The sequence below is a fragment of the Ictidomys tridecemlineatus genome, chromosome 2 (genome assembly GCF_052094955.1).
Source record: "Ictidomys tridecemlineatus isolate mIctTri1 chromosome 2, mIctTri1.hap1, whole genome shotgun sequence".
Taxonomy (NCBI): Eukaryota; Metazoa; Chordata; class Mammalia; order Rodentia; family Sciuridae; genus Ictidomys; species Ictidomys tridecemlineatus.
In genome coordinates, this window is record NC_135478.1 from 101324460 (window position 1) to 101396548 (window position 72089).

The following is a 72089-nucleotide window of genomic DNA, read 5'->3' on the forward strand; positions in this document are numbered from 1 at the left end:
TTTTGGACAGTGGAAAATAAAAACACTCTTTAAAAAAAATTCATTCTGCACAAGGGAAACTTATTTTTAACCCCTGGCATGCTGCATTAGGTCCTTGAGCTTTTTTCTGTTTGAATTGGAAGCCCTGGAGGATGCACATGCCGGGAGCCGGTGGGGTCTGCAGGACACTCGAGGGGGCAAGTAACTCATTATGCCATGCAGATCCCGTCTCCAACTCTGCTTCAGAAGGAAGGAGGTTCTCTGGAGCTCTGTGTCCATGGGTGACACTGCAGCTGTCGATTATGCTAATTCCTGCTTACTTGCAAATAGGCCTGTGTTGATTTTGTGCCTCACCAGCTGCCCACAAAGACATTTTGGGAATGTTTCCCATATTTAAAGGCAGACTGTGTTCTGGTGTCCCACTGTGAGCTGCCCCTGCAGGAAGCCCACCAAGGGCTGTGGGGAGAGCGCTGGTGTGGGAGAGGTGGGCTGGGGGGCTCTCCTGTCACCTCGCCACCCCATCTCTGCCCCTCACCTGTGTGCCATCTCACACCAGCTGGAGGCTCTCTCAGCTCCAGCTCCTCCCCAGTAGCCTAACTTGCTGCTCCCGCGTTTCTCGTGGATGGGGGAAGGTCTCCTTCATGGTGGTTAGGGATGGTGATGATTTCACTGCTTCATGATAGAAGTTGGAGGAAACATCCTTTCAAAGTGGAAATTCTAAAATCTCCAGAGACTCACCGCCCCGTGGCTTTGAAAGCCTGCTTGCTTTCCATCATGTGAGAAGCAGACGAGGTTTCAGAGGCAGATAACGGTGTTCCTGATCTCACTTTAGGGCCCTGCTTTCTACGTTACAGTCCAGATTGGGTATTGTTTAATTTTGTAGAAGAAATAGAGGGGCTTTTAGTAGGGTTTGGAATGGATGTTACTTAAAATAAAAAAGGAGTTAGTAAATCAAAAAGCGTTCAATTTCTACTGATTTTGTTCCTTCTAACTATTGTCCCTGCTCAGCCATCTTTACAGTTCAGTGGCTTTAGGTCTAAGAAGCTCTTGGGCCCTCTCCCCATGTCCGTGCAGGGACCCGTGGCCTATCTTCACAGGCTCCATCTCCATTTCCTCAAGAACAATGGAGCAGAGGAAGAGCCCGTGTGCTTGAGGCTCCCTTGAAAGAGACCACAGCACCCCTGAAGCCTTGTGAAGGTCACACCGCAGACTGCCTGAGGCAGGACTCAGCGCCAAGCACCAGCCCCTCCAGAGCCCTCCCACCCCGAATGACGAAGATACCCTCAATGGGTGATGTGTTCCAGTACTACCTTCTTGTCACCATCTCTGGGTGGAGCCTTGTGCTGACCTCTGGGACAAACCAACTAGATCCTTCCCTAAAGGGACTAAGAGAGTAAGAAATACCAACAAATCCTGGCTGGCCCTCACTCTTTTTTGGGGAGGGGTGGGATGAGCAAAGCTGGGAATGCTTTTTACAGTGTGTGGGGCAGAGGTGATTGGTAACAGTTAACGTTAAGCGGGAGTAATGAGTGGGGATGGTGTGTGAAGGAGTTTCAAGGAAAGCTCAATACTTCTGTGGAGAACCTATATCACATGGATCCAGGTGTGTATCCTATCACTACCACCCAATAACTGTGTGCATTAGTCTGTTTTTCATGACTATAAAATAATTCCTGAAGCCAATTACTTATGAAGGAAAAAAAGCTTTGGGGGCTCATGTAAATATGATCAATTGATCTTTGACAAGGAAGCAAGGCAACGCAATGGGGAGAAGAGATCCATCTTTTCACCAAATGGCGTGAGCACATATAAAATTCCACATGCAAATAAAAAATAGAAAAGAGTCTAAACACAGACTTGCACTTTTCCAGAACATTAACTCAGGACGATTCTACCTAAATGTGAACTTGAAACTCCTAGAAGATAACATAGGAGAAAAGCTAGATGGCTTTGGGTGTGGTGACAACATTTCAGATTCAACACTCAATAATGACCAAGAAAAGAAAACGAGTGAGCTGGATTTCATTAAAATTAAATGTGCCCTTTGGAAAACACTGCCAATAAAATAAGAATGCAGGCCATGGGCAGGCAAGAAGTATTTGCAAAAGATACATTTCAGAGAGACTTGTTATCCAAATATGCAAAGAATTCTTAAAAGTCATCAATAAGAAAAGAAACATCCTGGTTTAAAAATGAGGAGCATATCAGATCGCCAGTGAGCTCGTGAATGGATGTTCCACATCCCAGGGCAACAGGAATCTCAAGCCACAGCACCACCGAGAAGCCCTGCACACCAACTGGAACAGCCCAGAGCCAAAGAACCTGTAAGAGCAGGTGTTGGTGAAGAGGTGGAGGGCTAGAGTGCTCAGCAGCTCCTGGTGGGAGAACCCAGTTTGCAATCACTTTGGAAGACAGTTTGACAGCTTATTACCCAAGTGACTATGCTCTGACCACACAACCGGCTGTTTTGCTCGTTGGTATTTACCCACATTGATTGAACACTGTGTCCACACAAAACCAGCATACAGTTGTTTGGAGAAATATCATCCATAGTTACTATGGTTTGGAAGCAATCAAATGTCCTCCAGTAAATGATAAATAAGTGGTGTTGTATCCAGAAAATGGAATGTTACTCAATGCAAAAGAAAAATCAGTTAATGGGTCATCAAGTCATGAAAAGACATGTGGAAAACTTCAATGCATATTATTAAGTGAAAGCGGTCAATCAGGAAAGCTCCACACTGTAACCATAGCAACTTAGTGAGACCTGTCTCCAAAAACAAAAATAAAAAGCAATGGGGATGTAACTCAGTAGTAGAATACCCTGGGTTCAGCCCCTAGAGAGAGAGAGAGAGAGAGAGAGAGAATTTGAAAAACACAACACATGATCACTTCCAGCAGTGGGGATGGAGAAGGCCCGCATATTGACAGTACTGATGTCAAATGCTTGTCCATCACGACAGAACTGACAGAACTATGCTTCACCTCGACTCCAGGTCTGTGCATAGAGATCCCTTCCTGCCACCCTGTTTAAAATAACGGATCCTCCACAGTGCCTTTATTCTGCTTTATTTCTTTATAGCACTTATTACAACAAAAACCTCCCTCCCACGTTCCCTGGATTATGTGTTTATTGATAATTCCCTTCCCTAATATAGGTTTCCCCAGAGCATGAACCATGTCCTGCGCCTGGTAGCTGCTCAAAATCTGTTTAGTGAGTGAACACACAAGTGTGTAGATTTAGTCATGAGGATGATGGTGATGATGGTGATGGTGGTGATGGTGGTAGTGGTGCTAATGATGGTGATGATAATGAAAAGAAAGATGAATGTGACGTGGCGGCGACAGTGATGATCATTCACAAGAGGTGTATCTGAGGTAGGTCACATCACTGTCTCTGTTTGAAGTTCAGTCATATAGTTGGTGCTTTGCCTTCTAAACTTCTACACTGTAGTCAGTAGACCCCAACCTCTACTGGGGATGTGGCTTAGATGTGCCCTAAGGTGTTGAAATTGCATTTTAAGTTGGAGCCAGCAAACTTTCAGAACACAGGCCTCATCATCAACAGGCACAACTGGTCATGGGGGGAAGGCCCCACCAGGCAGTGAAAAGATCCATCACCAGCCCTCCTCGTCAGAGCAGTGGGGTGCTGGATTATAAAGGGAGGTCAGACTAGCTGTTGCTCCAAATGCATGGAGACAGGAGTCCTGGCTAAAGCAAGATAAGATGTATTGTCATCCTCGCAGAGTTAGAACGATGCTCTAGTCTAACAGGGTCTCTCTTCCAGGTCACAGTCCCACCACCTTCAAGCAGCTACATGCCTGCCATGCTCAGCCGAGGCACACAGTGCAGGGGAAGCAACACAAGACTGTGGGTGGGGTTCTGAGGGACAGGGCTGGATGGGGCTCGCCTTGATTCTACTCTCATCTCATTGGCTAATATTCAGGCATGTAGCCACATCCAACTGTCACAGAGGCTGAGGAATGTCACCCGGCTGTGTGTCCAGGGAAAGGGGGTGCATGTTCAGGAACTGTAGAGGTGGGCTCCTCGAATGGCAGAGGAATCCCCACGGAGCATCTCAGGTCCAGCTCGGAGGGCATATTTTCTTCTCCATAATCTTCACATTTAACCCCCCACAGAACCTGAAGGCAAGGGCCCATTTATCATCCCCACTTTGTAAATATCAGGCTGAGGCTTAGCGGCATTAGGAATATTCCCCAGGTCACCAAGATACAAACTGGAAAAACCAGAACAAAAATTAAGGTTTCATCCCAAAGCCTAGGTACCTCTTTAGCACTGTGTAGTGCGACTACATAGATTATACAGGTACATAGTTATGGGACTCATAAGACCCCCGGCTTCCTTCATCCCACGGGTTTGTGAGGAAGTTCTGAGCATGCTCCTAGCCTTGAGCACAGCTGACCTTCCTTGCAATAGATTCTTTCTGTTCTGAGCTGCTACAAGTCTCAACTGAAGGCAGAGCCTTGCTGGGAACTTCAGAGTGGACATTCAGGTCTGGCTGCAGTCCCCTTTATAACCAATCAGTTATTTACAAAAGATCGTCTGTGGCTAGTGTTTCATGGGTAGTTTCTGGGAAAGGCTCATCCCATAACAATTCTAGGCGGGAATACATATAGAGAAAGCCAAGCCTTATCTAAACTGAATTTTGAATGCCCACTATTCTCCTTTACAAAACTCACTCAGCCACCCTGAAATCTTTCTCCCCCCGAAAGAAGATGTGACCGTGAAAGTCCACCTGGCCCTCTGTGTCCACAAAAGCCCTTCACGGCCAACCTGCCCTTCAGTCCCTTCCTAGTGTCTATAATTTTCTGTTTTCAGTGAGTGAGAAACATAGTATGAATATGCAATAGGAAGAGACCAGTAATGGAGACAAAGAAGAAAGATGGGGCCCTTGGGGATGAGAGAGAAGGAACAGCAGGAAAGAGAATAAGCCTCCCTCAACCAGGAGGGCAGATGGCATTTCTCACCTTAACGTAGGCAGACCCGGTTACATGACTGAAAACACGTCTCCTTCTAAGGCTGCTCCCAGCCTACGCAACATGAGCCTCATCATTAACTTCTCCCCTTCCTGTATCCTCCCCATGGGCAGGTTTGGCCCCAGCAGTTCTGAGTGTCAGGCACAGCATAGAGGTAAATACTGCTATGGTTTGCAGCAACCCGGACACACTCATAGAGGCCACCAGGAAAACAAGGTCCACTTCTTGCTCTTGCCAGGTGCTTCCCATCTAAGCTCCCCTCACACCAAATGTGGGGAACTCTGGTGCCCTTCATCCCAAGACTCGCAGTGAGCAGCCCTCACTCTGCAGCTGTAGTGCCCAGCACAGGAGAAGCAAGGCTTCTTCCTATGAGTTCTGCCCACCCCAGAACTCACAGGTAGGAGCCAGAGTCAATGGGTGGGGCACCCCTACCTCTGCCTTCCCAGGGGACTGCAGAGACTGGCATCCCAGTGGACCTCATCCAGTGTGTGAACTAGATTGAATGGTTTCAACAGATTGTTTCTGAAATCTCCTTTGATTTTAATACCTGACTTAACTTACTGTATAAATGAACAGACTTAGTATCTTTCATTTTGCATGAAATAGCAGACCTTCTGGGTCCACCTCTATTCAAAGCTCATGCTCTGACTATGTCTTCTCATTATGACTAACCCAGGGAGTTCCATTTCCCCTGCAGCTGAGAGTAACACTCAAGAAGGTGCAGAGACCTTTCTGAGTCGGGAAACTTACAGTTCTCCCATAGCACAGCGCCCTCTGACAGAGCACAGGACTTCTGTCCTAGGAGGCTTCTCCAAATACACTGTCTTGCCTGCACTGGTTGGAAGGGGTTTGGAGACAGGCTTGGGGATTGGCAGTCTGTATTTTTCAGAATACCTTCTAACAGGACAAATACCAAAGCTCAACCTTTTTTATTTATTTAGGTAAGCCTGATGAGTTAGTCAACTCCCTTTGATCTTACAGAGGCACCATCTGCAGTCTCTGGCCTCCAGAATCATTGAAGAGTCCAGTGGGACATCAGGAGGAGGCATGCAGCTCTTAGCCATTCCAATCTAGAAGTGACACACATCGCTTGCATTGATAGTCGACTGGTCAGGACCAGTCACATGACCTCTAACAACTGCAAGGAAAGCCAGGAGAACGACATGAGACATTTGAAGAGTTCCCATTCCCCATGCTGCTTACCACTCGATATTTTGGGTCTTATCAAATGCTTCTTTTGAGCAGCCCCCGGGGACAGGGCTAAAGTCTGGGGAAGGCCTTTCTTAATCTTTCAATGAAAGATTAAATGCAAGAAGGCCCAGGGGAGAGAAAGGCTCAGAGGCCCTGGTGGGTCAGCATCGTAGCCCCTGGAACTCTTCTCAATAAGCCTCTAGCGCTGCTCTGCTGAAGACCAAGCTCGGGGCCTCCAAGCACAAACAGAGGAAAGTTGATGGAGCCCTGGGCCACCCTGAGCTCACCTTGTCCTGTCTCATGCCAACAATTAGTGCTCAGTCAGAGGATACTGAGGTACAGGAGCAGTTGGGCTCTCCTCACCCCTGTGGGTTCTTCTGCCATCCAAGCGAGAGGGAAGGTGAGCTCTGCCCCCACAGCTCAGTGGTGTCATCCATGAGGGAGTGTAACTTTTCCAGACCTAAACCATCCCTCCTGGAGGAGCCAGGCTGCTGGGTCCAGACCCTGGGTGGCTCCAGGGAGCCTTGCTTCTCCTGTGCTGGGCACTCCAGCCGCAGAGTGAGGGCTGCACACTGCGAGTCCTGGGATGAAGGGCCCAGAGTTCCCCACACTTGGTGTGAGGGGGATTCAGGTGGGAAGCACCCGGCAAGAGCAAGGTTGACTGCCCCACCTCCTCCCTCCTCCCTGCTCCACACAGCTCACAGAAATCTTCATATCAAGTTTTCTATTGCACAGAATCTAGTTATAGTATGATTTGTAATCACCCATGCACACGTGCGTGCACACATGCACAACAGCTGAGCAGAAAAGCCACCACGTCTGCTCTGCTCAATGTGTTGGTTCTACACATGGCAAAGCAATGGAATTGGCAGAGACAGGTGTGATTGGCACAGCTGGCAAAGATACACAGCAGCTCTGTTAGGTATGGACAGTGCACTTCTCAAATCACAGAGGAAAAAATAGCCCCAGGTGCCCACTCTCCATGGTCTCGTCCCACTCTCCAAAAGAACATCACTGCACATGCAATGCTAGTCTCAGGATGCAGCAGTGCCCAGGAGCCAGGTCTGGATATCACTGAGCGGTGTACAGTCCCCTCCCTCCATCCTGAGATGGGCAGGCCAGGAATGCCCATCCCTCACAGAAGCCAGGAGAGCTTATTATTTACAAATATGTGTTTGTGGGTGCATCTGTTTCTTTTGTGCCTAAAACAGTCATACAGGGCAGGCGGGAGCGACTCAGGAGCCAGGCTGAGCAGAAGGGTCAGAAGCATTTCCGCCAAGACAGATTGGTTCTGGGTCAAGCTCTGCCTATGTGACTGTGTGGACACATGGGATCTTCAGGGCTCCATGGTGAGGGCTCTCCCTGCCCCGGCCCACACGATGCTCGTAAATACTGTGGAATAAATGTGAACACGTGTGCGCCAGGCTCCTGCAGGAAGACAGGGAAGGTTCTGTGGCCTTTAACCGCATGAGCTCCAGGTTGGTTCTGGAGTCGGATGTGAAGCGAGTGTCCTGGTGGTGCTCCTCACGGCTTACAGGCATGTCCCCGTATCTTCCAGAGTCCAAGGTGACTCCTCACACCTATGGCCACACAGGCGCTTCCTGAAGAAACATCACAGGCCCCTAAGTAGGGTTAACCACATTTCCATGGTGACTCCCTGAGACTAGGCACAAGTTAAAGGGTATCAAGGACAGTGGCTTCTGGAATCCGGGCAGCCAGCTTTCTGCCTGTCTTCTTGTCTCAGCTGTGCAATATGAGCAGCTGCTTAAGTGTCCACTGATTTCAGAACACTTTGAATATTACTTGTATTGACAACATCTCTAGTTCATAGCTCTGTTGTTACACAGACAGCACTGAGACTTGAGCTTGCTCACAGCAAAGGCTCCTAAACAACTAGTCTCTCTGTTGTGAAGTCTCTTAACCACTCTCTGTCTGGGGTGCTGAGCAGATATCAAACACAATCGCATCTGAGGTCTTACCCAACATGGGGGCCCATGAGATGTCATATCAGTCCTGAGGGTAAGGAGTCCAGGGTTAGTGGCACATCTGCCAAAAAGCAAACATACCAAAACAAAAAGCAGAAGACAAACAAGTTGTGTTTTCACTCTTGAGATCATTTTAAAATATCAGATTTTCTAAAAATGAGCATTTAATGACAGAGAAATGCTTAAAATATGCTGAAGTTCAGAAGTTAACAAGTTCTTCTTTAAAAAGCAGTAAAACTCTTCAAAAGCCCATGAATGGGCTGGGTACCATGGCACATGCCTGTAATCCCAGCGCTCGGGAGGCTGAGTCAGGAGGATCGTGAATTCAAAGCCAGCCTCAGCAAAATAAAGGCCTTAAGTAACTCAGTGAGATCCTGTCTCTAAATAAAATACAAAATAGGGCTGGGGATGTGGTTCAGTGTTTGAATGCCCCTGAGTTCAATCTCTGATTCAAAAATCCCCACCCATTAATGTTATTTACAAATATGTGTTTGTGGGTGCATGTGTTTCTTTTGTGCCCAAAACAGTCATACATTAATAACCTATAAAATACAGGAGTGTCTCTATTGGGAATCAAGATGATTTTTCTTTTCTTATTAAACTTTTCTTAAGTTTCAATGTTTTCTATGATAAACGTATGTGCTTTAATAACTATGAGGTCTTCAACAGTAAATCAATGGTAAGTCACCTGATATGGCCATACTTGGCAATGCAGAAATACAAATGGCACTTTAAGCCAACCATCCACATGGCAGCCGCCACTTGGACCTCTTTGGGGACAGCTGTCATGCATAGGACTGGCAAGATAGGAAATACGTGATCTGGGTACAATAGGACATGTTCCATTATTGCTACGGTGACACAGACAAAATTATCATGCTCTCAACTATTTTTTGTTCCATTTAATTTTAGAGCAGAACATCGGGCCCAATTTATCAGGATCTTATTTATTACTGATTAGTAAGACACCAAATGACGACAGAGAGGGGGAGTTTCACATTCGCTCTCACCGCGTGAGCAATGCCTCCATTCTACTGATGGTGTGATTCCTTTCTTCCCTCATCAAGTGCAGCTCCAAGGTTTGTCTCTGTGATGCACAGATGCCAGATGCTCTCCCTGATTAGTATGTCAAGCTCCATGGTGATGGTCCCCAAACTAGTGCAACCGTTCCCCAACATGAGGGCCTGGCCCCGTCCCCATCCCATGCTCCATGGTGGCCCTTCCTCCTGACCTTCCCAGCTGCTAGCTTTGTGGACCAACCCTTGGGAAGCTATTTTTAGCATCTTCTACTGAATACTTGTTGACATGACTGTGTGTGCAAGTGGCAGCTGCGTGGGGACAGGGTCCTAAGACTCTGAGAATCAACCCTGGCGATGCTCATCCCATGGCACTTAGTCCCTCCCTGGTCATCAATTTTGCCTTCCAAGGCATGGCAAGTGTCACATACAAAGGGTTTCCAATGCATGTGTCTCTCCAAAATTCATGCATTGACACTTAACCCCAGTGAGGTGGCCTTGGAGGTTGGGCTCTTTATGGAGATAATTAGGTTTAGATGAGGTCAGGAGAGATAGCAGGGAGCTGGCTTTCTCTCTCCACCACCCATGTGAGGACAACAGGAAGGTGGCCATCTGAAACCCAGGAAGAACACACTCACTGGGAACCAAGCAGCCAGCTACTTGACCCTGGACCTTCAGCCTCCAGAACTGAGAGAGATAAATGTCTGCTGTTCGATCCACTCAGTCTATGATGTCTGCTTCAGCAGCCTGAGCTGGATACGGTGCCACCAGCTCAAAGGAGAGCATGGCCCATGACCTGCTGGGGCCTGTGAAAGGTGACCAGAAGGAACACATCACCAGTGGCAAGGAGCATCCAGAGTCAGTGGCTGCTCTGCAAATCTGTCTCCACCCAGCAGCACTGTCCAGCTGTGTTCCCACTGATGGTTCATCCTCAGCCTGGGACCCGGAGTGAAAGCAGGCAGGAAAAGCCCCCAGCCCATTATATTCCATAATTAAAATACTTTACATATATTTTTTGCAGATATCAAATATGACATGTACAGAATGGAAATCTTAAATCTTCAAGATGACTTAAGACAGATGCATCGAGTTTGGAAAGTGAATCCTTCCAAATCCACAGTGAAGGCACCCAGGCACACAACTCAGCAACGGCCCTGAGCCCTGGAGTGCCCTGCCAGGAGTCCCAGCCTGGTTAGTTTCACAGCTGCCGTCTATGGCAGGACTTTTCAGTACCCTCATTTTGCAGAACAAGAAATGAAGACTCAGAGAAATTAAGTCAGCACCCAACGTCACAAAGCTGATCCATGGCAGAGCTGGAAATCCTACCTATATCTTGTAGAATCTGGATCTAACTAACATCTTTATCCTCTCCTGCTCCTACTAGAGAGCTAAAGCCACTCAAAGTCCTGCCTGGACATTATTGGCAGTGGCCAACTATCTGTGTCTGTTCAGGCTGCTAGAACAAAATAACAGTTCTGCAGGGCAGGAAGTCTGACATGGAAGTGCCAGAAGACTGGAGTTTAGTGGGGACCCACTTTCTGGTTCCTTGGTGTCTTTCTGCTGTGTCCTCACAAGCTGGAAGGGGACAAGGAAAATCTCCAAGGTGTCATTTATGAAGGCACAAATCCCACCACGAGGACATCACCCTTATGTCACAGTCACCTCCAAAGGCCACACCTCTTGACACCATCACACTTGGGGGGGACAAGATTTCAACTATGGGGGCCACACATTCAGACCACAGCCTCATATCAGACCTCGATTTTACCATCCATGGAAGGTGAAGGGATACATGATACTAAGCCTTCATCACCCCATGATTAAGGATCACCATGGCAATCAGGCTGGACCTCTCCTCCAGATTTCAACCCTGGGGTTTCTGGAACCATTTGTGGACCTGGTGCTGGAGGCAGAGGGATAGAAGGACAGTGTCCAGGGGCTGATGATGGCATGGCTACTTCTTTCCTGGCACAGACTTAGGATGTCTCCCTTCCAGAGCTACCAGAGCCAAGCAGCTTTGTGCTGACCCTTCTGGGCCCCATGTGGCAACATGGTAGAAAGAATAGACTGCAGAGCCGGAGACGGGCCCTTGTGCTCTCATTCCCACCTATGAAAAGCAGGCAGTAACGTAACCTGTATCCTTTTTTGTAAATGGGGTGCCCATAGTATCTACTCCAAATGCTTAATAGCAAGAAACTAAACACGGGCGGTCCATAGCACCTGGTACCAGGTGAGGGCTCATTACCAGAACCAGCTCTTTCTGGTGTTCACAGGCTCATTCTGAACCTCAACCCTTCCTCTGGACAAATGGCCAATCCCCTCTTTGTCTTTCCAGTTACACACTTGATATGAGGCAGCTGCCTTCATGTCAATTTTAAATCAGCATTAATGAACGGACACACGGAGACCCTGGTCCACTCAGCAGAGTCCACATGAAAGGATGGAACAGATGACAATTAGTCGGCGTCTTGTCCTCTCTCCCTCTTTCCCATCCAACACAGCCACTCAACCTCCCGGCCTCCAGTTCTGTTGCTAGGCTATTCTGCATGCACTTCCTGCTGCCTGTATTTCTGTCTCACCAGAGTCCCCAAGAGTCTCTGCCTCCCACTCATCCTCAATGGTCTCCCTGCCCTTAAATCATTTATTCTCGATCCTCATACTTGTCTCTGAAACTAACCCACCGGGGAATCGTCAAGGTGTGCTGGGATGGGAACGGGGTTTAGAAAGCGTCAGCCACGCAGAGAAATTAAAGAGGGCCCTCCTGGGTGAAGCAAACCCCGGGCATGGTTTGGACACTGGGCTGCAGTCAAAGAGTGGGTGGGCTTTGCAGCCGTTTGTGGCTATTTCCAGGCATGATTCACATAGTGGGTGGGAGTCTTAGACCACAGGGTCAGAAGTGTGCCCAGCACACAATTATACTCATTTGCCACAAAACCTTTCCCTATTCCTCGCTAAAATGTGAAATAAAAAAAAAAAACCAGAATTTTTTTTTGAAGTGGTGAAATATATCCTCACATAGAGAACAGAGCATGAGCTCCCTCGCAGACACCCAACACCAAGCGAAAACCAGAACTTTCCTGCCCAGGTGGAGACCCTGGATCACATCTCCTCCTCTGCCTCCCAGCAACAGCCACAATCATTATTTTTAAAACAATCTTTGCTTTGCAGGAGTAGGGGTAGGGCAGAGAGGTGAGGGAAAGTAGTAGTGCAGGAGAATGAAAAGGAGCAGGTAGGTCACGTGCATTTCTGTGTATGTCACAATGAACTAACGACTACGTATGATCATAATGCACTCATCAACACATGGAAGTTGCTTCCTTTTCTTTAGTTGCTTACCCCCATGACATGCATATACACAGACGCACAGACGCATACAGAGTTTGGACTTATGTGGATCAGATTTTGTTCTTGAAATCAAGAATAAAAGACTCACCCAAGGTGAGAGGTCCAAGTTCAGCTGCTTCCTTCTTGCCGCTGTTCTGTGCCACCTAATACATCTACTCACTCTCCTGTCAAAGCCACTATGATCCTTTCTAGGGTGAACTTGGTATCAGCTTCCTGATACATGATTCTTGCTCTGCACCCACAAGTGTTCCTCCAGGATACACCAGGGGTGAAGACCATGGAGTGCAAGTGGTAGGTCACTGTGCATGACTATTCTCCTCCTCTAGGTCATCCCAAGTGTTTTCTTATGTGGCTGTACCAACTTATGGACCTACCCGCAGATGAGACCTCCTTTCACTTCCTCAGGTTGGGAGAATTTTAAACTCTGAAACAATGGTTGCAGGACCTCACGTGTCGAGGAACTGGAGAAGGGCCCCGTCTCTTTGTCAGGCTGTCCAACAACTCACACGGTTGTGGAGAAGGTCTGTGGCCTGTGTAAGGAGAGCCCTCCAGAGCTGGTGACCTCCCCTCAGAGTTCTGTCCAAATACAACCCTTCAGGGCGTTTCCTCAGTACTGTTTTTAAGACAACTCGTCTTGATTTATTGGGTGTTTTCGAGCACTGGCCCTCATCTAAATTGATCTAGGATTTCTTTGTTTTCTCATTTGTCATCTGTCTCACCCTGCAGGTCCATGCTGTCATCACACAGTAAGGTCACCATCAGCCACAGGGAGCTACTAAGCATGTGAAATGGATCTAGTTCAAACTGAGAGGGGAGCATGTGTAAATACATATATTGGAACTCCAGGATTTAGTAAAAAAGAGAAAAATAATAATTTGAATATATTGTTAGTCATTTTAAAAAAATATTTTAATTTATTGATAGACCTTTATTTATTTATTCATTATTTATGTATATGTGGTGCTGAGAATCAAACCCAGTACGCTACCACTGAGCCCCAGCCCTTATTAGTCATTTTTATGGTAAAACACATAGAAATGAAAATGGTTTAGATAAATGGGTCAAATAAAATACATTACTAACACTAGTTTCTGTTCTGCTTTTAATGTGTAACAAACTATGCATATGGCTCGGGCTCGGAGATCAGCGCTGTGGAGACTGACCTCCCCCAGGCCCCCACAGCCTCTCTCCCTTATCAATCTACCCTCAGCTCCTGCAGCACATTCTGCACTTGAAAGACACCTGCTAAGAACGTCAGCCCAAGAACACGTAAATGTGAAACAGTTTTCTACAACTAGAATTGGACGAAGCTTACTTTTGGTGTCTCCATTCAAGTTAAAAATTAAACGTATATGGTTGGATTTGAGATGGATTTGTAATGCAGAGGAGGGGGCTCTTCCAGCTCACCATCTGCTGTCCCTGGAAAAGTTAAATACAAACTAAAAATAAGAGGCTTAGTGTTCTATGTCGAAAATAAGGGAGGAGATTTACCTCCCTTAATTCTCAAAGCATTTATGTTAGAAAACTGGGGATTTAAAGTACTTCCTCCTCTCTCTGAAAAGCACACACAACCTTCTGAAGACTCAACGGGCTCCTTGTCATCTTTATGACTTGGGAATGTCTTCCTGAAGGTCCTGGGAGCCACCACTTTGGAAAGTAGACTTGGGAGGATAATGCCAGCCTCCCTATTTCTGTAGGATGGACAGCTCAGCTCCCCCAAGTGCCTGTCTTCAAACTGCAAAGCCATCCTCTGTGACAAAGATATCAATCAGTGAGCTGCTTCTGCAGAGAAAGCCAAGTCGCAACAGAGATGTTGCCTGCCCCCCAACACCCGGTGAACTCAGGATGAGCTACGGATGACAGATGATAGACTTGTGCCTTTTCACTTGGGGCCCAGGTATCTAGTCCACGTATGCAGAGCGTGTAGTCTCCCCCGCTATGCAGAGATCTGTGTTCACAGCACCTTCATGGGTGGCCTGCGGGGTGCACCCCAGCAGCGGAGCACATATTCCATAATACAAATGCTTTCTTCCACGACAGCCTTTGTGGTGAGGTTATTGGCTTAAGAAAACTTGGTTTTTAATTCTATTCCAATGCTCCCCTCAAAACAGGAAACACTCTGGATGGCTGACAAGTTAAATGTCACCATAAGGGAACAAGAATGGTGGAAGAGGATCAGTCAAGAGTTACTTGAAAATAACAAATTCTTAAAAATTGGTCCTGTTATCTACAATCCTCTCTCCAAGTCTGCAGCCAACTAAGATGGCAGCTCAGCCCAGTGGCCTGCTGACAGGGAAGATGGTAACAGTTCTCTCTCAAAGGGAAATTTTCAAAGAAGATTCAAATATATTAATAACCCTTCCAGGACTCTTCCAAAGGCCCCTGGTCCCACCACCCCGCAGGCCAGCCCTGCTTGCTGGGTGGCCAGCCAACCAGCCCCTGGCCTGTTCTGTGCCTGCGCAGGGGGCCCACCTGGCCCCACTCCGCCCTTCGTGCCCTCCCATTGTGAGTTCAGCCCATGAGAGGAGCTGGGGAGTCATCAGCTGGGTGGTTCCCTTGTCTTGACCACAGACGCCGCACACAGGCAGTGCCAGACCCTCAAGGGACCCAGTGGGACTCCAGGGAGATAGGGGCAGGACGTCTTCACTTCCAGGCCTGAGCCCACTAGGAGTGGGGCAGGTGGAGACCGAAGGACATGGACACACATGGGCCACCATGCCTGTGGAGCGCAGGGACCCATGTAGACCCACAGGCAGCGGAGTGGACCACACTGGGCCGAGCATGAGTGGTGTGTCACCAGGAACCTGGAAGCCCACTGCGAGCATCAGGCTGTCCTGGTGGAGACTAGGCTGATGGCCACTGTGCTTCACACTTCTGGGGGCCGCCAGGTGGACACAGGCTCAGGTGCACCTGACCTGGAACACCTCGCATCTCAGCTCGAGGGCTCTAAGGTCAAGGCCTCCTCCTGGGCTGCTGCAGGGGCCTGGCGTTGGCTCTACCCAGAACCCAGCTGCAGAGACTGAGAGTCCCCAAGAAGAGGCCAGGTGAGAGCATCCCTGGCAAGAGGAGGTGGGCACAGTTCTCTCCCCACACAGTGGCTTTCCACCAGCTATTCACAGGGCTCCCAACATGAGGACGATTGTCAGGCCCTCCTCTCCATCAGCTCTGAGTCTCTCCAAGTGCAAAACAGGGAAACAACTGAGCTGCAAAACCGGAGGAGAGCATACTGTGGGAACATGTGGCACTGCCCAAGGGTTTCAATGAAAATGGTGCCGAGTTCTAAACTCTTCTTCCTGCTCTCCTGCCTGACTGACTCCTGTGCACCTGCTCCTCGGGGCCTCTAGCTCCCTGCTCCATCAGCAAAGCCCTCAGTGCATCCTCCATCATGCACTGGAAAATACCAATGATGGAAAGATGGGGACCCAAGAATATTGATTTTTAAAAAAATCTTTGTTTCTTCGCTCCCCACGTGATCAGCAGGCTGGAGGGCAGGGTGGACCCCTGCACAACTCACTTCATGCCGAGTGTGGACAGACCCAGTGTGGTATAGCCTGGAGCCTCACAAGTAAATAGAGGGCACCTTGACCAACCAGAACCATGAACCCACGTTGAGAGGCGGTGGCATGTGAAGGTACAGAGGATGACAAGGTGACTTTGAGAGACGGGGACTTGGGGAACAGAGGGGTCAGAATATGGCAATTTCACCTCTGCTCTCCTTCGTCCCTCTGCCAGTCTGTGGGAAGAGAAGTGGAGCTTTGAACACAATGATCATGGCGTCAGGAAGAGTGCAAATTGTGATAAATTGCCTTCTACAAGAAATGGACTCATCTAACTTCAACTTTGCCTCATTAAGGACTAATAATTGAAGACTTTTCTGCCTAGTTAATTTTCAGTTCACTAGAACATGCTGTTCTCTGAGCATTTCAGTTGATTAAAGTTAACTGAAATGTCACATAATAGTCTCCTCCAGTTTTATAGTTATTAAAAAATGAGGCTGGTGTCCTTCCAACACACACATGTGGTGAGGCAGAATCAACATGTCACTAGGAGACTGAATAACAGAACTTGAAGTCCTCTGATATCTACCATCTATAATCTCTTCATTTCTCTGAACTTCCACATCTTCAACCATAACATGAGTTTGGACCCCTATAGCTGAAATCATCATCATAATAAAATGTTTTACAATGCAAGGAATTAATGTATATGAGAGTCCTTGGAACTGGTTATTTAAATCTTCCATTTGTTAGTCATGTATGTTTAATGTAACAACAATAATAGTCCATAATTATGGGGTTATGAAGTGCCACACAGGCCTTGGCCTGCTTTAAACATAGAAACTTATTTTTTTTTAAAGAGAGAGTGAGAGAGGAGAGAGAGAGTGAGAGAGAGAGAGAGGATTTTTAACATTTATTTTTTAGTTCTTGGCGGACACAACATCTTTGTTGGTATGTGGTGCTGAGGATCGAACCCGGGCCGCACGCATGCCAGGCGAGCACGCTACCGCTTGAGCCACATCCCCAGCCCCATAGAAACTTATTTAACTGCAAATGAATGACAAAAAAAGTGCTATGAGGTGGATGTTGTCCCATTTTACAGATCAAGATCAAGTGACTTACCTTGAGACATGGGTTAAGTGACTTACCTTGCCGAGGACATGTAATTCACTTAATGGTGGTGATGAAAACCAAGCTGGGTAATCATATTGCAGCACGTATGAAGCAAGGTCTATAAAATAATGAAGTGTGCTATCATTAAATGAATGCCAAGTACAGATAAAACACTGTGGATGTGGCATTTTATCCTATGTGAATTTTTACCCAATTAACCCAATTATGAAGCAGACTGTGTTCTGGTCAACATAAGTCCTGTTTTAATGCAGCTCTCTCATCAGTGTGCGAGAGAGCTCACCCGATGATCAGGTCAACATTTTAACTAACGTGCCCTGTCATCTGCAGCCAACTGAGCAGAAAGCATTCAGTCCCAGCGGATTGAGGGTCTCTGGCAACAGGATCCCATAGAACCAGATTTCAAAGTAGACAGACAAACACCTGCAGAAGAAACCCATGAGACGTACTGAGGGGGAGACTCATGGTAAAGAGGGCACCTAGGAAGTTCATGACTTGGTGACATGTTTTTGGCGAGGAACAAACTTCGCTTGGCCTTCTCAGGCAAGTAGGGGGCTCATTTGGAAGACACACGAGTGGACCACACACTTTAAAACTTAAAGGACACCTCAACGTCACACAGCCTGGGTTCAGAAAGTGCTGCTCACATGATCAGGATGGCTCCTCCAGTTTCTGTGGCTCCTGGTCTCTGCGCTCCGCTTTCCTCTGGCTCCAGTCCCTGTTCTTTCCTTTCTGTGCAGATGTGCTCTCTCTGAGCTGATGATTCTGACCCAATCGTGGCCATCCCAACCAAGACTTTGTCATACTTTTATTTGTGACCATCCAACAGAGGCTGGTCAGAAAATCTGAGTCCTCAGTCATATTCCAGGAAAGAGTTTGGGCCTGGCCCAACTCTAGCCCAAGTGTTCACTTTAATCTAATCACCTCAACACCAGGCCGGGATCACTGCACAGCAGCAATCAGCAAAGCAGGAGGTGGGGGACCCTGCAGAGGCCACAGGACTGAGGGGCAAACGGCTAGAGGTAGAGCAGCACAGCTGGGCACAGTGGCACATGCCTACAGCCTGTATTCTCAGCAATCGGGGCCTGAGGCAGGAGGATTGCAAGTTTGAGGCCAGCCTCAGCAAGTTAGGAAGACCCTGTCTCAAAATAAAAAAATTTTAAAAAACTGGAGGCATGGTGCAGAGGCAAGGCACACCAGGGGTCACTTCCCAGTATCCTCCCACTCCCAAAATAGAGCAGGGAAAATACAGAGCACCTGTCCCCCAATGTTGCTTTCTGTGGAGGGGCATCATGAAATCCCGGATGAGCATGGGTCATGATTGAGGCCAATGAAGCTCTACACCAATCCACAGGGGTGCAGTCACTTGAGTCCCCAGCCAGACATCTAACAGGATGGTTTCTCCCCAGCCTGGCTCCACCCAGTCATCTAGAGATGGCATCACACTCAGAAGGGAAGGGGCTGGTCGTCAATTTTATGAATGTGTGCTTATTTTTGACATATTCTTCATGGAATGGGACAACAGAAGATTTGCTAGGTTGATAGTCATTATGCTTCTCTTACACTTAGAAATTGAAATAATTTGATGTGTATAGAAATAACCATTTTTGATGACTTTAAGACAAGATGACAAGCATTCTCCTGCCATATCTATTCACAATATCTCCTGAACAAAAGATGTTAAACCCACATCTAATCATAAAATTAGAGAAATATCAGGGCTGGAGGCAGATCCCAGTCGGAAATGTAGCATTTGCAAGGTCCAATCTCCAGGACCACAAAAACAAAACAAAATTTAACACCATTATGTCCAATTTATTCCTCAAAACCCCAAGAGACTTAGAGTCCCATACAAAATGTTGACTTAGAACCTACTCTGTGCTAAGAAGAGCTGAGCTCAGTTGCCAGGAAACATGTCCAACAACAAGCAGCATCTCCCAGGGCTGGGACCTAGGGGGATGGAAGCATCTAGGGACCAAGGGCAGCCCATGGCAGAGCTCTGAGTGTGGAGGAGCAGAAGAATCCAAAAGCAAGAAAGGAGAGCACAATGGTGATTTGTATCTTCAAAGACCTCATCTGTCCATGCACCATGTCAGCAGCAGCTTCTTGGCTCCACTCAACTAAACAGAGACCCTGTCATTCAGCCCTGGGTGGGAACGAGATGCCTGGGAACCACGCTCATGGCGTGCCATAGGGCTGACAGCCCTCCAGCTCCAAAATTTACCTCAACTCCACATTGGCCAAGGTTTTCCTCAGTGATGTAAATGCTTCTCCTTTTGCTGCAAGAAAAGCATCTGCTTTACAAAAGAGTTGAAATAATGACAACTCTAAATTTTACCACTCATCTTAGTGAACAGAACATCACACCAGAGAATACAGACATAGTATTAACACAGTGAATCTGGGTTTAAAAAACAATAATATATGGGAATGCATATAACTTAATCATGTGGCCAAGAATAATATCAATTCCAGGTGAACCCATAAGCAATCTTTTGGGCACAGATTCTGTGTGTAATAGCCACACCTTTAAATAAAAATATCCATGACACAAAACTAAGGCCCCATGGTCTAGTGGTCAGTTGTTATAAATCCACCATTAAAACCTGCCAAAACATTCTTTTGCAACATGTCCCAATAATTAGCAAGGATGCCTCCCATTGCTTCTTGAAAGTGGGGCAAGGCCCAGGCTCCATGCAAAGGTATTTCCACTGTAGCTAATCAATATCTTGTAGCATCTACAGAGTAACTATGCCAATGGTAAAATCATGTTCAGGTAATGTCCATTTTCATAGTTCAAATATTCACTCATCTTAGGTTTGAGATGGGTTATTTCTACTTTAATTTTTTCTGGGAGAAAAAAAAATCAAGTGGATTTTCAAGTTGTCCTGAAGGTCTGTCATTAAATGCATGCAGGGTCACATTGTGGCAAAAGGCCCAAGTTTGATGAGGGTATTAAAATGGTGCCAGTATAAATTACCATAGCAACAAACACATAAATTCAAAGCCCAATTTATCCTGTGGGTGCTGAAATCTTTTACAGCTATTGAAAGTTCAAGCAAAAATGCAAATCAAACATTTAGCTGCCGAGAGCCTGGGAGTCAGGTATCCATCAACTCTGACTGATCTTAAATCATTGGCACTGGTCAGCAATGAATATCACAGGCCATTTCTTCTGAACTACACAAGTGTTAAAAGATCTGAATGTGTGCAAAGGATGGGTGTCCTATCTCCACAGCTGCCATAAATAGACTCCAATCTTTATTTATTTATTTGGCAGTACTGGGGATGGAACCCAGGGTCTGCACAGCTAGGCAAGTGTTGTTCGGCCACAGAGTGACATCCCAGACTACATTCTGAGGTTGTGGGAGAAGAAAAAGTACAAAGTGATGTTCTCCTTAATTTTTTAATTTCATTGTATTGCCCATAGCAATAACATCTTGTCTCCCCCTCATTAATAAGAATCAAAAGAGAATGAGAAGACAGACACCAAAAGAAGGAGATATCACCGGCACATGAGCAAAATATATAACTAAAAATATATGAGGAAAATATATGAGGCACCGGAAGAGTGTGCTTTATCTTGTCCTGGTTTGACAGGCACATAAATCTCTTGTTGCTTCCTTATTCAAAACCAAGAGCTAAAAATAAGAGGTGGCACCTGTGTTCTTAAATAGTGTTTTATGATGACAGTGGCTTTCAAGGGAACAGTGTATTTTTGGTTGAGCCTACTGTGCTGTCCCCTGAGACAGGCAAATCCTTGGGGACTAGACTGTCCTGCAACTGGATAGCTCTTTGTAGAGCACGTCCTGAGTTCCCTCTTTGTATGTCATTGGAAAAAGATTGTGGTGTAAATTTGTCACCCGCATGGCCCTGTCCCCAGAATTTTCTGTCAGTGTTCCCAACCTTCTGCTGTCAGAGACACAGTGTCAGACGCTGTTGGCCCAAAACACAAAAACTACACTGACTCGCTAGGCCTGGGATTTAGAAAGGAAATATAAGCAACCTCATTCCTATTAATTCTTAAAAGAAGGAAAAAACCTCTAAAATGGGCTTCTTAAAAGGTCCATTCATTCACTCACTGATAAAACCTTTCAGCTCCTAAGACATGTCAGTGTTGCACTAGACACTGAGGACTCAGAAGGGAAAATCCCATTGTGTCCTCAGGGTGTGCACATTCTCATAGAGAAAGGGAAGCAATGCAGAAACTGGTCCAAGGATGTTTGGAATTCAGGCAGGAGTTGCAGTGGCAGAAGGACCAGGTGGTGGCGATGTCTTGAAAAGTGAGCAGATTCTGGTGCACTGTGAGTTCCTGACAGACATGTGGGCCAAAATGAAAAGAGAGAAGTCAAGGATAATTCCAAAGATTTGGCCTGTGGCAATAAAGAGTGTCACAGATGCACAGGGTTGACTTTGGATGTGTTCTACTTGAGGGACCTTTCATACTTCTGGCAGAAGACAGCCTCAAGAAGAAATTGGATCTATGATGCAAGAGTCAGAGGGAGACGAGTGGGAGACATACATTAGAGACATCATGTAGGGATGGAATTTAAAGATAAGAGAAATTAATAGGGGGTTTGCTGACATTAAAGGATAGGAGAATGAAGAGAAATTCACTTAATAAAAAAGGAGCTGTATGCAAGAGCAAAACTGGGTTCCAGGAAGGTGGAATGGATTAGATGTGGCCGCTGGCTGGCCTCCATCAGCTTTTCTTAGTTCTAATTTGGATGAATGCACAGGGTGAGAGCAATAGGCTTGAAATGGGGTCCGGTTTAGGCACAGAATCTGTGGTGGCTTGAATGTTCCCTCCCAGATGCATGCTGATACCACGCTGCACTGAGATAGTACAGGAGGTTGGAAATTCAAGAGGGCATTAGGGATTCATAGGAATTAATGCTGCCATCTCAGGCACCGGTTAGTCACTACAAAGTGGCTTTGATATAAAAGTGAGAGCTCTCTTGCACGAGTTCTCTGGCTCCTGCCCTCCTCCTGCTGGCGTGAATTAGCTTGCCCTTCCACCAGGTTACAATGCCATGGAAATGTCCTCTCCACAGACACTGACGTCCCAGCCACCAGAATCCTGGGGCAAATTAGCTTTCCTTGTTTATAACTCCCACAGCCTGCAATATCTGTTACAGCAAACGAACCAAGACATAATCTTATACTCTGTGAACAATGATGAAGTCACCAAGGATGACACAATGGCAGGACACACCAGGAGCAGCAAGTCATAAGAGCTCAACTCATTTGATTCACCAGCTTCCCTTACACTTCTCCTAGAGTCAGCTTAAAATATACCTTGCATGCACAGGGCCCTGGGTTCAATCCCCAGCACCACCACCTCCCCGCCACACACACAAAATATATATTTTCATATCAAGATAATTAAATATGATCTTAAAATATGACATATGTGGTGGAATCATTTTTTTTTGGAATATGAGCCCACATATTAAACTTGGCCCTGTGATGTTTCTCCACATCTAGGAAGCATCTGGAGTACCACTATTCATCGTTTCTGGGAATATAGGACTCATGGAAAGAGAAAAACGAGAGTATCCACCCAACTTTTGTGTTTAAAGAAAATTAAACTCTCCAAAGGACACATAAACAAGATAATGGGAGGAATTTGAGGAAAAAATAACCTCTTTACCTCCCTCATCTAGATTCTGATGAGGGTTTGGGAAGTAGGTGAGGCAGAGGTAGGCATTCTGGGATCTGGGGAGGATGCCACACCATAGATCCCTAGAGAGGAAATACACAGACCCCCCAGGAGTGAGGATCTGCCTTACCCCCTGCTCAAGGCTGAGGTGAGGTTCCTGAGTGGAGCTGAGAAGGTGGCGCACAGGAAACATCACAGGGCTCCAGCACAGCCCAGAGTTGAAGGAACAGCACCCAGTCATTTTCCATTACAGGGAAATGGTGTTGGCTCAGACACCTGCGGCCTGCAGGGCAGAAGAGCAGTAGAAGTACCTGCCCTGTGCAGGCAGAGCCTGGGGTGAGACGCCAAAGCAACCTTCAGCAATTACCGCAGAGTACAGAATCTGCCTACAAGCAAGGATTTCTCACCCAGCTGGTGCCAGGATGAAGGTGTCCTCACGATGGACAGATGCCCCTCCCAAAGATTGGGTCCTCCAACTCTCTCCAGAATTTAGATAGAACCTGAGAAGATTCTCCAGAGTTTGCAAAGAGTAAGTTTCTGCCACTGGTGGAAAGAGGAGGCTCAGGAGAAAAGTAAAAGCTGTGGAAAAGAAAGTCCTCCACACCCGAGATTGTAGACTGCACCTGAGAGATAGCTCAGCATGGTCCACAAACTCAAGATTAGGACCTCAATTAAGGACTTTGGTGGCAGTTTCCTTTGTATGATTTGGAGTGACCGTAGGGCAGACTGCCCAGCCACATATGGCTAGCTACCATGGGACAAGTCTATCTTGTGAGTCTATTTATCTCAGTGTAAAACTAGACAAAAAAAATAGAGGTGACCACCTGGTCATTTTGTGTAAAATGGGTGATAATATACGTAAATGCCTAGAGTCACCACAGGAAGAGCTGTGAGTGCAGTTATCACTATCACTACTGATGCGTCATCATCCCTCGATGGGATTTAGAAAGGCTGGTGACTGTGTGCATTAGTTTCCTATTGCCACCGTCACAAACAGCTAATGACTTGCTGGCTGAAAACAACATAAATTTACTATTTTATAGTTCAAGAGGACTGAGTCTGAAATAGGGCCTGCCGGGAATAACAGACTGAATGTGTGTCTCCTACCTGAAATGTGTAGGCTAAAATCCTAACCCAGTGTGATGGTTCCAGGAGGCAGGGACCTTGGGATGTGATTGGGTCATGAATGAGACAAATACCTTATGATCGAGGCTCACCCGCCCCCTTTCTGCCATTCGGGGACAAGAGGACCAGGTCACAATGCAGAGGCCACCCCACAGACCCACAGCGTGACCTCCCGCCTGCCCCATGATGAGAGCCAGCTCCTGTTGTTCACATGTCCCCTCTCCTAGGGCTCGCAGCCTGAACTGAGTCCCATCACAGACTTGGCGAGGCTGTGTTCCTTCTGGAGGCTGTGGGACAAGAGTGCTTTCTGCCCGACAGCTCCTAGGGGCTGGCTGCCTTCCTTGGCTCCTGGCCAGTCTCCCCCCAACACCTTCAAAGCCAGGCACACAGCAGCTACCAACCCTCCCTTCCCTTCATCACATCTCTCTGGCTCTGAGACTCCCCTTTGTAGGGACCTCGTGATGACCCCTGGCCACACAGCTAACCCAGGGTGACCCCGTCTCAACAATCTTGCTTAGCCACGTCGGCAAAGCCCCTTCCGTGGTGGGAGGCAGCATTCACAGGGCTCAGGGGCCAGGATGTGGACACCTCAGGTCACCCTCATCTGCCTACCACAGAACAGCAGACACAAAATGAACCGAGACCAGGAAAGACCTGGAAACCGGGTTCACTGCGGCTTCTTCGCCCTGACCGTTCAGTCAGCCCACATCCTGGTGACTCTCCAAGATGTGCACCGTGAGAGGCTCCAATCTGTCACTGCTTGGGGCCTTGTGCTGAGGCACCATGGAAAGACAATTGTAGTCTGTCACTCCAGCCCGGCTCTCTCTTTCAAATAAGTAAATATCCACCTGGCACCTGAGGGCGCATCGCACACAGTTGGTAATGAGGTTCTCTCTGTTGGGTGGTGGGAAGAAACAGCAGGTAGAGAGTAACAGGGATAGGCCTCTGGGGTGGGGGAAGCTGCTGGCCAACTGCAAGGCCCACAGGACCCCCTTGGTAACGCCCTGCACTGCCTGTGCTGGGGTGGGCTGGTTATTGGCAGAAAATAAGAACACGGGGGCGGAGGTGTTTCTAAAATTCTGAAAAGACTAATGGAGAGTAAGGAAATGGGTGGGAAATCAAAAACGTCCCAACAATCTTAGGACCAAAGGGCTCCACTGGTAACCGCAGACATGTTAGTAAGCGTTAACACGGTACGTCTCAAATGCCTTCAAAGAACCAAAGAGGCAACTCTCGCAGATTTCTTTTGTGAGGCCAACCCTGGGTAGAAAACATGTTTGAGCTATCAGTTAATGTGATAAGCCACATTAACAATGAGGACAACATCACACAGTCATCCCAAAAAAGGCAGAAAATATATTTGACAAAAATCAACACATTTCATGAAAAAAGAATTTAGCAAAATGTATTGCTGGGTGTGATGGCACTTGCCTTTAATCCCAGTGGCTCAGGAGGCTGAGGAAGGAAGATTGCAAGTTCAAAGCCAGCCTCAGCAAAAGTGAGACCCTGTCTCTAAAAATACAAAATAGTGCTGGGGAGATGGCTCAGTGGTTGAGTGCCCTGAGTTTAATCCCTGGTACCCCCCCACACACACACACATAAAAATATGTATAGAAGGAATTTACCTGAACATAATGAGGTTGATAGAGGAAAAGCCCAAGCAAACACACTCACGGGTGGAGGACAAAGTTTTCCCCTAAGTTCCAGAATAAATCAAGGATACCCATTCTCACCACCCACCCTTACCACTTCTATTCAACATAGTCCTTGAAGCCCCAGCCAAGGTGATTAGTAAAGAAAAAAAATTCATCCAAATTGGATAGGAAGAACTAAAGCAGTCTCTCTTGGCACATGAGATGATCTTATGTATAGAAGATCCTAAATGTGCCATTCAAAAAATTTGTTATGACTAATAAATTCAGTAAAGTTGCAGAATCCAACACACAAAAATCACTTCCATTTCTAACTGTTAAAATGAAATATCCCAAAGGAAATTAAACACTATACCATTTACAATAGCATCAGAAAGGGATAGATTTAACCAAGCAGGTGAGAAATGTGCATACAGAAAACTACAAAACAATGGCTAAAGACTTAAAGAAGGCTTTACTTATTTGGAGAATAGAAGCAAATACTTATTTCATTAGGAGGGCTACTATGTAGATTTTGTTAGAATAAAAATCATGGGGCTGGGGTTGTGGCTCAGTGGTAGAGTGCTCACCTAGCACAAGTGAGGCACTGGGTACAATCCTCAGCACCACATAAAAATTTTAAAAATGGTATTGTGTCAATTTACAACTAAAAAGATAAAAATTTAAATCTCAGGTGAGGACTTAGAAAAAACTCTAGAAATACATTAAGTGTATAATTAACTTTAGCTCTTCTTCCAAACCAGGTCTTCTCACCCTCACTCATTCCTCTCAAGGATGGGGAGGGGATCAAGACTGCAGCTTTGATTAAACAAGAGCCCAAGAAAACAAGCCTTCAGGAAACACCAGGGTGACAAAGAGGAGGCAGCTAGCCACCACCTGCTAATTATTACAAGTATCTATCACTACAAAATGCAATGTCTGCACAGAGTGATACTTTGAGAACCAATGTTGATCCAGATGGAAAACAAAGTGTCTGTTTTCCTCATTACAGGTCCCTTCAACTGTTAACACCTCAGTGAGCAGATGCAAAACCTATCACAGTATGACTTTTCCCTCCCCTCCTGAGAAGCACTTGGTGACAATATTCACCAAGAGCGAGCATGGAAACTGGTGGAGAGACCATTACCTGGATCTCACAGGGGTGCTGATGTCTCCAGACAGTCTTTGCCCGCAGCTGAGAGGGAGTGTGACACGCAGGACTTCTAGGGAAAACCAGCCTTTCCTTGATGGGAACATCACCACCTTGGCTTGAGGACAGAGCACAGCAAGGGTGGGGCCAGCAGGGCAGTGGCCTCAGGGAAGGAGCCTCCAAGTGTCAGGGGCAGCCCCAGCTCTCTTGGCTCAGCCATGGGTGGGGAGAGGGGCTTGAAAACTAAAGGACTGAGAGCCACATTTTCCTCATGCACATTTCCTTCTGACTGCGGCATGAGGTGGGATGGGGGGTGCCATTTGTCACCAGAGGTCTTACATCATAATCCAGGATGGGAGCTCACATTTTCCCTGGGTCCCATTCACTCCATTGAGGAGGAAATGGACTTGGACCTGGTGTGCAAGAGCGATCGCACTGCAGAAGTGAGGAGAGCCTCAGCAGAGGTTAGCGCGTGTGGCAAGGGAGCAAGTCTGCACTAGGTCTGCAGGAACTTTTTGTTGTGCTTTTTACATAGACACGATGTAGAATGTATTTTGACATATTACACATACATGGAGTATGACTTATTCTATTTAGGATCCCACTCTTCGGGCTGTACATGATGTGGAATTTCACTGGTTGTGGACTCATATGTGAGCAAGGGAAGTTATGTCTGATTCATTCTACTGACTTTTCTAGTTCCAGTTCCCCTCCTTTCCCTTCATTCCCCTTTGTCTAATCCAGTGAATTTCTATTCTTCCCTCCCCCTTATTATGAATTAGCATCCACATTTCAGAGAGAACATTTGGCCTTTGGTTTTGGGGGATTGGCTTATTTCACTTAGCATGATACTCTCCAGCTCCACCCATTTACTGGCAGATGCCATAATTCCATTCTTCTTTATAGCAGAGTAATATTTCATCATGAATGTACCACTTTTCTTTATCCATTCATCTGTTGAAGGGCACCTAGGTTTGTTCTATAGCTTAGCTATTTTAATTGAGCCACTATTGATGTGGTTGTGTCACTATAGTATGCTAAGTTCTGTAGGTATATACTGAGAAGTTGGGTCAAATGGTGGTCCCATTTCAAGTTTTCTGAGGAATCTCCATACTGCTTTCCAGAGTGGGTGCACCAATTTGGAGTCCTACAAGCAATGTATGAATGTACCTGTTTACACATCCTCACCAACATTTATTGTTGCTTGTATTCTTGATAATTGCCATTCTGACTGGAGTGAGATGAAATCTCAGGGTAGTTTTAATTTGCATTTCTCTAATTGCTAGAGATGTTTAACATTTTTTTATGTATTTGTTGACCATTCATATTTCTTCTTCTGTGAAGTGCCTGTTTAGTTCCTTTGCCCATTTCTTGATTGGGTTATTTGAATTTCTTGGTGTTAAGTTTTTTGAGTTCTTTATATATCCTGGAGATTAATGCTCTATCTGAGGTGCAGGTGGAAAAGATTTACTCCCATTCTGTAGGCCCTCCCTCCACATTCTTGATTGTTTCTACAGGAACTTTTCATTTCTCTCCCATTCCTGGGGCATGGACATTCCCAATATTGTAATTATCCACCATCATTGGGGAGGGGCAAGGTCAGAAGATTGTAAATGTGGAAGGAGGGCCCCCTGCTAGAAAGTCCTTATCCACCTGTTCACAGTCCGTGGGAAAAAGATGTCCTCAATCTGGGAATAGTACGCGTTTTCAAACTCTAAATGGAAACTAGGGTGAAGCTGTAAGTAGCTCCTGGGAGATAAATGTGGACACACTTAAGTGAGGGCAGAAGCTCTAGCAGCCTTAGCAGCGCAAGGAGTGGGCAGGTCTACGGGTTCCTCTGGCAACAATCATCATGAGAAAATCTGGGGTAACTTCTTGCACCTGGGTCCCTAGAGCTTCCTCTTCTGAGGCTTCTCCTCCAGTCTTGTCGATTTTCAGAACCACCTTGTGCCCTTCCAATTACTTCTTTTATTTTTTAAGAGAACCAGGAACGATTCCTGTTGTGTGGACTGAAGAAACTTAATGCTTAGAACAAATACAAAATCAATGTCTCCCCATCCTCGGGGCTTGTGAGACATATCAAGGCCCAAAAATCCTCCTGGAATTTCAGGAAAACAAATTATTCACACGCCGTGCTTCCCCAGGTCATGGAAAGGAACTCAGGGACTCTGCTTCCCAGGGGGTGCCCCTCCCAGACGTCCTGTGGTCCCAGGTCTCACCACTGAGATCTCCTCATGGAGCTGGGAATGGCCATCTTTGTGCTCCTGGTCAATACCTCATAGCCAAGGACAAAGCCTTCCTCCCCTCCCTTCTGGGAGGGCAGTTGCCCTGACCCTGGGCCTTGGCTGTAACCCCGCACATCAGTCTGATCCTGGGGAAATTAGTCATCTGTTAATGAAGTGCCACAACAGACACTCCCTCACACAGGGAGGCCAGGTTGTTAAGGCTGATGAAGTGCAGAACTTCCCATTAGTTCATGTATGATAAATGCTCAGTCGAGGAAGGTTTTGCTGTTACTATGGCTGTGTGATTAAAGAGCACAGAGCGTGGTGGTCTGAAGGACTAAGGCTCTAGTTCTCACACCTAAATCGTGAGTCTTCTTCTGACCACTGAAGGGCTTGGACAGGAGGCTGTGCCATGGTGGCTCTCAGTTATCACATCTGCAATCCAACCTCCCACAATGGCCCCTGAGAGAAGGAAGCCCAGGGCCACACAGAAACCATAGGCAGATTCCAGAGAAGTTTTCATTGTAATAACCAGAAACAAAGTGACCCAAGTACCTCTGATGGGTGAGGGGACAAAGACACTGAGGCAAGGGCACCCTCAGGAAGAAACAGTTACTCAGCAAACACAGGAAGGAACTGCTGGTTCACAGTGGAGCTGGTGGCTCACAGCAGCAAGACTTGGCCGAGCAGTTGGCCTCTGAGGTCCTTCCCTGGAACACCAGGGCTGGGAAGCACGAGAACAAAATCAGAACGACCCTGCAGTGAGGCACCCTGCAAGACATCCAGCGAGTGTCCCTACAGCCACCAGTCACCAGAACTAGGGAGACTGAGAGGCCACCATAGACAGGAGGAGCCCAAGGAGGAGGTCAAGCACGTGCCTCCCACAGCTCAGACAGGATCGCAGAGAGGGAGAGGCTCCGAGGTTGAGCAGCTCTAGACCTGAGCCAGGCACAGCGCAGCCATGGCTCCTTAGTGGCAGTCAATGCACTAACGCGAGAGGTTGATGACGGGGAACCTGGGTGGGGCCGTGGGGCAGTGCTGCGCTGGGTTCCCATAAATCCAAATGGTCCTATGCACAAAGTCTCTCCAAACTCCCTTCAGAGCTCTTAAATGCAGAACATGGACCAGAAAAGGGAAAAGCAGGAGAGGGTCAGGGAATCTCCTGAAACGAACTGGGACTGGGGGGGGGGGGGGAGTGGAGCAGAGAATGAAATTGACCAAATTGTGCTGCATGCTTGTGTGAGTGCACCACTGGGAATTCTGACAGCTTCATGGATAACCTAGAACACCAGCATAAAGACCTATGGATAAATAGAAGGACGACCAGGAGGGTAGAGGAAGGGAAGGAGGGAGGGAGGAAAGGCGACTGACAATTTGTCGTCCATGCAGGTGTGACCCTGTCAGAAGAACCCCAACACCACACAAGACTGTGATGCACTAGCAAAAAGAGTCAAGGAGAGGATGACAGGAGCTGCTAATCCTAAAGGATCCGCTGACACCCTGCTGCCACTCTCCTGACTATTGTAAGGAGATGAAAGACTTTGCTTACAATCTTTTGTTGGAGGGAGTATTGCTTTTATGACGGGATTATGTTAATAAACAGCTGGTGCAGAACAGGCAGCTAATACCACAGCTGCCTTCTGGAGAGGAAGATAACCAGGACACAGGAGCCACCAGAGCTACCAAGAGCAGCACCACAAGGACGGGGTGCACAGGCAGAGATGGAGAGGAAGCATGTGGGGCCAGGAAGCAAGAACTCAGCACAATTCAACAAAACCTGCTTCACTGCCTGGCCCCTGAGCACGTTTCCGTTTGGGTCCACTTCTTTATCTGAGAAGGCTGGACCTTGCCACAGGAGTGATCTGGGAACAAGCAAAGAAGGGCAAAGGGATGCAGTTGGGAGGTCTCAGCTGCTACCCAGGTGACTGGAGGGCAGGCTGCTGCACTGATACACAGGGACACACATCGGGCTGTTGGTGCTGTTATGGTGGCATGCTGATATAGTGGGGCTGTTAGTAAGCCAGGCCTTCTGCGCGGCATGCACATCCTGTCTCTCTGAATAAACACTCCCTCCTGAACATTGCCCAGGCCCTGGACACTGACTCCAACTCTCCTCTCCTCCTCCACAGAAACTCAAACCTGAAGGCCTTGCTGCTCATCGGGTCAGGGCCAGTACCTCCCTGTCCAGCTCTGGGATGACCAGTGACTCCAGCTGTGGCCCCTGCATGAGGCAGCCCTTCCTTGTCTGTCCCTCAGGGTGTCCATCTTCCTGCCCTTCCCCGAGCTTCTCTGGGCTTGCAGCTGCATCCTCAGTGCTGTAAATCAGCCCCAGGAACACATGGGCTACTGCAAAATCCTGCCAGTGTTTGGGGGCTGTGTCATAAACGTCCTCTCCATGACCAACCAGGATGCCTCCAAGCAGCTGGTTCTTACCCACTAGCCAAGTGGCGACAGGACGCAGTGTCTGAGGTTCTCCCCCAGTTACTGGAGACTTGGGCACCCTCTGCTCTATAAAACTCCCTCTGCTGCTGCTCATCGAGTTGCTAAAAGCCACTACGTTTCCTGGAACCCAGATTTAATTAGGCAAGTGAACCTGGTACAGACTAAAGTCAATCCATGCCTAGCCATTCTGAATTTCCAACCTGGGCACAAGCCAGTGGGCAGAGAGGGAAGTGACTCAAATGATTCACTTGCACCCAGCACAAACGGTCTGGATGACATCAGTCAGAAGGGAACCTCAGGCACAGCCTATATCTCTGTCCATCCCAATGGTTTTGAGCACAGCCAATAATAAGCAAAGTTTGTGTTCCCAGCTGGCCTCTCCTGTTCTGTCACCACAGTATGCAAAAGGACTCCCTGGGGTGGAAGGTCTCCACCCCTCCCAGAGAGTCCCACCCACTGGCCAGGGTGAGGCTGGGCATGCAGGGCCTGTGGGACTTCCCATGTTTCCACACCTAGTCAGGGTGGGTGCGCTCCTGGGAGGTGCTACTCATGCTCATTTAAATGCCCAAGTACGGACAGTGATTTCCCACCCCAGGGCCTCATTGACCCTCTTCCCAGCACCCTCCACTGATTCATTCAGAGAGTCCTGTCCTCCACCCCCAGGAGCTGGGCACACGTGCCTATGAGCACTCGAGGAAGCTCTCTGCAGACACCCAGGCATCCCCTGCTCTCAACACCCTCTCCTCAAGGCAGGGAGCTCAGCTTCACCTGGACCCCTGATCTGGATCTGAAAACTTCTCAAACAAGGGCGTGTACCCAGGGGGCTCACCGTACTCCTCCCACCTCTGCAGGACCACTCTCAGCCATTGGTGTGGCATTGTGGGTTTTGTCTATTTTCTGTTTTCTTGGATAGAGGGCAAATCCAGGCTCATCCACTCTATCTTGTCCAGAACTGAAAGCCTCACTTGTTCTCTGTGCCACTGTGTGACATTCCATTGCCCTGTCTCCAGTGAGGGCTGTTGTTACCACTCTTGACCGGTGACGAGTTCTTGCTCCCCGATGTTGAAGATGTTGAAGAATAACACCAAAGAAGCACACCGAGGCAAGGTCAGAGTAGAAATTAGAAGTTTATTAAAGGACAACAGAAAAGACTTCTCCCGGAGGAAGAAGGGGACCCAAAATGTGGAATCCGTGGAAGTGCGGTTGTTTCCCCTTTTTATAGTTTTGGTGATGGAATGTAGGTTGGAGGGCCTGAGGGGTGGGACATCAGTGGGCCAAAAGGGCAGGAAGGACTTTTGGGATGGGCTTATCACTTCTCTGGGATGGGCTATCCTCAAATCTGTTGGGGGCTGTTCATTAACACTTCTTTGATGTGGACTTTGGCCTAGGGCCTTTTCGGGACTTCACTAACTTTCCATGAATTGTCCTCTGTGTTTTCCCTGAGTCATTCCCAGCATGGCCTCCATTTTGGATTTCACTCTATATTAGACCCGATTTACCTAACTACACTGACTACCTAACTTTAAATTTGGCTTCACTGTTACTAACAAACCTGCTGCACAGACCCAGGCTGCAGCTTGTGAGGGACTGTTGTGCTCATTTCTCTCAGGTGTGCACTTGGGAGCAAAGCCAGTGCTTTGTGAGGTGAATGAAGCTCAGCATCTGTAGAAACTCCCCAAAGTCATTTCTAGCCCCAAAGTGGCTTCCCCACAACACACTGTGGGTTCAGCTCAGCAGGAGTTTATGACAGAGGCATTTCCCTGACTGTAAACTGCAACAGTCACTGTTCTTAGTAAAAAATTGTACTTCACAGCAACTACTCATTGCTGGCTACAGAGTAACCCAGTCCCCGACCATCCTGCGAGAGCCAGGGGAGGGGACTCTGCCTTGGTCCTCCTTCAAGAGCTTCCATCACTGAAGTCCTGGCCACCCTTCCCCCACCACTTCACTTTGAGATTCTCTCCTATTTCTGCCTCTCTTAAAAGCCCATTTTCATATTCTCCACTTTGTACAGAGAATAAAACATGTCCCTTAAAGAAAACAATAAAGAATAAGAAAATCTGCAGACGCCTAGTGCTGAGTTTCAGTCTAACTTCTGCACTTTATAAACATTTCTGTGAGAACTCAGGAAGTCTTCCAAGTGCCCAAAAGTCATGGTGCATGGTGCTTACAGCTCTGGGGGTCTGTATGCTCTGAAAGGGTCCTGCATGCAGCCACCTGCACAATGGGTCACGTGCAACCAAGTGGTGTGGCTGCTGCAGGCTCATGCTGCACTGCGGGCTGAGAGCCGGGAGCTTGTAGGCTCCAAAACAGTTGAATTAAGGACATGCCATGTCTTTCCTCTCAGAGACCAGTCTAAGCACTTTCATGGCTCCCAGGGGTAAAATAAATGTTAACATAAATCCCAAGTACCCCCTAAAAAGTAGCTCAAGGTCTTTTGGGTTTAAAAGATGCAAGAAGAAAAATGCCACCCTGGTTTTAAGGAGACTAAAACACGTCAATACTTTGAACGTAGCAGAAAGAATGTTGGTGCATTTGCTTACTTGTGCTGCCCAAGCAGAGCTGGGAACATTACCTTGCCTCTGGCCCTGGGGCGAAGGTGTACCTTGTTGGGTGTTTGTGGACCTCAGGTTGCATGTTTAAAAATGCCCCTAGCAGGCTGAGGAGCTGGAGTGGAATTACAGATGCAGGTTCTGGTGCCTTTCAGAAAACAAACAATGGGGAAGGCTCCTGAAGACAAGGCTCCATCAGCCACTGGCATTCCATGGATCCTTACCCAAGTAATGACAGAGGTTTCTAAATAGGTGTTAGATCTCTCCTTCTGGGTCCTCATTCTTTCCATGACCCCCTTCCTCTCTCCCTCTGTAAACTTGGCCAAACAAAAGGGAGATTGCTGTAAACCATGACAGAATGCTGAGAGGAGCTCAAGTACTCCCATATCACGTAGTTTTAAAGAGACATGGTATCAAGCATCGAAGACAGGCATCAAGAGTCACTCCTGCACACAGATGGGCAGGGCATGGCCCCTGTGAGCTGCAGGGAAAAGCAACAGGAGAATCCTGAGGCCAGCACAGCCACCCTGGTCCACAGACATGACAATGCTCTAGCAAAGAGCCATTCCCAAGTGGGGGCGGCCAGAGAGAAATGGTCACAACCACTGCCATTGCAGCAGCCCCAGGAGGAGGGCCCTGCCTGTGTCTCACACCCACCCCCAGGGGAAACTGCCACCTCCCAGGTGTCAATATCGCTGTTGTCACCAATGGCTCCCGTGGCCTCGGTGGTAGAGGGGGTAGTTTTCAGCTGCCCCTGCTCTGCAGCCACAGGGGACTTGACGGGTGCAGGAAGCTAAGGGCTCCACACAGGGGTTGTCAGTTGTCAGGTGGCTGCTGAAGCAGGGGTAGCCAGGTCGCATGCTGAGCTTCAGAGAACACCTGAGAACCTTCCAGGAGAGGAAGGACCTCAGCAAACCTACCCTCGTGAAATAGTAACCAGTCTGCTAACAGGGCTCTGCTTCACCATGGGCCCTGGATACAGGCTGCAGAAGTTACTTGTCCACGACTGGCCTGCAGTCGGGCTGTCCACAGCCTCTTTGTATTCTCTGCATCCCTCAGAAACTTGTGAATGGCAAGTGCGGCCACTTCTAGGTGCTCCCTATGGCCATCTGATTGATCTGAACCTAGTTACCATTTAGCCATTGGTAGGCCTGATGCCAATGGAGTCAACTAACAGGACACTGAAAGCTGTCATGATGAAGGCCCTCTCTGCCAGAAGCCAGGGCCTGATCCTGCAGAGTTAGAGGTCCGTGTGTCCTCGGAAGCAGCTTGTCTTGGCCTACTTTCTGTTGCTATAAGGGAATACCTGAGACTGGATGACTTACAAAGGAAAGAGACCTATTGCTCATGTTCTGGAGGCTGGGAGCCCAGGACTGAGGGGCTGTATCTGGGGAGGTCCTCATGCTGATCCCACTCGTGGCAGAGAGTGGGAAGGTGAGCAGGTGCCTGAAAGAGAGGCACAGAATTACTTAAAGACAGGATTCACAATCAAAACAAAAAAAGGGGGAAATTTTGCAAAATCTGCAAACACAAGTTTAGAAGAGAGAAGAGGGCACTGCACTCTGGCGCTGTCTGGCCCTTCCCATGAGGAAGGAGTGAAGCCACCCACAAGGGCCTCTGGCAGCTGAACCAGAGTGCGTGGTTGGGTGCTGCCTGCCCTCTGGAGAGCCTGCGGTGCATTTTAAGCCTGTGGCCCACTGGCTGGCTTCCTGACGTTTCCTTGACTACACACCAGGTTCCTGGAGCTCCATCCAAACACCAGGACCAGGACTGCCTCACCCAACATGGCATCTTCCCACCTCCACTAGGACAATCCGAGGGGTGTCTCTTCACCACCGCAGGAAAGGCAGGCGAAACCCCAGCCAGGGAAGCCACGCTTCCCTCCCCGGCCAGGAGGGCAGGGTGGGTGGGAGGGGAGGTGGGCGGGCTTCAAGTGCCCTCATCCACCACTCACCCAGTCTCCTCCATCCACAACCTTGACAAATAAAACTTTGTACATCCATTTAATAACACCACTGCATGTTCCTGTTCTTGCAGCATGGCACACCATGGGCAGATGGAAAAGCCAATATCTATTTCCAAAAAAAAAATTATATATATATATATATATATATATATATATATATATATATATTCTTGAATTGCTTTAACAACCATTTGTTTTCATAACAGAGTAAAACAATACCAAAAAACTGGAATTCTGGCTCTTGACATCCTGCCTCTAACCTGTATTCTCTAAGGCCCAAAGCTGAAGAACTTTCAGTTTGGAGAACAAGCTGACCCCAAATTACCTTCTGATTTCATCTTCCAACCCCTGCTTTTTAAGGACTCTCAACCCTTCTCCTTGACCCGGCCACGTCCCTTCTCTAAGCAGAACCTGCTGTCTTAGGGGAGAAGCCCCTCCCCTCTCCACACACCGGGTTTGGTGACCTACTGCAGACCATGGGGAAAGCCCCACTTCTAGACCCAAAACCAAGCACCACAGTGCCTTGGCCACATTGACCACTTGGGGACAAGCACACAAGCCACGCGCCCTTCCCACGCCTCTCACCAGCCCAGTAGGAAAAGATGTTTTCTCTGTGCCTCAGCTTCTCAGATGGGAACTGCCGCAGCTGGGACTCTCTGTCCCCCTTGGAGGAAGCCATCAGGCAATGAGGCAGCCACAGGAGAAAGGAGCAAACTAGGACCCACGCTGAGGGGCAGATGGGTCCTGAACCCAACAATGTACCCTGTTCCCTGTGGCAGCAGGAGTGGTCTCAGTCACAGCCACCAGGGGGAGTCCTAGCAGACACAAGCTGCCTCCCCACACAGCCCGCCTCCACCGCCTTCAGGGTTCCCCTTCTCCTGGGCCTGTCCCAGAGCGCCCTTCCCCTCTCTCAAATGCTGCCCCATCTCCTGTGCCTGTCCCCGGAGCGCCCTTCCCCTCCCCCAGATGGTACCTTCTCTGCCATTCTCCAAGTCGAACACTGCCTTTCCCTGGCTCCCTGCATGGGCAGTGGACCCTTCCCCTGGGGGTGGGGCTCCCAGTCACCTTCCCATCTGCATCCCTGCAGCCCCAGACTAGACAGAGAGCCCTGCACACAGGAGATGTCCCTCAACCCTCTTTATGGTCTTTGATCCTCCAGGCCCCTGGCTGTCTGCAGAACTCCCTCCTCCCTTCCCTGGCTCCTGCCTTGTCTCCTGCCTTCCCAGCCATCCATGCCTCCTCAGGAGTGGGCTGAGCTGTGCCTTCTTTGTTCAGACCTGTGGCGGGATGCTTATTGTCCTGACCACGGCAGCCAGAGAGGAAGGACAGCTCTGTCTTCATGTCTCCTGACTCCTTGCTGTGACATCAAGAGCCTCCTTGTGATTCCCAGCCTTTGAGGACTTCCCGGGCTGAGGGGAACAGGTGCTGTCATTCTTTGTAAAGTGTCTCCCACAGCTGCAGACCTGCCTTTATCCTCACTAGCCAAGCACACGTGAGGAGGAGGAGGACAGGCCGCCCAGACAGCCTGCCTGTGGCTCACAGGAAGAGGCACACACTCTTATTCAAAAAGAAGCCAGTGGCACGGGACAGGCAGAGGACAGGTCCTACCCATCACCTTCACAGAACCAGCCTCCCGCTCACCTCTGCCCTATGGGAAGGGCCCTCCTGGCCCCTCAGAATTCTCAGCACAGCCATGCTACAGAGGGCACAAGGTCAGGCCAGACGTGCTCCAGCTTGGCCATTGGGACTCCCTGTCCTCTCCTCCTGGTGCAGGTGTCTGCAGAACTTCCGGGATCTACGGTAGGGCTCCTCCAGCCCTCAACTTCCTCTTCCCCATGCACACATGGAGGCAACAGTGGCATCCATCGCACCTTGAGAAGGAATGGGTCCAGGGTACACTACACCACAACCCCTCTCTGAGCCTGCATCACCACAAGCCCTTCCCTTGCCTGCATTTGGTTGCTCACTGGATGCTGGGCCCACTGACCTGAGTTCTCTGGGGCCCAGTGGCTGCTTTGTCTCTGCCTATGGGCACAGTCCTTTGAGTCCTTGGCTCAAAGATCATGCTCCATAAATGTCTGGTGAGTGAAAGAACATCAAATGCAAACGTCCATGAGCCTACACTGACGCAAATAAATCATGGAGTAGATAAGTGGGGTCAGCAGACAAGTCTCCTACTCAGAGGGATAATTTACGTCAATAAAGCATCCTCAAGGCAGAAGGCAGAGCACAATTCCCCCCCTCCTCAGGGAGAGTGCAATATGGAAAGGGAGGGAAGACAGACTCTGTGGTGGAGAAACCTGAGAAACATCACACCAGCCAGGTAAGAAAGGGTGGCACCACCATGCTAAGCTGCCCCCACAGTACAGGCCTTGATGTCGTGAGACGTAATGACCACATCATTCTACCCCAAACCCACAGCCCCCAACGCAACATGAGGAGAACATCAGACAAGCCCAGATCAAAAACCCTAACAACTGCCAAAGTTATCAAAAATAAGGGAGGACTAAGAACGTGTCACAGCCCCAAGGACCCCAAGTAACTTGATGAGCAAGGCACCATGGTGGGACCCTGGAACCAGACAGAACATTAGGTAAAAGCAGAACTCTGAAGAGAGAGTAGACCTTAGTTTAATAACAGTGCACAGTGCTGGCTCATTGGCTGTGACAAATGGCATACTTACACATGATGATATCTTAGTAGCCCTCTTGTCAACAGGGGACACACTCTGGGTCCCCTCAGATGGCATGGAGCCCATATATGCCATTTTTCCGAGGCACAGTTGTCTACAATAACATTTAACTTATAAATTAGGCACAGTAAGAGGAAAGCAAGAACTTACCATGGATCTTAGCAACCTTCACACAGTATTTTTTTTTCTTACTAAGTTGAGAGTGTTTACCTTTTCATGTAGAGGAAGCACTTTACAACTTCACTATGGCATTTGCCAACATCACTACACTTGAAATTTGGAGCCATTATTAAGTAAGAGTTACTCATACACAAGCACTGTGCTATAACCATGGTTGATCCGATAACTCAGACAGCTGATTAATGGGTGGGTAGCCTATACAGCATGGACACACTGGACAGAGGGATGATCCATGTCTTGAGAGGATGAAGCAAGACAATACAAGATTCCTTCATGGTACTCAGAATAGAGTGCAGTTTAAAACTCATGAACTATTTATTTCTATACATTTGTAATTAATATTTTCAGGCCATGGATAGATGAAAGCAAAGCTGAAGTTAAGGAGGACCACTGCAATGGGGGAAAGTTACACTTTCTATGCAAGAACCATCTACACACATGCTGGAGCTAGAAGGTGCCTGGAGGTCAAAATCTTCCCCACTGACCTTGGGTAATTCCAAACTCCTCCCTGTACCTGGAGCTATAAAATGAGAGGATCACACTGATTGTCTTAAGGGGTTTCCAGATGAATTCTTGTGGGCTATCATCCTATAGCCTACACAAGAGTCTGGGAAATTTTATCTTAAAAGAGCCAGATAGTAAATATTTCAGATTTTGATAGACCTAAGCTCTCCATCACAGCTGCCCAGCTCTGCTCTTGCAGAGTGAGCGCTGTCATGGAGGATGCTCAGCTGGGTTCCAGTAAAACTTTATCTCCAGAGACAGAATGAAGACTCTTTTCTGCCGGCAACTCATAAGTCCTCTGACCCTGATTCTAGACTAGTGGTTCTCAATGTTGACTTTTTTTTAAAGTGCCAAAGCTCCTTCTAAACATCATTATTTATCTGGAGAATGGTCTAGCCATAAAATTTCTAAAAATTCCCCAGGAGGATTTCAGTGTGCATGGAGGGTTGACTCTGCTTATCCATAAGAAAGGATCCAAAAGGATTCCATGGGTGGGATGTGAGATAAGTAGCTGAAGGTTAGCTAAGGAGATTTTCTTGTGGTTGAAGTGGAAATAGAATTGGGATGCTGAGTTTCCTAAAAATAGAGCACCATCTTTCCACATGTCCTCCATTACTCAGCGCAAGAAGCACAAGAAGCAACCGATTCTGACAACCAAAAAAAGGTCTGTATTCTCTAGAGCCAGCCGCGTAAGTCTCTGCTGGAGGGCACTTCCTGTAGAATGTGCCCTGCCTCTGAATGCCAGGTGGGAATTCTCCCAGGCCTGTGCTCACACTTCTCCTGGGTAACTTTGCATTCACTGCCCTTCACAAGCCATGATCTTTCGATTTTGGTCTTCTATTTCTGCCAAGTGCATTTTGTGGCTTTCCCATATTTAGTCTTTCCTTCTTGGTGACTGTTTATTTCACATTTTTTAAAATTACATTTCCCAGCCTCTCTTCTGCTAACATCTATAACACAGTTTTGTCCAAATAGATACAAGCCTATGTTGCCTGAGAGCTTAACCCAGAAGCTGTCGACAGGAAGACCACAGCAGAGGACTTGGTTTTCATCCTTTGCCATCTCCCCTCCAATTGGGGTGGAGGATGGGATGTGGAGCTGCCATCCTGCTGCGAAGAAAACCAGCCATGGGGTGAGCTCATGGTAGGATCAGCAACAACAAGATGAGCTACAGTGACAGTAAAGAAAGCTGAAGGAGCCTGGATCCCTCGTGGCATTGTGGGGTCATCAGAACCCGGCATCTTGTACCTCTGATGGACTTTGGTATGTTCTTAGCTGTTGGACGTTCTGTTTGCCAGACTTCCTCCTGCTCTGGCTTGGATGTGACCTTCATGCTAGCCTGACATTCCTCTAACGCGGCAGTGGGTTCTATGAGGTAGCCTTGTGCCTTACAGATGTCTTGCAGCTCCCTGCGGTGCCCAGAATATGCCACCAGGAAACAGGTCTGACATTCAACTACCCACTTATGGGGTGGTGTCAGAGGATATGGCAGAAAGGCGTGGCTCCATAGCAGTGTGAGCTGGGCCAAAGCTTCTACTGACCCCGAGCTCTTCAGAGGACCCTCATTGGCCCATGAGGCCTTGGCCCCCTACTCACCAAGGACCCAAGGTATGGCTTTAGTTCTGCAGAAGCTGCTTCAAATTCTCATGGAGTTTGATCATTAGAATTCTATTTCCTTGCCCACTTTTGACAAGAAGGAGGTTAATTGAGGATCAGGATGATGACATCATCATCCAAGGTTCCTATAGTGGATGTTTCCAGAAGACTGTGCCCCAGAATAATTTGCAAGACAAAATTGAAAAATGCATCTGCTATCCCCCAAAGGAATTATATTTGGGAACCTGAAGGATTCTGATTCTAGTAAAGATACCTGAGCCCACAGATAGGCCCCAGAGATGGAATGGCCATCCCAACCTGACTGACGTAGTGCTAAGTAGTTTGATAATATCTGAGTCTTTACATTCTGTCTGTGCCCAAAAGAAAAAGAAGGGTCATTTCTCAGGGGCTCTAAAATAGCTACCATGATTTCTCTCCGGATGAGAAGATATTCTTTCGCACAGAAACCAAGGAGCTAGATAGGAGCTCAGCACCCGGGCAAAAACAAAGTTACCCACTCCCCTGGATTCTCACCTTCTTGTTCTAGGAGGCAGGTAGCCTCTAAGATGCCTGAAGACCCTTCTCCCTGGAATTGAAATCCTGCAGGGTAGGTTTGATCAAGTGACAGACTCCCACCACCCAGAGCATGGCAGGAGAGAGGAGACGTCACGGCCAAGGTTACATTTCAGAAGGACAAGAGCTTCTGCCCTTCTCGCCTTCCCTGGTTCATTCTCTCTGCTGGAGGATGGCCAAGGCCCTGAGCTCCTTCAGGAGCCGCAGGATGCGGCAGCCCTGGCTCCTGCTCAGTGGCGCCTCTCCCAGACCATGAGGCCTGGCCTTTGCCCGGCTGCGCTCAGGGTCCTGACCCACAGGGACTGTGAGGTAAGAAACATTGGCTGCTTTAAACTATTAGGTTTTGGAGAAGATTATGATGATGTAATAGTCACTTAATGTAAAGGGGAAGGTAACTTCATATTTCAAATATGAACTATTTTCTGTTAGTTTCCAATGAATGAATTAGATAATTAGGAATAATCAGCTCCCGAACTCAAGATTACTATCATCTTTAAAAAACAGGAAACAAGCAAATTGTATCTACTCTTTTATGTCAAAATGAGTCCTATTATTATCTATAACTAAAATGAACTAATAAAAATAATAACAATTAAAAAAATAGGAAACACAAGAAATGAGGTAGAAACACATTCACATGCTAATGGCTTCTTTCACTTCAGATGCTGAAAATATAAGATCTTTCAGGATGTGTTGCTTGGCCACTATACCCTTGAGGGAAAATGACAGTTATAAAAATCTCTTGTGAAATTTCCCTAACAGATTTTGCATCTGAGGTTACTATATGTGCATCATCAAAATAGGCCTCCTAATTGTGACAAATGAAACAACATGTTTGTGCCACCGAGAAGCATTTAGCAGTCGGCACACACACCAGCCAGGGATGAAGGGGGAAAGAAAACTGCCTTTGATTTCATTGGCATTTGTCAGCAACTCCTGGGATGGCTGTCATTTCCACTGACCTGGACTATGTTACTACTCATGCGCAGAAGGACAGACCTCCTGAGATGCCCTCTAATGGAACTGCTTCCAATTTCTTAGAGCATCTAATCCAGACCAAAGCCTTAGCACCTTTAACACTCCTCAAAAGCACTTCAGACTACCCCAAATCCATCCCAAGCCTAAGACCTCTATATTGAGAGACCTGGGGATGTCTTCCGTGTTCTTCTCCCAAATCTGCCCTATAACAGAGATCAAAGAGTCGCCAGGCTGTTATGATCTTTATATTCCAATTCCTGTGTCTTAATAAATGAGAAATCTCTTACTGCTTTTTTGGTTATATATCTATTTAGCCATGCTACAAGTGTTAGGTGACACACGTTTTCATCACTTAAGTCAAACTCCAAAGAAACTAGTGAGGGAAAGAAAACCCCACAGTAACCCAAGACAGTCACAACCGCTCAGGACTCCTGGGCAAAAATTCTCACCACAACTGTGAATTTCAAGAGTGTCCTCTCTGATTTCATTTTTTTCTTTCCTACTCTAGAAAGAATGCCAGGAAAGGTTTTGTTGTTGTTGTTGTTGTTGTTTTGCTGGTTTTTTTTGCTTTGTTTTTTAAGGGATAACCTATTCTAATTTGTATGGAAAGTAAATAATTCTCAAATTTCAGGGCTTCCATATAGAATGGCAACCAAGCCTTTCTCTATATTTCCCCTTCCACCCATATTTTTGTCTGATGGCATTAGAGTCAGGACCTCTTGTTTCCTCTGCACGCATCATCTTGCAGGCCCCACCCAGCTACATTTAGCCTTGGTAAATCCATCACCAGAGATAAAAGTATGACCAGGCCAGGCCCATTGGGTTTTTCCATAGAATTTAAGTTTTACATGGAGCATCTCCAAAACCAAAATTGGCAGAGTTGATTTTTCCAGCACCTGGTTTCCCCAGAACTACCATGTACATTGTTTATCTTGAGGCTCTCTGATGTTTTTCTTCAGTACTATCAACTACCCAGATAATCCCCATCACTGCTGTTTTTCAAGTAAACCAGTCTGACCTTGGCAGATGCACCCTACAAGTACTGATAAAAGTTGTAGCCTTAGCGCCTCCTAATTGTGACAAATGAAACAACATGTTTGTGCCACCTCCCAGCATAGCTCCACTCTGATCCCATTTGGCCCATGTGTAAACTCTATGCTCAAAAATTATCTACTGGAAACAATGCCACTAGGAGAGGGAGCCACTGAAGGTTTCCAGCAATTGGGGGACATGATTAACTTGTGCTTTTAAAGGATCCTTCTGGCTGCTGCATGGAGAATGGGCTGGAGAAGAATAAGACACCCAGCAAGAGGCTACTGCAATAACTCAAAGGAAAGGAAATGTGGCATGGGCCAGAAGGAGGACAGGTGAAATAGAGGGAAACTGTTAGGTTTTCGGCATGTTTGGGGGGATTGACAGGACAGAATTGGATCTGGAGAGTTTGGGGTGGGAGGGAGAAAGGGGTCCAGGGAGACCAAGTGCTTTTGGCCTGTGCTATTGGAAGCATGGAGTTAGCATCTCCTGCGATGAGAAAATGTTTGGATAGAACAGATTTAGTGGGTAACTTATGGGCTGGACTTAGACATGTACTTGAGATGCTGTTCACCTGGCAGTGAGAGATTATAGGCAGTTGGAAGCGGGAGTCTGTACTTCAGTAAGGGATGTGGGCTACCGAGGGACACTGAAGAGCCACCTGGCATTTGAAGCCCTGAGACAGACATAGATCACCTAGGGGTATGTGTCAATGGAAAGGAGGTCCAGGAATTAATGTGCGAGAAATTCCAAAATCTAGAATGAGAAAGAGTGAAGATTAGTGACAGAGGTGGTGAGTAGCTGGGAGGTAGGAAGGGAACCAAAAATGACTCCTGTCACAGAAGTCTAGTTTAGCCAAGGAAGAGAGCCTCCTGCTCCACATTCTGCCCAGAGGTCAGGTGACAGGAAATGGGCAGCAAGGCAGCCACATAGCCACCAAAAAGGGCCACTGTGCCCATTCTTGTTTAGGACTTATGGTTCCCTGGAGAGAAGTGTGAAGACGGGATGAAGCCCGCCCCTTAGTCTCCATTGCTGAGACAAATGTCCCTGCTTGCCCACTCCAACTCGATCCCGGGGCATCTTGAAACACGATGATTCAACAAAAGAGCAGCCAACGTAGCTTCTTCCTAAGATCACAAAGAATGCAGGGAACTGAAGGTGGCCTGGTGTCAGTTTCCCCCGAAGCACTTAGTTACAAGAAAAACAGACCAAATGGATTTCAGAAAAATAATAATTAAAAAAAAATAGTTTGACTCTCATGGAGTGGAACATAATCATAGGCACTGAGTTACTTGAGTCTGCAGAGAGGGGAAAGTGGACCTCTGCCTACTACAGGCAAGTAATGAAGGGCACTGACCATGGAAACCAGGTCATATACAAACAAATGCATGCACTTACATGCATGCACACACATGCACACATGTCCATGCTCTTACACATGGATAGTGTTTGGAAATTATGAGTTTTAATGTGAACTGAAGCATTTCTTTGCTGGGGCTGAACACCTAGGAGTAGAGGTGCTGAGAGGCAATGGCAGTCTGGTAAGGACGTGATGGACTTCATCAGGAACCACCAGGTGCCCCCCACTCCACACCACTCCACATTCCCATTAGCAACGCCTGCAGCTCTGTCAGAATTATAAAAATATTAGCCATTTAGTAAGTATGAAGCGGAATATCATTATGAAGTTATTTTCTACTTCTCAGTGTCTCCAGTGTTCGGCACCTTTTCATATGCTGATGTGCATCAGGAATCAGTGGATCGTCTTTGGTGAAACATCCATTCAAATATTTTCCCCCTTTTAAATTGGTTTATTTTTTCATTGTTGAGTTGAAAGATCCTTATATACTTTCAATACATGTCCCTTATCAGATACATGTGTTATGAATATTTTGTCCAAGTCAGTATCACCCGGTCATCCTTTCAATTGTGCCTTTGGAAAAGCAGAAGTTTTTAAATTTAATGAAGTCCCATTTGTACATTTTTTATGTTTCAGTGGGATATATAATAAGTCTCTGCCTAGCCCAAGGTCAAAAAGAAAGACTTTTTCTTCTTATGTTTCCTTCTAGAAGTTGTGTAGTTCTGCATTTTACATTTGGAGCTATGATTCTTTTGGGGTTTTATATGGTATAAGCTAAGACTTGAAATACGTTTTAGCCCTATGAGTGTCCATTTGTTCAAAAACGTTTTTGAAAAAGACATCCTTTATATTTTGAATCGCCCTTGCAACTTTGACAGAACTCAGTGTACCATACGTGTGCAAGCCATTTCTGAACTCCATTTTATTCTGTTGACTGACAGCTGCAGGATTCTGCAAATACCACTCTGTCTTAACTGTCCCAGCTACATAGGAAGTCTCAGGGTCAGACAGTCTAAGTGCTCCACTTTGTTCTTTTAAAAATCATTTTGGCTACTCTATTTTCTTTGCCTTTTAATATAACTTTTAGATACACCTTGTCAATATCTTATAAAAACGTTGCCAGTGTGTTGGTGGTGGTGGCACTGAGCCTGCAGATTATGTGGGCGTCCACTGACAGCTCATCCGACTGTGAGCATGGCATATGACCGCCAGGATGTTTAAGGGATTTTTTTTTTTACCACTGTTTTATAATTTTCAAGTTGAAGAACCTGCTCATCTATTCTAGATTTAAACCTAAGAATTCCAAGATCCTTTGCTATTGTTGAAGGGGATTGCTGAATTTCAACGCCCCATGTTGTTGTTAGAACAAAGAGCATATACTCCATCCTTGTACATGAACACATGTACCTTGGAAGAGTTAAAGGCACTCACAAGTTCAGTAGCTTCTGGAGATTCTTTTGCATTTTCTGTGAGCTGTCTGTCAACAGCTGTCCCCTCCTCTCCAGTACGCATGCCATCTAGTTCTCTCCTCATGCTACTCTTCCTCTGTGCCATGAGGGTGGGTCACCCTGTCTTGCTCAGGACCATAAGGGAAGGCAGACCCATAGGGTCAGTGTTGGCCATCAGTCCAGGTGTCTTTACAAGACAACAGTATTTTTATTCCTAGGTTATGCAAGTTTTTATACCCAGACTGGATTTTTATCTGTTCTTGTTAAATGGTTTTTATGATGACTGACTGTTGAAACAATACTGTATTTTAGGGTGTGGCCAACTAGGGCAGAACATGTTACAATTCTATATATATTAGAAATATACCAAGATTCTATACCAATATTAATGATGGGTAATTAATAGTAATATATCAATATTAATGATCTCTTGTCTGCTATTTCATGGGGATCTTGCCTCTGTGTTCACAAAGGGAATTGAAGTTGGACTTAGCTTCCATCTTGCCAACTGTTGAAAAAGATCAGCATCCTGCCGTTAGTGAGCGGAATGTTAATAAGTATCAAGTGCACTGAAGTGGATGAGGTCTCCTAATCACCCAGGGCTCCTAACTTGTTATCAATTTCTAGTGGATTTTCTGTCACTGGAAGAAGAGTGTCAGCTTGGCAGCTGAACCTTTGGCATTCCTCTTGTTACTCTTTTCGGTTCTATTACTGATCTTAACTGTTTGGGAAGTCAGTTTTTAAGGGTACATTCATTTCAGTTTGTTAAACCTCCCAGGCAGATTGACCCCTCACCATCATTTAATGTCACTTTAACCCTGGAAATAGTCCTTCAGAAATTTGCTCTGTCTGGTTTTGACACAGTTGCTTTAGCTTTCATTTTCCTAGTATTTTCATTGTACATATTTTTTGTTTTTATCCTTGGCCTTCTGTCTATCAAAAACTATTTGAAGTGCTTTTTTTGGTAGATAACATATGATCACTTTTAATCCAATCTGAAAATCCACACTTTGTGTGTTTAGATCATTTACATTTAGTGTAATTATCACGGTTGGCTGAAGATCTGCCCCCACATAAAATGTGCATTCTATTTGCATCTCTTATTTATTTCTTCTTTCATTCCTTGATTTTGCATTTTATTTTTGCTTGATATCTCTGGATAATTTTGACTTTTAAAATATATTTTCATGTTTACTATTGAGTCATTTTTAAAACTTCATGGTTTCCTTGAGGTTTACGAAGTAATATTGTTTCACAAGTGGTGTAAGAGCCTCACCCCCATCTCATCTTCTGTTAGTAGTAGTGTTGCTTAGTTTATCTTTATATATGCTAAAGCTATAATTCATGCTAGTATTTTTTTCTTTAGGTGGCAATTGTTGCTTAGAATGATTAAAATTAATGATTAAGAGCCTTTAGCCATTATCCTGAGTCTCCATTTCTCTGTGTACAAGTAAGCTCTCTCTACTATTTTATTCCTGTTACCTGAAGAACTTAATATTCAACATAAAGTTAGCATTTCACCTAATACTGATATGCTGATAATTCTAAAGCTTTATTTTCCCCGAAAACTTCATTATTATTTTACCTTTTTCAAAAGATAGTCTCTTTGCACCCAGAGTTAGGGAATTGACAGATTTTCTTCTCTCTCCCTCCAAAACATCTTTAAAAAGCCACACCCGTTTTCTGGTTTGTCTAGTTTTCCAGGAAAAGCCAGCTGTAATATTAGTTTTCTTCTTAGGTCATCTGGCTTCTCTTCTGTTTTCTTTGTGTCTTAGGCCACTTTAATATGGTTTCCTCAGATGCTCTACTACCCCCTGATTTTTCTCCTCATGTTCCTGTGGGTTTCTTTTTACCAACCTGCACTTCGCTGTTCTTCCAATGCTGTTTCAGTCTAAGATGAATGTACTGAAGTCATTCTTCATCTGTTACGCTTCCTAGAACATCATCATTTCCACATTACACTGAGATTCTCTGAGTGTTCAAGCATGTTGCCCACCTTTACTATTATAATTATTAGCACATTAATCATTACTTTTCTTTTTTTTTTTAATAATTCCAACACCCAGGTCAACTCTGAGTCTGATTTTGTGATGGGTTTCTCTCTCTGGAGTGTGTTGCTTTTGATCGTTGTCATTATTTTTTCCTCCGTCTCATCATCTTTGGTTGAAAGCTGAACACTGTGTGACACAGTCACTGAGGTAGGTGTGTCATCTACTCTCATGGAGGAGCTTCTGCTGCTGGGGTCAGGGTGCGTCAGCCTAGTCAGGGTGGAGCAAGTCTGGGTTTTCTGGTCCTGTGCATATCACTGGCTTCAGGTCATCATGACATGGGCTATGCCACGTGTGGGTGTTGGTGATCCTGTCTTCACCCCAAGATTTAGGCAACCCCTGGGCCTCTGAAGCTCAGAGAGGTTCCTGTCTCCAGAGGCAGGGGAAGGTAACTACCCTTGTTACTCCTGGTGGTCGAGGGTGGGAGGGTTCTTTTTGTTCTGCTACAACCTCAGGTTGAGACATTCCCTTTGTCCTCACATCTCAAAGTAGAGTATCCTCTGTCCTTTTTTCCCCCCTCTCTGTGTTATGGAAACTTTTAAAATTTAGATATTTTATCCATAATACTAATGACGTAGCATTAGGAGGTGAAGCCTTTGAGAGGTACTTATCTTGTGATGAGGTCAGAAGGTGGGACTAGTGTATTCATAAGAGGAGAAACCAGAACTCCCTCTCCATCCACCATGTGAGGACACAGTGAGAATGTGGCCATTTGTAAGCTAGAAAGAGTGCCCTTGCCAGAAGTGGATCATGCTGGACCTTGTCATTAGACTTCCCATCTTTTAAAACATTAGAAGTGGTTTTTGTTTTATAAAAGTACCTGTCTATGGTATTTTGTTATAGAATCCTGAGCTGCCTGATACACTCAGTGTTAGAGATGGCTAATGCTTTTTCCCAGGATGATTCTTTTCTCAGAAATTTTCTCAAACACACATTAGTCTACACTGTGGCTGTACAGGTGACAGTTTGCTTCCCTTCCCTAGAATCCTCTCATTTCCTTTTTACTGATTTGTTTACTTTTGTTCTTTGGGGGAGAAGGAGATGAATGAGTCTTTGCTCAAGGCTGGTTTTGGGGATTGCAGTGTAAGTGGAGAATGAGTCCTTGACCTCCTAAGCCCCTGTGTCCTCTTCAGTTAATGGCCCCATCTCTGGGATTATTTTGAGTATTAACTCAGGTAAATGTCCACAAAGCATTTAACATATTTCCTAGCACATGAAGTATTAACTTATTAAGTACTCAGTAAAAATCTATTACATTATGCAGATTTTAAAATAGTTCATCCACTTCTAACCTCTTCATTTTTTGCCATAATCCAGTGCCATTTCAAAATCATTTTAGTGCTTATTCAAGGCAAGGAGTACCAAGGTTTTTGTTTCTGCCAAATTTTTAATACAGAGGAGGCCAATTTTTGTGAGAATGTGTTCCTCAAAGTGGAAAATAATACATTTTTTTGTAAATCTAATTTAATCCTCATAAAGAGGCACAGGTGTATCTCTTTATTAGTCAATGTGGCAAAACCACTGTGATGACCAAATCTGTCCATTTTAAAGCTTTAAAATTATAATGAATTATTAAATGGGGGTATGACTACATTTTAAGTGGGCACTGAAGTGAGATTTTAAAATACATTTATATGTTAAGTGCAAACATTATTATTATTATTAAAGTTGAAATTTTTAAAGAATGTCAGGTTTTGTGCTGGATCTGAGTTCTTGCTTAATATTTCCAGACACGTTGATGTGAATTTTGAATAACCAGATATTATGCTTTTCAGGCATCCTCTAAACCTGGAATAACTTTTCTTCATCTGTGGTAGTCATGCAACCATGTCCTGTAAGGTGAGACCCTCAGATTCTCTTCCAGTAAGGACTAATAATAGTGACCTTGCTGCCAATCCTGAGCCTCAGAGGAGTTCAGCAGGGCCTGAGGTCCTGACTGCCATTCAGCACACTACCTGAAGGAAGTTCACTCCAGATCAGCATGGCACTCCCTGCAGCTTGTGAGTATGTCTGGGAGCTTAGCTTCTACGAATTCAAGTCTATACACACACACACACACACACACACAATTTGACAAATGTTTATCATATTCAGTTTCTGAAATATCTCTGAAACTTGTATCCCAAGAAATTCTCCAGAAGGAGAAGACATTTTTACACTACTTTCAACCTCCATTCCAAAGGCCAGACATTGATACCATCCCATCTGCTTACGGCATTTGAAAACAAATATTTTCCTGTCCTTCTGGTAGGGCTATAAATTAATTTAACTTTTTGAAGAACATTTGACAATATCAAAACTTTCAAGCACATAGTAATCCACTTTTAAGAATATATCCAGTTTACGTTTTTCACAAGCAACCAGAACTATATACACAAGAATATTTATTGCTGCATTATTCAGGGGAAATGCAGTTGGGCAGATGTTTGCATAAAGTCACATCAGCAGTTCAGTAGAAATGGTGATCATTTGCTGTGTAGTAGCTTCAGCCTACTTACTTATTTAACAAATCTTTATTGAGGACCTGTTAGGAGTCAGGAGTAGTCTGGTGATAACCAGAGTTGTTACGCTGGACAGGAGCTATTTGATCCTACTGGGAGGGGAAGGACATAGCCATTAGCAAAGAACCAGACACAGTAATTTCAGAAAGAGGTACATCTACACAGGAGGTCAAAGAGTGGTGGTATAGAAGGTGGCTGGGTGGATACTCCAGACAGCAGAGCTGCCAATGGAGGGGGGAGCATCTGAGGGGAGGCAGCCAAATCAGGACCTGAGGAAAGAGGTGTCAGGTTGCACATCAGCACAGGGGGTGCAAAGTTCCCAAGGAAGGGGCCAGTGGGTGAAACTCAAAAGCCAGGTGCTACTACAGGACAGAGGGCAATCAACTCAGTCTAAACACAGTGGGGTGGCTTCAGCTTGTAGTACTGTTCAACCTGGCTCCTTAGCTCAAAGGAAGCCCAGCCTGGGTCCTGGTCTCAGAACAAGCCCCACAAGGTAACTCTGGTCCACAGAGGCTGTTGGGTGGTGAGGGCCATGCAAGTGCAGAGTACCAGGACAGCTCCAGACATCACCAGTGAGGAGCCCAGACCCAGAGCAAGCTCCCAGGCTAGTCCCACCAGATCCTGGCTGCAGGCCTATTAAACTCTAACAAGCACAGCTAAGAAGAAGGTGCCAAGGTTTACTCCATATTGTTTGAGGGCAAAGGCAAGGGCATCTGACCCTGAGCCTTTTCTGACCTTTAAATTGTAATCAGGATGTATGTGTCTAAATGTCACCGGTATTGCCAGAAACTTTCTAAATTCTGGAAAGACCCACAATGGTATGTTTATTGGCCTTTCAGTTAAAATCCTCAGGGTCTGAGGATAAAATAATAATGATGTTTTATGCATGAACTTTTGTTTGTATTGCATTTTTCTCCTTTTAGAATATTTCTGTCCTGATTGAGAGCTAATTTCTTCCCAATCGGAAAAGCCCATAAATAAGGAGGGGGCTCTGCAGAGGGGACATTGAAGAGTGAACCCTCCCTTTCACCCCAGACACCTTTCACTCCTGCCCTTTGATAGCCAACTGGGCTGCAGAGTGGATGGCTGCAGGGCCAGAGAGATGATGTCCTGGGAGAGGCGATTCTGGCCTCAGAACCAACAGGGCAGACAAGGTGGGGCAGGGCTGCTCTGAGAGGCACTGCAGGGAAGAATTCCCAGGGAGGCCCAACAAAGGTCTCATCATGCTCTGCCCCACACCCTCCAAGACCCTCGTCCTGATCAGAGCAAACCAGCCAAAGCCCAGGCCTGCTGTTCCTTCCCAGCCTGGCTTCTCTGCCCTCCTTCTCACCTGACCCCAGGATGAGCCTAAAACACCTCCACTAAGAACCATAGCATTTGCCCTAATGCCATCTGTGGCCCTTTTCCACCCCAAAAGACATGCTACAGCCTCCTCTCCTTCAGGTGTTTGCTCCAAAGTGAGGTGCACCTGGTTTCTCTCTACCCCAAGAAGCTGTTCCCATTTCCTATTTGGTTTTCCCTTAATAATTATCAGCACCTGGAACATCCTTGATTTTTGAAGTGCTTCTTGTCCAAGTCCTCACCTCTGGGAGGAAAGCTCTCTGTGGGCAGGAGTTTTGTGTTCACTGCTGTATCTCTAGGGATCTGAGCAGCTTGTCACTTGGGAGATGTCCCCTCGGTACTGGTGGAGTGAATAAGTGACTGGCGGAGCTGAGAGCAGGCTCCTTGAGGGGCCATCCCTCATGCAGCAGGTCAAATCGAGCAGGTCTATGATTTGGGGGCAGCTCAAGGACCACCAGTTTTCAATATCTGTATCATCTCTAATGACACAATTGATCGGTACCATGAACCTCCCAGGTGCTGCCCTGTTGGGATGAAGCTGGATGGAGGAGAAAGCAGGGACAGACTGTGCAAAGCCAGTCGAGGCCACTCAGCCTCAGCTGAGCTCACTCTCAGGTTCACCATAAGGACATCTGGTACCTGAATATGATGAATCAGAGATGCTGAAAAGGCGGCTCAGAGCTAGTTTTATAACGGAACAACTGCGTGTACCACACATGGACGTTTTCCTTTAAATTGAGGCCGGACATCCCTCAGATTGCCTTCAGGGTGAAGGGGTCTCCAAGACCCAGACTCACAGAAGCCATTCGGCTCAGGGGAATGGTGGATTGAAGCAAAATGATGCCATCGGTACAAAGCACAGAGAACAGAGCCAGCACAGCGCCACACCGCAGCTCCCATCTGTCCCTGTGAGGTGACACTGATGGTGCTCAGCCTCCCAGCAGGGCCGGTGGCAGTAGTGTCAGGCACTGCCACCAAGGAAGCTCACCTGAGCCTGGTGGCCAGAGTTGCACTGGGGTCCACCTCAGTGGCCTGCACCCTATTCCACCCTCAGTCCCTCCAAATTTCAAGCAAACGCCCCAAGTCACAGTGTTAACACAGGTCATCTGCTGTGGCCCAGGACTGGCCAAGGGCTGGACCTGACTTTGCAGGGTTTGGAGGATTAGGCCTGCTGAGCTGGAAACCCCCTGCACACTCCTTCGTGGTGCTTAACAGTTTCTAAAAGGTGATGGCTACATAAAAGCACCTGCATTTCTGAGTTCCCTGGACACCTCAGAGGAGGCCTGCAGTGGTGGCCTGGCATGGGCCTGCCCTTCCACGGGGCAGCTCTCAGCCATCCAGGACAGCTGTCTCCACTCATGTCCACATCCTCTGCTGTGTCCCTGGAGACCTTGATGTCCCCCCCCAAGAGACCCCAGGGCTTCTCCTGTCTGAGTGGTCTGCCTGAGGGGAAGATGAAGGAGGACCCTGCACCCCACACTGTGAGAGCAGTGGGGATAATTCCTGCAGCAGAGCGTGGTGGGAGCTCATTCCTGCCAGGAGGAGGGGAGGAGTCCAGGAAGGGCTTCCTTCAGGTACAGAAGCCTGTCAGCCAGTTGCAATGCTGGGGCTGTGATTCAGAACCAGAAGGAACAGGAAATGATAATGTTGGGGTCACTGATGCTGCCTGCTGACCAAAAATGACCACTTTAAGTTGATGTCCTACACTATCTTTCTTCCTGTCTGCATCTATATTCTCACTGATCCTAAGGCTGCATCGTGTCCCCATCAGTCCACTTTAAACAATCACTGTGTCCACCCAGTCCTGTGTGGACACACTGAGCATGATAAGGACAAGCTGCATGGGGTCATGGAGCTCCCAGTCTGCAGGAAGAGATGGATGCCCACAGGGAGCTTTCTAGAGGAGACCCCTGGCCACCCACTGACATTGGGGTTTCTGGTTCAGTTCTAGAAAAGATAAGTCAATGAAGTTCTTTGACTCAGTGGAAGGGGGTGTGACAGGCTGGGGTGGTCAGAGTTCCAGAAAGGTTAGGTCTTATCTCCCAAGGCTGGGGAAGCCCAGCCCAGAGGGACTGTAAGCCTACTTAAAGCTGGATATGGACTTTAGTAGGTCCACAAAGACTCAGGCTTGATACTACTCGGAAGTGGTAGAATCTTCAGGAAGTGGGGCCTCAACAGGAGGGTTAGATCACTGCAAGTGTGTACTCCAGGGGACCATGGGGACACCATCTCTCCTTTCTTTGCAGCCAGCTGCCATGAAGTGAGTGGCCCTCTCCTCTGTGGACACCCGCCATGATGTGCTGAGCTCCCACAGGCCCTAAAGTGACAGAGCCAAACCACCATGGACTGACACCTCTGAAATCATGAGCCAAGCAAATCTTTGCTCTTTTAAGTTGACTTTCTCAGGTATTTTGTCATAGTAATAAAAAGCTGACTAACATGTAACTCTATTAAAATCAAAGAATGTCATTAAAACATGCAATATTTTAAATGTTTATATTCAACATATGTTTTTTAGACATAGATGTCCAAATATAGTGATGGTCTTTTGAGATGATTACATGTGAGGCCATACATGGATGGGTTTCAGACCTGGTAAAAAGTTCCCTCTCAGACGCCCCCTTTAACCACTTTTATTTAACATAGTTCTTGAAACACTGGCCAGAGCAATTAGATGAAAGGAATACACATAAGAAAAGAAGAACTCAAACTGGCACTATTTGATGATGATATCATTCTATACCTAGAAGACCCTAAAATTCCACCAGAAAACTTTTAGAACTAGTAAATGAATTCAGCTAAGTAGCAGGATATAAAATCAACACCCATAAATCAAAGGCATTTTTGTATCTAAGATAAATCCTCAAAAATGTAAACAAGGAAAACTACCCCATTTACAATAGCCTCAAAAAATAAAATACTTGGGAATCAACTTAGTGAACGATCTATATAATGAAAATTACAGAACCCTAAAGAAAGAAGTCAAAGAAGATCTTAGAAGATGGAAAGATCTACCTTGCTCTTGGATAAGCAGAATTAATATCAAAATGACCATACTACCAAAAGCACTATACATATTTAATGCAATTCTTATCAAAATCCCAATGACATTCCTCATAGAAATAGAAAATCCATCTGTAAAAATAAGAAAACAGAATAAAGCAATCCTTAGCAGGATGAATAAAGCAGGTGACATTGCTATACCAGAACTTAAACTATAGTACAGAGCAATAGTAATAAAAACAGTATGATATTGGTGCCAAAGCAGACTGGTAATCCAATAATATAGAATACAGGACACAGAGACTAACCCACAAAATTATAATTATCTTATTTTAGACAAAAGTGCTCAAAACATGCAAAAGAGAAAAGATTGCATCTTCAACAAATGGTGCAGGGAAATCTGAAAAACCAAATGCAACAAAATGAAATTAAACCCATCTTTCTCCCCATACACAAAACTTAACTCAAAATGGGTCAAGGACCTAGGAATTAAACCAGAAGAAAAAGTAGACCCTGATCTTCATCATGTGGGATTAGGCCCCCACTTCCTTAATAAGATGCCTATAGCACAAGAATTAAAACCAAGAATCAATAAATGGGATGAATTCAACTAAAAAGTTTCTTCTCAGCAAAAGAAACAATCTGTGAGGTGAATAGAGAGCCTACATCTTGGGAGCAAATTTTTACCCCTCATACATCAGATAGAGCACTAATCTCTAGGGTATATAAAGAACTCAAAGTAAGCACCAAAAAACAAATAACCCAATCAATAAATGACCTGAACAGACACTTCTCAGAAGAGGATATAAAACCAACCAATAAATATATGAAAAAATGTTCATCTCTAGCAATTATAGAAATGCAAATCAAAACCACTCTAAGATTTCATCTCACTACAATTAGAATGGCAGCTATTATGACAACAAACAACAATAAGTGTTGGTGAGGATGTGGTGAAAAGGCACACTCATACACCGTTGGTGGGCCTGCAAACTGGTGCAGCCAATAGGGAAGCAGTATGGAGATTTCTTGGAAAACTAGGAATGGAACCACCATTTGACCCAGCTATTCATCTCTTCGGTCTATACCCAAGGGACTTAAAAATAGCACAATACAGGGACACAGCCACATCAATGTTTATAGCAGCACAATTCACAATAGCTAAAGTGTGGAACCAATCTAAATGCCCTTCAATAGATGAGTGGATAAAGAAACTGTGACACATATACACAATGGAATATTATTCAGCAATTAAAGAGAATAAAATCATGGCATTTGTAGGTAAATGGATGGAGTTGGAGAAGATAATGCTAAGTGAAGTTAGCCAATCTCAAAAAACCAAATTCCAAATGCTTTCTCTGCTATAAGGAGGCTGATTCATAGTGGGCTAGGGAGGGAGAGCATGGGGGGGGGATAGACGAACTCTAGATAGGGCAGAGGGGTGGGAGGGGAAGAGAGGGGGCATGGGGTTATTAAGGATGGTGGAATATGATGAATATTATCATCCAAAGTACATGTATGAAGACATGAATTGGTGTAAATATACTTTGTATACAACCAGAATATGAAAAATTGTGCTCTATATATGTAATAAGAATTGTAATGCATTCTACTTTTATATATAAATTAAAAAAGAAGAATAAATAGTAGTCAGAAAAAAAAAGGTTCCCTTTCCCCATTTCTTCCTCCTCCCCATAATACACACCTGACTTTGGAGACACTTAGCCAGGACTCATATTTAGACAAATATATGCTATTTCAAAAATGCTGCTTAAAACCAGGCCTTAAAAGAAAATTAGTTATCAAACTAAATCCACAGCATCTTACCCTAGAATGAGAAGGCCACAGAGCACTGTTTTTTTTTTAAATATCTGTCTGCGATTGATCTGCAAGTGAGTCAACAGGAGCCTGGCCTCCTTTTCACTCCACCCCACAGTGTGGAATAGGAATGAACAACCACCGAATCACTTTCCCTTCACCACACGCTCTTATTCGACGTGGCCTCTGGATTCAGTCTCCTGGATCAAGAAACAGTGAATCACTGATACCAACCGCCGCTGTGAAGCGTGTCCCGGTGCTGCCTCAAGGTGGACATCTAGAACTTCTCAAATTTTGCCCAAGGCCCAAGTCAGGCACTAAAATCAACATCAAAATGGAAGGAACTTCTTTTCCTTTTTTCATGTATAAAGCTGGGACCACACATAGAGTCCCTCCAGGTGGGAACTGAAGTGTCAGCCATTGCCATCTAATGTTCATGTCACCAGCCAGGACTCTTAGTCAACACCATGTTCTGGTTGAGTGTGCAAACCCAGTGGTAGCTTCTCTGCACCGAGTGGACCTGCCTCGAGAGTCAGCCCCTGGCCAGAAGTCACCATTTCACCCTGGGTGACCCCCTCAAGTACCGCTTGTCTCATTTCCTCTCTGAGATGCTACTTAGGGACACACCCCTTTCAATGTCAACCAAAGCAAGCTTTTCTAGGAAGGCACAATAATAACACCTTCCCAAGAAGCAAGCAGAGGTGACCTGCATCTTCCTGGTGATTCCTTCACACATTAAAACACATCCACTCAGTGTCTTGGATCCTCAGCTCCTCCTTCCATTCCCAAGGTGACAGCTCAGAAATAGAGAAGATGTTTGGGGACAAGATGTCCAGTTATTCTTCAAGGAATTAAGAAAATCTAAAGGAGGTGACTTCAGGAAGAGTCCCCAGAGCATCTTGATCTTGCCTGATACTGCAGGTGTACAATCGTGCTCCTCCGGGGTCTCTGATGGCCTTGTCTGCGGCCCTGCTCTTTCAAACACTGTTAGTTGTTTTCAACCCACTGAACAAAGCTTTTCACGGATTTCTCCATTCTGTGTGACATCTCAGAGTCAGGGGAGAAGGAGGGAGGAACCCAGTTGCCCAGAACACGAGTTAAGCTGCCCTGGAGGTTTGCAGTTCCAGGAGCTGATGCCTGCTCCACTGGAAAACTCAGAAGAGTGTTCAGCGCACACGCACTGCTCTCCTGTTCCAGCCTCCTGTGACACTCTGTGTGACACTCCCCATCCCTGGCTCCCCACATCTGGTCCCCTCCCTCCACCAATAACAAACTCCAGCAGCCCAGTGGTGGCCAATACACTCGGTGTCCATGCTGTGTCAGCCCAGGCCACTGATGCCTGTTTCCCTGCATCCCCCGTGAAATGTCCTTCCCTCGTGTGTCCAAAGGGCTTGTCCTCCCTCTCCTCAGGCACCTGCTCAATTTCTCCTTCTATATTTTCCTCCTTCAAACTCACCACCTGATCTACTTCCCTGTACTTCAATGAACGCTGTCCATCACACAAGTTCACAGGAAGCACAGACTTTTGCCACAGTTGTAATGCTGGGCCATTTTACATTCATGGTCCTCAAACTTTAGCCCCAACCAGAACCTCTGGGAAGCTCCATTAAATGGAGATTCTGGGCGCCTCTTCTAGAGGTTCTGATGCAATTCTGTGGCTGATGCCCAATAATTTGCACTTCTGGTAAGTTTTTCAGGGTGCTGCTGCCAGGCTAGCAAACATCCCTTAAAAAAGCCGTGTTTGAACAAGACTTGGCACATAGTAGGTGCTTAGCAAACATTTGTAGGAGAAATAGATGAATGAAGGTCTGCTTGCTGATCAACACCTGTGGGCCCACTCAAGAGGACAACTCTCCTGCACGGCGTGCCCTCACCTGGGGCCAAGGCTCCATTCCCAGGACCCTGGGACCCCTTGCCCACAACGTTGCCTGCCATCACAGGTCGGGCAAATCTCCCCCCTGCAGATGGCACAGCCTTTGTGTCAACATCAAGGCTCCCCTCCAGGAGGGCTTTCTTCATGATCAGGAGACTTATAATCACAAAAACCAGGAGGCACCCTAAATATCCAAGAACAGGGAGAGTCAAGTAAGTGACAGCGTCACCATATGCCCGAATATCTTGCAGTCATAAAAATTATGTTTACACAGATTGTTTTAATAGCTGCAATAAAATGATTTTTATAAAAATAAAGCCAGGATAATGTTCTGGGGAGCTGGCTCCAGCAGGTGTAGCAGAGCTTGCTCCACAGGCTCACACACGCCCAGCAGCACCAGGAGGAACCTTTGCACCTGCCCTCACATGCGTGTCCTGGGTCCGACTTTTTACTGGGGGCTGCTGCTCAGTGGATATAGGGAAGATGGGGGAGAACAGTGACAGCCTGGGGTGCAGCTCCCATCCAGCCTCCGCTGGACTTGTGTCTGCTTAGGGGAGAGGGGACCTGCTGCATACCCACCCAGGAACAGCTGAGAGCACAGCCGGCCGAGCGATGTTCTAAGGCTCGTGCACACAGTCACACTAATTTTTTTCAGGAAGCCAATTATTTCAATAAAACTAATGCACAGTCTTCCTGAAGCCCTGGTGGCCACAGGAACACCGTGGGCTGCCATCCATCGGTTCACTCATGGGAACATGCAGGTTAAAAGCCGCAGTTCCTCTTCTGTGATGTTGATGTTCTGATGGGGGACAGGATGCTAATGAGTAAGCGAATCATAAGGGATGTTAGTGACAAATACCACGGCAGGGCTTCGAGAGCACAAAAATCGCAGATGGAGACACCATGGAAAAGTCAGCGGCTGGTTCTGCATGAGAAACGTGTCCATCCTGCAGAGGGCATGGTGGCTCCAAGACTGTGGTGCAAGAGGACCTCTGTGCTCTGGGAAGGGCCTGGAGACTGCAAGGCTGATGCAGATGGCTGAGGGAGAGGGCAGGTGGGGGGCTTGAGGAGGGGCAGGTGGAGGAGCAGGTAGAGGGGTAGGTAGAGGGCCAGGTAGAGGGGAAGATGGGGGGGCAGAGGAGGGGCAGAGGAGGGGCAGAGGAGGGGCAGAGGAGGGGCAGGTGTGACCCTCTGGAGCAGCACTCTGAGGACAAGGGCACTATTTCCTTTCACAGGAGGAAACTGGGAGGCTTGCTGGCTTTCAGCAGAGGACAGCCATGATGGGACCCAAGGAGTCCCAAAGGTCCACTCTGGCTGAGCATAAGCAGAGGTTGGCTGGGGAACACAGTCATGAGGCTCCTACAGGACCTGGGGGGCAGTTGGCCAGGTGAGAGTGGACACCTTTCCTGCTGCTGCCGTAACCAATCAGCACAAGCTCCTGGCTGACCAGCAGGAATTTCCTCTCCCAGCGCTGGAGGTCAGAAGTCCCAAGGTCACAGTGTGGTAGGGCTGTGCTCCCTCCCCAGACTCCAGGATAGGACCATCCCCTAAGCTTTCCCTGCTCCTGAGGCTGCCTGAGCCTTCTCCCACCCACAAAGCAGGGGGGTCCCATCTTCAGATTCCTCTGTCATCTTGTCCCTGCTGTCCCATCTCCTCCATTCCCACCGTCTCAGTCCTTCTCTGGCTCTGGTCCTGCTGCCACCCTCTTCTGAGGTCCACTATGAGTCCCTGGGCGACCCAGGATCCTCTACCCACATTAGGAACCTTAGCCACATCCTCAAATCCACTTTTCTGTGGGAGATGATGTGTTCCCAGGTCTCAAGTAAGATGACAATTTGGGGGAGGTTACTGATCAGCCTTATGGGTCAGAATCTGGACAGATTTGGAGAGTGAAGCCAAAGGATTTCCGGACTTGGTGGATATGGGGTAAGAGGAAGAACAGATCACAGGTGGCCAGGGGGTGACAACCGGAGCAACAGGAAGAATGGAGAAACCATCTTTGCAGAGGCATTGGCAGTGAGAGGAACGGAGGGACCCAGAACCATTTGGGATGCTGCCAAGGGTGCCCTGGGCAGCTCTGGGAAGAGCGTGGTCACTGGTGACTTCCCACACTGTGGGGCTCCTGGAGCCTGCTCAGGCAGAAGGCTTGTGGTACCCAGGGGAAGAACATGCCTCTGGGACATGGGAGGGTTGTTGACATGCCACCGGGGTTTCACAGAAAAAAAAAAAAAAGAGAACTTTTGAATCACCTGAGTTCTCATTTGAGTGACCAGGGACTAGAATTTGTGGGAATTTGGACATGAACATAAAAGCACGTTGCCCACTATGACAGATTTGTGAGAGATAAGTGTGCACACCAGTGTGTGTGCGTGTGCAAGTTATGACCTCAACTATACTAAGCTTGGTGTAAGAAAAAGGATTTTTAAAATTATTCCCCCAAATATATATTCAATGCTTATCTCTGAGAGGTAGGGTTTGGGGTGATTTATGCTCATTTTCTAAATAATCCACAGCAAGGTATTCCCGGAGACTGACACTTCTGATGGAGACGACAGGCCCAAATAGAAACAATCCTACAAGGGCATGGACAATGGTTCCTACTCATCAGCTGAATCCTCCCCAAAATAGCATCCATTTTCTCCTTTGAAATGAGGGCTCCATTTAAAGATCAAATAACTTAACATCTGTGTATTAGTTGAGGTGGGTTTTGCTGTAGGTAATAAAGCATGACCACAGTTGCTCAAATAACAAACACTTATAATCTTTACATACTGAGATGCTTAGAAACAGATGATTTATCATTGGCCCAGGTCTCAATAATATCTACAGTAAGGCTTTTGATTTTTCAGCCCTTTGGCTCATGGGCACAAGATGGCTGCTAAGCCTTCGCCATCATAACTATTTCAAGGCAAGAAAAAGGGGAAGGAGAGAAGAGGGAGTAATAATCAGAAAATCAAATGCCTTTTTAAATATCATCAGAAGAGATCTATTTCCATGTCATTGGCTAGCCTTTGGCCAGGGCAACAAAAATATGACCAGAGAGAACGTGTTAAATAATATATTCTATATTATCCAAAAACCACTTTCTTCCACCCTGAAAACTCAAGCACTGTGCCTGGACATGGGGGGTAATCTGTAAACGTTGGCCACTACTGCTTTCAGATTTTTAATAACGAGTGACCGTGAAGGAAGTACTGGGGCTCCGTGTGTGGGAGCAGTTGTCTGTGCTGGGCGTCCGGGCAGCTGGCAGTTTCTTTTCCAGCCACCCACACCTGACAGGGCAGGTGCAGTTCAAGCCACTCATGCCTCCCTTCTCATCAGCAGAAGACACTGCTCCAGCTGAGCCCAGCTGCGTGGACAGGTGGGGGACACCTGAGGTTACTACCAGAAACCAAACGGTCACTGAGGGCTCCTCAATGCGCCTCCATTCCCAGGCTCAGTGGACATGAGTGTGCAGACAGATGGCACAGCACTGCCACCACCTGCACACCAGCCAGCAGCAGTCTGCAGAGCTGTAGGTGGCCGCACAATCGTGCCAGCCCCCAGGGGCTCCAGGCCTCTGCCAGAGCAGTTGTCCAGCGTGGCCACTCAGCCCTGGGCCACCCTCTCGGGAAGCCCTCACAACACCACTGCCCCAGGGATCAGTGTTGGTCAGAAGAGCCCTGAGTGGCCGAGAGACCCTGCCTAATGCCACCAGCTCACACTCCCACCTCCCCTTGGTCCCCTTGTCCCCCCTCTGCGGTCACCTGAGGCTACTCTTTGGATCCCAGCCACACTTACGTCAAGAGGGTCCTGGAGGTGCCAGGTCTGAACCCCTGAGGGAGCTGCGCCTGGTTGGCCTCCTGGTTAGGGGGAGGGCACACTGGGAGGAGAGGGCTTGCCTTGGCATCTGTGGGGGGCACAGTGGGCACAGGTAGGATGGTGGCAGCTGCTAGCACACACTGTACTAAGAGCCACCAAGCTGTGACACTAATGGCCCATTCATCTCTCCTGGCAGCAAGACCCAGTGTCCATGAAGAGGCAGGTGCCTGAGGATGGGAAGAGGCCCCGAGTCACCTGGGCTGTGACCTTTCCCCAGAGCAAGGAAGAAGGGAGGGAAGGCCAGAGGGGACAAGACTTTCAGGGTACCAGGAATCTTGGGAGGCTGAGGTATGGTCAGCTGACCCAAGAGCACCTGAGGGCAAGGTCCTCGGCCCAGGGCCCCAGGCCTGTGCAGCTGGCGGTAAAGGATTCCCTCTGTACTCGCCACCTTCCTTCCAGCCATGGGACGGTCCTGCTCTCTTTCCCCAGGACAGAGTCAGCAGCACTGAGTGGGTGTCGCAGGACGAGTTACATCACACTGCCCACCCCTGATCAGGAGGGATGGTGAATGGACCCTCCCCAGCGAACTTGGCAGAAGCTGAGTGGTGGATGCGCACACACACCCCTTTCCCAGACCTTCTCTGTCCCATTAAACCCAAGTCCATCTGAGTTTCCTGGGTAGAAGTCTGGGATCACCTCTGACTCTGTGCCCCAAACCCACGTCTGATCTCCAGAAACTTGCCAGATCCTCCGTGGTCGCCAGCCTGCTCTGCCCCATCATCTCTCTCTCCAGCCACTGCATGGGGCTCCTGATGGCTCTTTCTGCTCTGCACCTAGGCCTGCACCCTGCAACCTGCTCTCCATCCACAGCCAGAGGGACCTGGTGACAGCAGACACCATGCCTGGCCCCTCTGTTCAATGGCCAGTTCAACGGGCACTCTTCAATATCCGCAAGTCCATTCCACCTAGAGAGAGACAATGGTCCTCACGGACCCTGGGAAGCCCTGCAGCTTCCCCACCCCACATGGCCTTGCTCACCCACCAGCCACGCTCACCTCCCCACTGTCCAGGTATATATCAGGCCCACCTCAGGACATTTGCACAGGAAGCTCACCCTGAGATCCAGGCTCAGTCCTTCACCTGTCAGGCTTCTTTCAAGAGTGACTTTGTCAAACTGGCCAATGCCATCTACCTAAAGACATAAGCCCCCTCCTACAGCCCCTGGCTGCCTAATTCTTATGATGCACCTACATTAAAGTTCTCCAGTGCTTACACTATGATGTCAGCTGTGTGTCCCAGCTGGACTGTAAGCACTGTGAGGACAGGGACTTCTAACTCTTTCATTGGATGCCTTATTCCAGGGGACTAGACATGTGCCCTGTGGATGAATCAACATCAGTACTAATGGCCTCTCCAGACACCCCACTATGGCTTGCTGTGCCACAGAACCCAGCCAAAGAAAGGTATGAGGACCCTTCAATGACCCAAAGCTGAATTTCTGGAAACCAAAGAGGAAACATTTACCTCCAGAATCAGAGGAGCCCTCTTCATCCTCTGCTCCCCAGAGGTACTTGTTGCCCTGACATTTCTACTTTATGGCTCATTTCAGGGACTCTGACTCCATGATTTCAACCAAGTACTTAATTTCTTTCTGTCTCTCTGCTCCTCTGCTTCTTCCAATTTCGCTTTTCCTGTCGGCTGGTCAAGGCCCTTGTATTGTCTGTCCCAGGTGCTCCCCAAGCATCTCCCAGGCATTGCCCGCGGGTCTTCCTACTAGTCGCAAAGCCCTGGATGGGGAGAAAATACCTGGAAACCACATATCTGACCGAGGATTATATCCAGAATATGTAAAGAGCACCATGACCCATCGACCATCAAAGACAGCCCAGCCACAAGCATCAAAACATCTGAGCAGGCCTTTTCCTTAAGATGACGTGAAGCTGACCATGACCCTGTGTGTTCAGCTTATTAATTACTGGTGTGGGGGAGGGGAACCGAGATAGAAACCACCTCCCACCCCTGAGGAAGACTGGGATCTGACACCTGGCAACCCTGGGCCTAGGGGAGGTGGGGAGCAACAGGAGCCCCCCGGGCTGCTGGGGGAATGTCAAATTCTGCGGTTACTTTGGAAAACACTTTGACAATTTTTCAAAAAGCTAAATATAACATTACCCTATGACCCTAAAGGGCCACTTCTCATCAGCTCCCCAACAGAACTGAAAACAGCTGTCCACGTCAGCATTCTCCATCACACCCAGAGGTGGGAACCCGAGCACGTCCGCCGATGTGAGCCTCACGGGGTCATCCAGGTGACAGAAAATGGCCAGACCATAATGTGGAAGAACACAGTGACCCTAGGAAATGTTGCACTGAAGGAAAGCAGCCACGCACAGAAGGCCACATGCACACCACAGAAGTGCCTGCAGTGACAAAAATCCCTTCAGACAGACCAGGGGCTATGGGACTGAGGGCCAGGGAGGCCCAGCAGTGACAGCTAAGGTAGCAAGGATATTCCCAAATCTGTCAGTGCTGATGGTTGTGCCATCTTGTAAAATACCAACAACCATCCATCGTAAGTGTCCCAAGCTCCTGTGCATCTTGGCCACAAGAAGCAAGAGAAAGCTGAGGACAAGAACTTTCTAAGTTAGGAGACCTCATCGTTTTCCATGTCCTCAGATGGAGCTGGAGCGCAGCAACAGGAGATTGGAGCCACCAGTGTTCCGCCCTAGTTGTCCCCTTGTTAAACTTCACCAGAGCCGCCATTCACCCTCCCGCGCCACAGAACAACCCTGACATCAGAATATCTATTCATCACTAGGAAAGCACCCCAGGCCCTGGCTCGGAGGGACCACCCATCCCCAGTCACACATGGTGACATGTGCATGCGGATGCTCTGAGAAAATAGTCACCTGGGCGTGTGTCTCAAGTCCTCATTCTTGTCACATGTCCACGTGGTTGGGCTCTTCCATGGCCTGTCACGCCCTGTGGTCCACACAGTGAATCTTCCCCACGAGGACATCAGCACTGAGCCTGGGGGTCTCCGCCCTGGCTGCACATGGCCTCCACAGCACTGTGCCAATGAAGCCGACCACGGGGCTCATTGCAAAATCAGTCTGTGGGACAAACCCTGGGCGGGATGATTTTTAACTGTGCCTCAGGTCACATGGCCGGGTTTGAGAAACACTATTGGGCCAAGACCAAAATGGACACAAGGCACTGGGCATGGAGTGGGGCCAGCTAGCAAGGGTGAGGCCGGGCTGCTGGGGGCAATCACGCCGAGGGACGCCTTCTCCACAAACACCAATGAGCACAGAAACAAGGCCACTCGCGGGATCTCTTTGGCCTTACAGCTTCCAAAAGTGGAGACGAACCAGAGAACAGTCTGCCCAACTCAAGACATCAGACTCCTCTCCCTGGTGCCACCTGTGCTCTCCAGCCTCTGAAGAGCGCCACGGTCCACAATGCCAACTCCGTCTCCAGATGGCAAGGCCCAGCCAATGCAAGTAGCAAATCTCATTTTGGTTAAGCCACAACGAGCCGTCTAGGTGCAGCCGAAGTACCACGGACCTGCCCCAGCCCTTGGGGAGGTCACGTGCACAGCCTGGATCCTGCACATGGCCACATACTCCTGGGAGTGTTGTGTACAGTGGGAAAGGGCTCCAGTCACTCAGTGATTCTGACAACCATGTCCTGCCTCTCTAGAGCAGCCTCATCCCAGGCAAAAGAGCCACTGCATTGCACAAATCATCCAAAAAACTCCCAGCAAATTCTGTTTTCACCATCCGGCAGCCATGTCCGAATACCCCACCACCCGCTTTATCTCAGGGACTCTCTTGACCCAAGTGGGTTTTGGCTGCTCTCTCCAAACCTCTTATTTAATCCACTCCTTCCCCTCCAAAAAATGCCTGGCCTTGGTCTTCTCCTCTTTCCCCCATCTCCTCTGTTCTTTTCTGCTGGGAACCCCCGGTGCAGTCTGCACACCCGAGCGCTGCTTCTCTCCCTGTGTGAGGGAGTCCAGGTTTTCATTGGGTCACAACAGGAATTTATGCTAAGAAACCAGATTTTGGGGTGCTCTTGCCATACACAGAAAAGGAAACTGTGAGAGGAGGGGGTGTTCATCTGCCTGACTGTGGTAACCCCTGCATCAGGGATAGCAAAGCATCGAACTGCATCCCTTAAGTGCACACAATAAAGAAAATGAAAATAAACTCTGGACAAATTAGTTGGCTCCTGATATTTGCTCAGCACACCAGCACCTTTTCCGTTTCTTTCCAAAAATCTCTTATTTAGCCAGTCAGACCTGTTGAATTTATATCAAAACGTAAAATTCTATGTCTTAGATTTTTCTTGCTGATTTCTGAAATTATAAAGCACAGTGATTCAAGATGAAGCAAATTCTGGGAAGACTGTGCAGGGCAGAAAATAGTCAATAAGTTCATATTAGTGACTTACCTTAAATGATTGCATTATATTTAATTAGCTATCTGTTACTTATTTAGGACCAAGATTACCAATACTACTTTGTAAATTCTGTTATCAAATTTCTGTAATTGCATTAAAAAATATAAAGGAAAATCAGGACCCATACACATTTTTTTTTCATTATGGACATGAGCACAGCAGTGCTGCTCCGAGCTGGGCTATCTTAGCAGCCTGTTAAGTGCAGCTGTACATTAAACAACCCCACTTATACATGGAGATTGATAGTGTAAATGAAAAAGTCATTTGGGGAAATAATGGCTAAAAATGCAAAAGTGTGTCCTGTCATTTAATGGCTTCATACTGGTGAAGGGATTGCTAAGGCACATGTGCATCCTCCCAGAGAGCCAGGTAAGCACCACCCCTCTGCAATCACTGATGGAGGCTCTGTGTTCCCTGAGGAATGGAGTCACAGCCAGAGTTCATCAGGCACTCCATGTGAGCTGGCTGAGCTGTGCATTTATCCCCTCATCTGGTCTCCATCATGGCCCTAAAATATGAGGTTTTGCAGGTGTACCCATCTCACACAGAGGGAAAGTGGTACCCAGAGAGGTTAAGCAACATGCAGAGATCACACAGCCAATGCAAGGCAGGCTGGACTTGGCAGCAGAGTCTGTGCTCTTACATCCCAACCATAGGACATCCCTCCAGGTCAATGTAGCACAAACTCAGATCTATTCCAGTGGACTAAAGACTCCCTGAGGTCAGGGATCCCTGTGGCTCCTTAGCCTCTAAAATGAGACTTAAATACATTTGGCGTTCAGCAAAGATTTCTGAAATTAGAGAATGGGTGAGAGTCATGTTGTGATTAAGCCATGAATAGCTACCATGCCCCTGAAAAGAGGAAAACCAGGAAATGGGCTCAGTTGGGGTTACAGACTCATGACTCATGGGGTCAGATGCTGCTCACCCCACAGGGCACAGGACACTGGGTGGTGGCCACTCTGAGTGTGCGAATCATTTGGGACATGGTTAACCATGGAATCCTACAGGTCCTGTCTGTCACCACCTACACACAGCCAGGCTGGCTGGGCCCTTGGGTGGGGGAATCTGCTGGCTGTGGTGTCAGTATTTATGTCCCCTCAATGCTCATCCTGGGGCCCAACTCTTCTTGTTTAGGCAAATCTGAAAGTCGTTTTATTTTTCTTTCTTCCAGATTTAAAGTTCTAACCTAACGACCAGTCAAAATCATGAACATGATACATTTCATAAATGCCTCAAGTTCAAATTAATGACGCCCTGTGGGGGGTGGTTTCTGTGTGTGGGTGTATGTGTCTGGGAGGGCAACAGGGCTTTGCTTTCTAAAGAAACAAGATATAGCAAAATTAACATTCAGAATGAGGGTAACAGTATTTCATGACCCCAGTTTGAATGCGTCCTTATCAAACTGATCTGTCACCCAAGCCCCCAGGCTGGGAAGGAGGACAACCCATAGCATGCTCTGTTGCAACCAACTGCATCTGGGAGCTTTCTTCTCAAGCTCTTGAGGAAGAGCAATCCAAGGCAGATGGATGGTGATGGCAAGTTAACTGAGATGCAGTGATCTGTTCCCATGAAATCAAGTACTGCCGATGTGAGGACAAAGAGCAAAGAGGGGTGGCGATTCCTTGGCTTCTGTGGGGTGCCGAGTGGCTAAAGTGCAGCACATAGATACCACTGGCCCATCGGACAACAGGGCTTTCACTTGAGAATTTTTTTTTTTTAAGTACTAGCGCCCAATATCTTGGGCTTTGGGGGTTACCTGTGTCTCCCTGCAGCTCCCAGCCCAGTTCCTCTTTCCTAACAGCACCCTACTTCTTCACCTAAGTTAGAAATACTCTTCCACGTTAGATGTGGTCCATTCTGCTCCTGGCAAAAGCCACACTGGGCCAGGGGCAAATTACTGGAAAGAGCTTATGTTCTGCTTCATGCTGAAGATGCCTTACCCTCCTCCCTCTGGGTCACGGGTGGGCTCAGGAGGGAGGCCTCCTTCCCATCTTCCTGGATGCCTCAGCTGACAATTCTGGGCCAAAAGAGAGCTTCCCACTCCTGCCTTGATCCCTTACTAATCGCCTCTTGCTCAGGTTAACCCTAGTTAGTTTTTTCTGCTTGCAGAGAGGATTCCCACCCACATTTCCACCTATTTAAACATGTCTGGCTCAATACTGTATCTATTGAGTGCCAATTCAGGGCTCAGAGTTGGTCTGAGAGCTCAGCAAGGCCTGTGGAATCTCTGCCTTGAAGTAACAGGAAACTCCCAGGTGGGTGTGGTTGTGGGCAGGTCACTGACCAGTTTCCTGAGGGCACAGATATTTGGACCACAGCTCTAGCTAAGGGTTCTGGATCCCAGGGAAGGACATAGATGGTGCATGTTTTATTTCCTTAGCGCTGTAACAAGGTGCCTTTGCATCCCACACACATGACAGGCATTAAAACTGAGCCTTTTTCTGTTGGATTCTGCCATGGGTTCTCTAGAGGGCCTTCAGGAGAAGAAGCTGCTTTATCTGCAGCAAAATCTCCTGGGTCCAGACAAGTGCTTCCTTCTGCCTCTCGGCTTCTGTCCCCTGCAGAATGACATGGTATCTTGCAGTTACAGCTTCTTGCTCTGGCCAGCTGGCCTCTTTCACAAGGTCCCCGGCCAATACTCCTACTGGTGACTCTGTTGTAACAGCTTCCCCAAATCATACCATGGTCACCCACCCTCAGAGGGGAACAGAGAATTTTTGCTTCTTCCACATCTCTGCTGATTTACCTCTTTCTGTGGTTGTTCTCTAAACACTGGTGACTCTAGAAGCAATTTAACCTTACAACTATGCAATGACTCATGCAGTAGAAGGACATTTCTAACTGAAAGTTTTAAACCAAATTCAAAAATTCTCCCAAAGCTGAAAATTACCCAAATACTTCCTACTTCATTTTTCCTGAAGCACCTTGCAGCCTATCAAACATTTCAAGCTAACAGTGAATGTGGGTTTCTCATGTTTTCTTCTTTTTGACATAGGTCTTTGACAGATAAGCTAACCAGTTACTTAGTCAGAAATGTATTTCCCCCACTTACAGAGTACCTCAACATATTTAAAATAAGAACATTTCCTACAAAAAGGAGAAGCTGTTAATATTTCAGCATCCAAGTCAGGTTTTACATTGATGATGGATAGAATAAAAGTAGTATGTACTGTAGGAGACCCAAGACTCCTTTTCCAAACACTTTTTTCCCACCACAGAATAGATTTTCATGTCCTTTAAGAAACCCAGGTTGACAGGAGAGACACGTGGAAGCCCAGGCCCAGTCTGCTGGCCGCTGCCCTCCGTCTTCTGTGTCATTCCACCTCAACTTTCTCCCCTCCTGTAATTTTGTAGCCTGGGGGCCAGGGTGGGGAGGGGTTGCATGCCCAGCAGTTAGACTGAGTGATCTCACCTACTCCCCAGTGTGCCATCTGTCCCACATTATAGAACATACCACGGCAGCAGCCACTAAGTGGGAAACCAATGGAGGGTGGGGAGGTCCCAGTGCCCACTCATTTCTAAACCCCCTGTGGTTGGTGGACCATGACTTGGAGGCACAGCTCCTCACCCAGCCAGTGCTCAGCCATGCCCCCAGGAGCCAGTGACACTCATTGCTTCCATCACATTTTATGGATGGTCATCGATGCGCTCATGTGTAGCTGAGGTGCAGACAGGCTGGCCCCAGTTTCATCTCTCCACTTCCCGGCTACTAGGACACACACTTCTCATGGGCTTTTCAGGATCAGGGCTACATTTCCCAGCAGCCCTGGTCATCAGCTCTGGCCACCAGACTATATTCTGGCCACTGGACTATGGCAGGCCTCTTCCAAGGCTTGACCCTATTCCCCCACTCCCCACCCCAGCAACATAGCCACTACCTGAGAATGAAGGGATGCTGCACCCAAGAATGGCCAAGTGACAAAAGAGAAACAGCCTGGATCCCCCTCGTCTTTGAATTAAGGAGGACACTTAATTGATAATTAACACCAGCCATCAGATCAACTCAGAATTTTACTTAAGAGGAAGTAAATCAATGTCCTAATTAATCCAATAAAGGAGAAGTGGAGGAAGAACAAGATGCCTTGAGGAGCGTGGAGTGTACTCAAACAGCTGCCTTTCACTGAACGCGCCTCTGTACTGGCCCTGCGCTCAAGCTCTTCTCAGCATTATGTTGCTCAATGCTCAAGACGACCCTGTGAGAAGCCACCATCCCCTTTCCCAGATGAGGAAACTGGGGCTTAGGACACACTGCACTCTCCAAATCACACTAATAATAAGTGCCCAGAGTTCGGATCAAAGTCCCTGACCACACACGTGCCTCCCTACAGCAGGGAGTGTGGCAGGATGGCCGAGGGCAGCTCCACTTAGTCCCTGAAGACGTGTGGGGGAAGGGATTCCCTGTCACCAAGCAAAACTGATGAGCTGGGCAGGAAGATGTGATGATGGCCCAGAGAGGGGCCAAGATTCCGGGGAGCCACCAGGAAGCATCGATATGGGATGGCTGGAGCAGCAGATAGAATCTCAAAGATCTGGAGTCCAGGGGTGTAAGACAAGGCCTCAGCAGGGCCCTGCTCCCACTGGAAGCTCCAGGGAAGGGTCTACCCCAGCTCCTCTCTTAGCTCCTGGAGCAGTGGGGTCCAGGGCCCACATGGTGCCCTCCCTGTATGTATGTCTGAATCTGTGTCCAAATGTCTCTTCTGATAAGGTCCCCAGTCATGCTGGATTAGGGGCCCCACCTGCTCCAGGATGACTCATCAGCCACACCTGCAATGACAACGCTTCCCATGCAGGTCCCAGTCTGAGGAACCAAGGAGGGACCTTAGGAGCAAGAAAGGTCAGCACCAAAGCCAGGCATGGCCTTAGTCCCTTTTTTCCTTTGTTAAAAAACATAAAATTAGAGAAGCCCATCCCTGGGACTCGAGTCAACTATTTTTTATAACTCCCTCATGCATTCATCTCTTAATGAATGCCTAATGCTTCCAG

At 47.3% G+C, this 72089-nt stretch overlaps 1 long non-coding RNA gene across 1 annotated transcript; it reads left to right on the forward strand.

Moving 5' to 3' along the window:
* The first annotated feature begins 39933 nt into the window (after positions 1-39933).
* LOC144375277 (uncharacterized) lies at positions 39934-56532 on the forward strand. The gene is made up of 3 exons (XR_013434898.1): positions 39934-41748; positions 50081-50305; positions 54394-56532. It is a non-coding gene; the product is annotated as an uncharacterized LOC144375277 (long non-coding RNA).
* The last annotated feature ends 15557 nt before the right edge of the window (positions 56533-72089 follow it).